Source organism: Pongo abelii, chromosome 5 (assembly GCF_028885655.2).
Source record: "Pongo abelii isolate AG06213 chromosome 5, NHGRI_mPonAbe1-v2.0_pri, whole genome shotgun sequence".
Taxonomy (NCBI): Eukaryota; Metazoa; Chordata; class Mammalia; order Primates; family Hominidae; genus Pongo; species Pongo abelii.
The window spans coordinates 80,699,198-80,771,286 of NC_071990.2; the positions used below are offsets into that span (position 1 = coordinate 80,699,198).

The window sequence follows — 72,089 nt, forward strand, 5'->3', positions numbered from 1 at the left end:
GCTAGACATTGTAAATTTGACCCAGTTGGATTTTCTTATATTTCCATAAATACTGATCCTTTTAAGGTTTGCTCTTAAGCTTTTATAGATTGGGCCATTGCATGCAGTAGGGCTAATTTTGCCCCAGTTCTAAGGCAATATCATGAGTCTTCTACTTGTTGCTTTGTGAACAAAAACTATTTCTTGTCCTTTATGAGCTCTTGACATTACTCCCTTTTATTCTTTCCCCTGGTTGTTATCTTCCTCTGGTCTTGCGATAGTTTCCACATACACTTGCACTTACCAGTACAGAGCTGGAGACTCAAGGATACTCTCTGCAGATTTCCAGAATTCTCTCTCTGTTCTGCTCTTTTTCTCTGGTACGCTGTCCTGTGAACTTCACCTGCCTTGGCCATTCCAGACTATGAACTCCATCTTCTTAACTTTAGAATACCAGGCAATGCCTGGGTTCTCCCTTTGTACACTGAAGCTTGGAAACTCTCACCAGTAAGTAATCTGGAGGCAACATTATGACTCATTTGTTTGTTTCTCGATTCTTAAGGATCACTGTACTGTATTGCCTGATGTCTGATGCTTGAAAACCATTATTTCATTTATTTTGTATAGTTTTTGTTGTTACTGTTGTTTGCAGAGAATAAATCTGAACCATGTTTCTTCATCTTGGCTAGACTCTGTGTATTTGATAATTTTATAATTTTTAGAAATCTAAATGTACGGACTTACATTTATCTCTATACATTGCATATTATCAACTTTGTCCTTTTAAAATATCTTCTAATTTTGTCTTTTTAAAATTCATATGAAAAGCATTATTTTTATATGTTTGTGACTTAGATAAGATACGTAGTTTAGAATAAAACCACAGACAGAGTTCTGAGACCTTCTACTAGGGATCAACCTGAAGTTCTCCTCAAACCATTAACAAGTGATCTTGGAGAAAAATGATCCAGAGATGCAGAAATACTTCACATTAACCGTATGGGAATTACTTGCTCCTTTCTTCCACAAAAGCAATAAGAGAGGCTTTATCATTTTATTTGCCAAAGTTAAGATAGTCTGTATTTATGGCCTTCCCTTTTCTAAATATAGAAATAATCAAAATCAGAACTTAGTATATTCTATATAGCCTGCTCTTAATGCATTCACATTGGCTTCTAGAGATCTTTGCTTCCAAACAGTTCGGTAATTGATCCCAGAATGGGTCTAAAATCTACATTGAGATTATAGACATTAATAGCTTCCAAATTCTACCTTTTCCAAAAAGGTAACACTTGTCCATCCATTTCTGGCTTTCTATCATTGCTTCTATTTATTATGACTTTTCAGAGATTGCCAGCAATGTTTCTGGGATTATATTTGCACTTTTTTTTCAATATCCTGCTTATTTTCTTCAGGATATTTTGGTATATTAACCAACTATGTGAGGCTCTTTCTATATAGCAGAGACTGAAAATGTATGGAGAGATATATATATCTCTCTATACTTTTTTTTTCTTTTGAGACAGAGTTTCGCCCTTATTGCCCAGGCTGGAGTGCAATGGCGAGATCTTGGCTCACCGCAACCTCCGCCTCCCGGTTTCAAGCGATTCTCCTGCCTCAGCCTTCCGTGTAGCTGGGATTACAGGCATGCACCAGCACGCCTGGCTAATTTTGTATTTTTAGTAGAGACAGGGTTTCTCCATGTTGGCCAGGCTGGTCTCGAACTCCTGACCTCAGGTGATCTGCCCTGCCTCAGCCTCCCAAAGTGCTGGGATTACAGGCATGAGCCACTGCACCCAACCTGGACACATTTAAAAAGAAAACTTATAGCCAGGTGTGATGGTAATCACAGGCCATCACAATGCTTCCCTGCACTTTGGGAGGCCGAGGCAGGTGCATTGCTTGAGCTCAGGAGTTTGAGACCAGCCTGGGCAACATGGCAAAACCCTGTCTCTACAAAAAATACAACAATTAGTCGGGTGTGGTGGCATGCACCTGTAGTACCAGTTACTTGGGAGTCTCAGGTGGAAGGATGGCTTGAGTTCAGGAGGTAGAGGTTGCAGTGAACCAAGATCACACCACTGCACTCCAGCCTGGGTGACAAAGCCAGAGCCTATCTCTCTCTCACACACACACACATACACACATACACACACACGCACACTTCATTTGCGTCAGAGAATTTGGATGGAATTTAAATGTCTTTCTTATATAGCCTGTCCTGCATTTATTTTTAAGATTGTCAGTCTGACTGCTATTCTTCATATTGGAGAAAAAAGAAAAATAGGAACTGAGAATCCTACTTTTCTTCTGCTATTTGTTAGTATAGTTTGTTGCCTGCATGATTAAATAATACCTGATGTGCAAGTAGCGGTCCTAACTTGTCACTGCTGTTTTCCTTTGAAGAACATAATCTAAGCTGTCATTGCTGTTTTTCTTTGTGATCCATGAGGTATGTTGTTACCTCTCCTTGGCATTATTTTCTTTTCTTTTGGGTACGGCTTGGTCCATTCTGTGACAGTTAGCTTTCCTGACAGTATTCATACAGGTCTCAACATTCTTATGGGCTCACATCACTCCTAAATGCACTAAAATCAGCATACACTAGTAATGTTTTATCCAGAATAAACCACCATAAAGCAGCACACAACTGATTGCATGCTGTAAGAACTGGATTCATTATTGATCAGAAATTTAACTTTTGCATACGCACAAAATAAATTCATGTATAATAATTAGTTTCTAAAATCAAAGTTTGGGCCTTACTGAGCTTGTGTAACAATGACCTCAATAATTGAATAAAAAATTCCTTGGAGGGGATTTAAATAAATAAGTAAATAAATAATGGAATAAAAAAGGCAGCTGTGCTGACAGAAAAATCAAAGATTAGCAAAAAAGTTTCATGATGATAATGACAAAGTTAAACGTTCGAAACTTTTGTTTATGTGACAAAAATGTGAAACTTACCATCTTAAAATAAGTCATAATCTTATGGCTAATTTTATTGCTTTGTGAAAGGCTTGACTCTGAAAATGAACAAGTTTATTCACTGTCAGATGCAGCTGATTTAAAGCCAAATGAGAAATTGTGATGCAAGAAGTATACAAATGTGTTAAATAAAATAGGATTCTTAAATACTCTAATGGTTGTAAATGTTAGTATTTAGCTAACATTTATTAAGTGCCTACAAATGTACCAGGCACTGTTCTAAGCACTAAGGATGCTGTAATGAACAAAGTAGACAAAAGTTCCTGTATTATGGAGTTTACATTCTAGTGGGGGTAAAGTTTGGAGAGTCAGAAAATAAACAAGATAAATAAATAGGTCAAATAGGTAGAACTGTAGGATTTTACAGATCACCGCTGTCCAGTGGAAACACAATGCAAGCCATATATGTAATTTTCAATTTCCTACTAGCCATATTAAAGTATAAAAAGAAACAGGTGAAATTAAATTTTCATAAAGTTTTTATTTTTGAATAATTTTTAATTTACAAAAAAATTCCAAATGTATTAAATAGTACAGTGAATTGCTGTGTACTGTTCATTGTTTTTCTGTTGTTAAGATCTCGCATTACTGTGATGCATTTTTCAAAACCAAGAAACCAACATTAGTGCATTATCATTAACTAAACCTCAGACTTTATTTGAATTTTACTAATTTTTCCATTAATGTCATCCTCCTGTTTCAGGATCCAGTTTATGATATCACAGTGCATTTAGTTGTCATGTCTTCTTAGTCTCCTCTGTGATGGGGTGGTATTAATTTTAATAATATATTTTATTTAACTCAATATAGCAAAAATCATTTTAACCTGTAATTGATATTTTTAAAATTATCAATGTTTATTACTTTTTCTTATTCAGTCTTCAAAATCCAGAGTATATTTTATACTTAACAGTACATCACATTTCATACTCAGACACTTTCATTGGAAATACTTCATCTGCATTTGGATCTCACAAAATTTACAGTTGAAAAAGTAGGTTCATATACTTAACGTTGTTCCAAGTATACTTAAAAGTCTTCCAATAAATTCATGACTAATGCAAGTTTAGAAAAAAGAAAGCAAAAAAAATTACTTTAAAAAGTTTAAAAATAATCCCATTAGATATCAGTTTTCAAATTTAAATCTAAATTTAATTAATCAGTTAAGGTTAATTGATTTAAAAATTCAGTTCCCAGTTGAACTAGACATACTCAAGTGCTCAATAGTCACAGACCATCATAAGGACTTTTGATTTTATTCCGAGCTAGAAAGGGAGCACTGAAGGGTTTTGAGCAAAGTAGTGACATAATCTGATTTAAGATGACTTTGCTATGTCAGAGAATAAATTGAGGTGAGGCAAGGGCAGAAGCAGGGAGACCAGCCAGGAGGCTACTGCAGGTAACATCAGGTAAGTGATGCAGGTGCCTTGGTCTAAAGTGGTGGCAGTGGAGGTGGGGAGAACTGGTAGGAGTCCAGGAATCTCTTGTGCCAGCCCTGACTCAATCTGCTTATGAATTACATAAGGGATCAGGGATGACACAAAGGTTTTGGGGCTAAAAAATTTAAGACAATGAATTTGTCTTTTATAGATTTTGTAAAAAAAAACAGGTTTGGGTAGGAAGATCAGGGGCTTGGTTTTGGACATGTTGAGTTCAAGATGCGTATGAGACATGTAAGTGAAGATGTTAATAAGTAGGCAGTGGATATCTGAGTATGGAGTTGAGGAGAGCTCAGCTAGTGATACACATTTGGGAGCCATCAACATATAGATGGTATTTAAAGATAGAAGACTGAAGAGACCACCAAACGAGAGTACAGAAAGAAGTGTTAGGGTGAGGTCATCCAGCAACAGTATTTTCAGGAAAATGCAAGCTTTGAGATCAGGCCGCAAACAGATCAACGAGAATTGGAGGAATAATAAACTCTTTCCAGGCAAAAGCATTAGATGCAATGGTGCAACGGTAAGTGATTAGCCAACCATGGTACAGCAAGTCATTTTGCTCTGCTGAAGCAGAAATACTAGCTAGCTGACACAGAAAGATGCATTAAGTGATTGAGAAGGGCTCTCATGCTAGCTGGGTGGCTATCCAGAGCTGGGAATGTGAGGGTTCTAAGGACAGCTTTGGAGTTAACAAGTGACAGCTGCAGTTAGTTTCCTATACAAACACAAAACCAACCCGTCCTACCACAGAATATATGTCATAATGCTGGCACAACAGACACATCCCTTTTAGTTTTGCAGACGAGGAGTAACCGTTGCCCTGGACCACAAAGCCACTTAGCGGCAGAGCCTCGCACCCGCGAAGATTACTAGGGAGATGTTTTTACCCCTGAGGACACCTGAGCCCTTAAGTGGGGCAGGCTTCGAGGGAGGGGGGCCGATAAGGCGACTTCAGACAGAGCAATCATGATGGGCGCTTGAGTTCTGCGCAGAATTTTGACAAGGGGGAGGGTCTTGGCTTGAAGACAGAGCGAGGAGTAATTTAAGGATAATGGAAGGGCATAAGCGGAAGCTCAAGGATAAAAAGCACTGAAATTCTTGAGCTGGCGGCAGGGCTGAACGTAGCTCAGTGAAAGATCCTTTCTTGCCACATCCTCTCTAAGCCAGGCTGTGAGGACCGCGGGAAACGAAGGAGAAGGGTGGCGGTGGGTTCAGTAAAGGGCCGGCCCAAGGTGCATCTTTTAGGTCCTGATGCTAGGAGCAGCCGTCCCCGCCCCTATATTCCTCTCACTGGGTAGGTTTGCTCGGGAGTGGCTACCTCCCAGGCAAAAATTCGGCCTGGTTAAACTGGAAAGACCAGGAAAGCCCGCCCACCGGCGTCCGGAGAACGCCTGCGAAGTGCCAGCACCCTACCAACCAAGTCGCCGCACGGGTGGGGTCAGGGCCGCGGGCTCTTCCGGGGCGGGCCTCGCCTGGCGCAGGAGGAGGGGCGGCCCCCGTCGCACACGAACCAATCACAACTGACGCTTCTACGTGGCTAGCATTGACCAATAGGAGACCGTAGTGATAGCGACGGGGAAATTCAAACGTGTTTGCGGAAAGGAGTTTGGGTTCCATCTTTTCATTTCCCCAGCGCAGCTTTCTGAAGGTAAGTTCTGTCTCACCGGCGCACCGGCGCACTGAGGAACAGCCGCAGCCGGTGTAGGGGCTCATTGTCAGCGCTGGTCGGTGAGGGGTGGGGCGAGGTGGGGGCAGCTCGGAGCCGGGTATGCGACGCGGCTAAAAGAGGTGGAGGGGGAGGGGATGTCTCGCTGCCTCAGCGGGTCTGGCCGGTGGGGGTGATGCGGGAGGTTTTGTTGAGGAAGTAAGAAGTGGGTGTGGCCCACGCTGGAAAGAAGGGGTGGTGGGGTACCTGCGCACAAGATCGTTTTCCAAAGGACAGCCTCTCTTGTTTTGCGGGTTAGAACTGGGAAAGAAGGGGGTGGCCGTGATCTGACAGTTACCTTTCAAACCTGACTTAAGAGGTGGAGTGATACCTTGCTGCAACTTTATGACTTTTTTTCATTGTTAAACCTGAAGACGGGGTGGCATTGTTATCAGTGACACTGAGTTGGTGTTTGAGAGTCACAAAGATACGATTAACAATAAGACTGCAGACACTTTATTGAACAAACACCACCACCATGCAGATAAGCAAGTGCTCAGTACCAGTACAGTAGTTTCTTAGTGTTAGATTAAGGTAGCAAATCATGATTCTGCTAGATATGCACAAAAATAAACCTGCGGATTTCCTAATTATCAGTAAAGCTCCATCATGTTCATATTCTGCTTTGAAAGCACTTGCACTGGAAGATTTACTCAGAGCAGGCGAATAAAGGAATTGTTATTCCCATTGCCAAACGAATTCTTTATGTCACTACCAGAATCCAAGCAATCTTTATGTGCATGTCGCTACCAGAATCCAAGCAAACACTCCATCGTATTTTTTTTAAGTGACACTAAATTTGCAGATTTCTAGAGTGTGACGTCATTGATGTTATATTGGGGGAAGAGTATACTTGGCCTATGAAACCTTGCTGAATAAATTACAAAGATGTGTACCTTGTTGTTGTGCACTTACCTCCATTAATACTAGCCTGGTAATAGCTGCATTTAGATGTGTTCACAAAACGAATGCTTTAGTCGTCTGGGTTCTAAAAAGCTAGTGCATTTTTTTCTTTGATGCTAGTTAAAGTAGGAATTATGACTAGTTCAGTTTTTTTCTTAGAAATGGAGTCCGAGGATTTAAGTGGCAGAGAATTGACAATTGATTCCATAATGAACAAAGTGAGAGACATTAAAAATAAGTTTAAAAATGAAGACCTTACTGATGAACTAAGCTTGAATAAAATTTCTGCTGATACTACAGGTGAGTTTTTCTTTTCTTTTAAGTTAGTAACTGTTTGTTGGGTATCCTCTAATGTAAAGAAATAGTACTAATCACTTTATTTATAATTTACTCATGTGTTTATTGTCTTTCTCCTCCACTAGAATGCAGGCTACATGAGGGCAGGGTTTTTATCTGTTATATCCACAGAACTTTGAATGGTGTCTGGCACATGGTAGGTAGGCACTTAAACATTTATTGAACAATGATTAATGGGTGAAAATGCCCAGAGTTTAATACTTTAGCTCTTCTAAAAGTATTAGCTCAGAAGCCTGATTCTTTACTGTATTTCAAATGGTTGGTCATTTGAATGGTGACCTTTGGATAATTTTGTAACATGTATACTTACCTTTAAATAGATGAGGAATTGAAAGTAAATGGAAGAACCTGTGATCTAATCATGGTGGCTGACTGTTCACTTTGAAAAAACCTAGAAAATGATAGTTTTAGTGTTAAGCAAAATCTTAATGGAGTATAATTGTGCTTAATTATGTCGCTAACAAAGGTTGTACATCAAAGCAGTTGAGTATTTTAAGTACTGAGGAAGATTCAAAGATGCTTAAAACCATAGTTTCTTTCTAGATGAGAATTTATATATTCACTATGCTACATTGTAATGCATGCTGGGCATCATAGGAATACTAGCATGATAAAACACAAATGTTTTATTTGTTGATTAGAGGAAGAATAGGGTACTCAGGCATGAGGAATGCATCTGCAAAGCCACAGATGGCAATGTGTGTTTTTTAGACATTTCACAGACTAATTTCTTAGGAAAGCAATAGGAGGTAAAAATAGAAAATTAAGGTCAGGCCAAATTAAATTTAAAACGACAAAGCAAAGTTATGCATGCACTATATTTTAGTAGAAAGTAGAAACAAATTTTATTTATAAAAGTAAAGATGTAGGCTTTGTTGAAAGTGACTGAAGTTAATAGAAGGAATGATAGCTTCTCTGGAAATCTGAATTTAATATTGCTTAGTAATAACCAAAATATCCTGAACAGAAGACTGACATTCAAGTTATCTTTTTAAAAAACTAACACTGAAGAAAGTAAAAAGTACATTTCAGTGTGAACATTTTGTCTGAAGGTTATTCTTGCTGTTTCTGTTGGTTGGGGTTCCACAGAGAGAAACCTGACAGTCACGAGAGGTCCTATAAATTCCAAAGGTCTAGACCATGGTAACTATGAGTTTGTTGGACCAAGAAATTATCAGGGCCTCTAGGAGAAATTTAGGTTACTTGGAGAGAAGAAAATGATTATATCATTTGTTTATTTTTTGTAAAGCTGGTTTGGTTTTACAAGTAAGTATGAGGTATACAGAGATAATGTTGAATGGGTAAGGTTGTAAAGAAGGTTATGTTAGGACTGGAGCAGTAAGTTTAATGAATCAATCATTGATGGGAGAATTTTCTAAGTTAATTAGTACAGGTGGTAGTGGGAGAGATTTAGTTTTCTATGGATAGATAGGATGCTAAAATTATAGTTATCCTGCAACAGCATAAAATTTTCTTAAACTACATACAATTTTTAAAGGCTACTTACAAAAAAACTCACTTATTTTCAAATTTTTTCTTTCCTTCAAAATATATAGCTTTTGGATAAAGTATACCTTCATAAAAGATAAATATACGATAAATAAATTACTTATATTTATATGAACTTTTACAATTTTAAAAAGTATTATAAGGACTTTATGTACATTGATACTGACAGTACAAATGTTTGACTATATTTTGAAGGAAAAATGCAATTTGGCATTTGTTTTATGTCTTTTCTAGTGATATATTTTGTTCCCCTTATTTAGATAACTCGGGAACTGTTAACCAAATTATGATGATGGCAAACAACCCAGAGGACTGGTTGAGTTTGTTGCTCAAACTGGAGAAAAACAGTGTTCCGCTAAGTGATGCTCTTTTAAATAAATTGATTGGTCGTTACAGTCAAGCAATTGAAGCGCTTCCCCCAGATAAATATGGCCAAAATGAGAGTTTTGCTAGAATTCAAGTGAGATTTGCTGAATTAAAAGCGTAAGTATTAGCATTTTAACTGTGTTCAACTATGTTACGTAATATGTAACTACATTGCAAAGAGAGAAAATAAAAAACATGGCAGTATTGTGAGAAAATATTAATTTTTTTACCAAATACTTTTGCTTATAGTTAACAAGAGACTAATGTAAACTCTTTTCTATGCACATTTGCACAACAGTTTACTTATTTTAACTGCCTAAAAAGATTTTTTTAAAATAAATTATTAGTATTTACTTTTATCCACAGAAAAAAGCAATATCCCATGTTTTTTGGAAAATTGAATGAAGCATTATCAAATTTAAGTAGCTATGTTCTTTTTTTAAATTTTGACTCAGGTCTTTTATTACAGTATTCAAGAGCCAGATGATGCACGTGACTACTTTCAAATGGCCAGAGCAAACTGCAAGAAATTTGCTTTTGTTCATATCTCTTTTGCACAATTTGAACTGTCACAAGGTAATCTGAAAATGTCAAATTCAAATTTTAAGTAAAGGATAACTTATTACAACTTACTTCCTAATATTAAATCATATATATGAAGTGGAAATTTGAGGCAAAAGGCATTAAAGTTGATCAGATGAGAATATGGGGGGGAAAATGCCACCTAAACGTAAATGCAGAGAATATCTGTTATACTAGCTTTTCCATGTATAAAGAGTAATCCAGGGAAATGAGCATGAACATTGTGTACGTGCTACTGGGTAGATTCAGGAAACATCTAAAGGAAAGTAGCTGCTTCACTGAGTATTTGTAGGAAGAAGGATATCAGATATTTAAGCTAGAGCTTAAATATCTAGAGCTTACTTAAACTTTTCTTATGCTATGGTTTCATAGCACCAAAATGTACATTAAAGTGTAGCTATGTAACTTGGTGGTCAAGTAAACTATATATATATATGTGTGTGTGTGTGTGTGTGTGTGTGTGTATAGCATTAATTGATAGTTCTTTAAAATAAAAAAAGTAAACTGCTGTAGAAACTATTTCTTGCTCACTTGGTTCTTCATAGTCTGGATTTTTTTGGGTAGGACCAAGACAGTCTCTTCCTAAGACATTTTTAACCTGGCCATTCCTTAGTCTTTTCTCATTTTCCAGGGCCTTTGGATACACCCTCAGTCTGCCCTTTGGCCAGGTGTTTCCATTCTCCCACTGCCTTGTTTCTGCTATAACTGTGATCCAATTTAATGCCAGTGATAAACATATTAACACTATTGGAAGAATCCCCATGATGGTTTCCGTAGCAGGGATTGGTCACTGGAGAGTATTCCCCAGGATTGAGCCTGGAGAAAATAATTATATGACTCAGAAATAATTTGAGAACCCTGAATTTTTACCCATTCAGATGATTTCTGAGTCCTAGTAATTGTCTTCTCCAATATGTCCTTTGCTCTATCAGGTTACTTTTTAGAACTATTATCCCTTTCTCCTTTAGGAAAATGGATTCCTCCTTGCTTGTTAGAGAAAATTTGGCAAGGCTTCTTTCTCTCCATTCTACTTGAAAATTTCTTGAGGTATTGTGGCCTCCCAATAACAACCATAAATTTTACATGTTTAGAACACATAAATACTGAAACTCTCAAATCGAGTTATCTGTAAAAAAGACAAACTTTATCTGTACCACTTTATCTGCAATGTGGTAGTAATGCACAGTGATGCAGTGTGGTCAAATGCCTTGCACAGTAATGCAGTGTGGTCAAATTATGATTATTTTGAGCACAGTTGATGGCTTGGCTGTCAGGAAATAATGCAACATCCGTGAAATCCTATGCAGAGTCTGGTGTGTGTGTATTTTTATAGGGATGGAGAACATTTCAGTTTTTACCAGATTCTTAAAGAAATCTCTGATCTCAATACTAAGCTCTCTGATTAATTAAGCTTCTTAATTCTAATCTAAGCCTTTCTCTCTTTTCTTGTGCTTAAATACACAATACATGAAATTCTACCACTACTTAGTAAATGTAGACATAACCACTATCAAAGATATTTTTAAAAATTTATAAACTACCAGAAGCTAGAGATCATCTCTTAAGCATTTTTATACCCTAAGTGCCAAGTGCATAGCATAGCTCAATGGCTCCCATAAATGTTGATAATATTCTGTAAGATATGTGATGTATACATTTAATATTTATAAGTCAAATGCTAGGGGTAAGTTTACCAATTTTTTTGGTAATCTGTCCATACTCAGAAAGGTAATTATGATAGTTCTTCAGTTATTCTGTATTCTTTTTCAGGCTGGTATAGCTGAGTGTGACAGCTAAAGATTAATCTGTATTTATTATGTTTTTCCCTGAAAATCCTTTTGATGGAAGATGCTCTTTAACAAAAGATGTCATCCTTCCCTTACCTAAATGTCTTTATGAATGATACTTATTATAGCATGTTGTAAGAGACTGATGCTCTTGGCACTTTTGTAACATCTAGAACGCCCTCCTGTTTCTAACTGTTGTGATTGGCCTTTGCTGGCCCCTCTTGGTAACTGCTTTGTTACACTTCTGTTACTTCTGAAAGTGGACAGTGGTGATAAACTAATGCAAAATTACGTCAGCTACATATTGCAAGGAAACTATTTGGTATGCATTGTTATCAGAAGAGAGTTGGTTATCTGCATAAAAAGTGAGAGATTGCTTACTTGCCTATGAAATAAAGTACATGAGCCTTGGAATAAATAGTTTTGCTTAAGTCTTTTTGATTTTTTTTTCTAGGTCCTGATGAATACGTATCTGGGTGGTCTGGGTGGTGGGTAAAGATTACTGCCTAAAAATGACAATTATCTTTTGCTTTGTTAGGTAATGTCAAAAAAAGTAAACAACTTCTTCAAAAAGCTGTAGAACGTGGAGCAGTACCACTAGAAATGCTGGAAATTGCCCTACGGAATTTAAACCTCCAAAAAAAGCAGCTGCTTTCAGAGGAGGAAAAGAAGAATTTATCAGGTAACTATTAATGTATACTAATACTTTCCTGTGGTAGGTAGTACTTCAAATAAAGATTCGGGACAATATTTTATAGAAAAATATTATTTATGTAGAATGGTTAAAGTCTAAGATTAAATTGTAAAGGAGGTAAGACTTTGAGAAGTAAAAAAATCTCTACAACCCTGTGCAAATTTGTCTTTTTTGCTAACTAAACTTTCGTTAACACATGAAAAACAACTCTAAGCAAGGGAATTTTTTTTTTTTTTGCTTTTGGAAATAGAGAATGTGCTTTTACCCTGGGGAAATAGTTATATAATTTAAGAGAATTTGAAGAAGTAGTTAGATAATTATCTTGGTATCATCTTCATGTCTGCATATCTTACTTGGGGACAAGTATTTCCTATGAATTGACTTTTAAAATATTCTTATTTGTAAGATCACTTTTTTGTACTTATCTTATTTCTTATAAATTTAATCATAGTTTCAAAATTTTTACAGCATCTACGGTATTAACTGCCCAAGAATCATTTTCCAGTTCACTTGGGCATTTACAGAATAGGAACAACAGTTGTGATTCCAGAGGACAGACTACTAAAGCCAGGTTTTTATATGGGTAAGGAAATGGAAACAGTTTTTAAATGTTCATCTTCTATGTAAGTACATCTGTGTTTTTTAATGTAATTACATGTATCTACATATATGTTTTCATGTGTGTGATAATGTTTAGCAGTAGAATAGAAATACATATTAATATTGTTCTTTGAAAAATTGGTATTTTCTTTCTGTTTAGAGAGAACATGCCACCACAAGATGCAGAAATAGGTTATCGGAATTCATTGAGACAAACTAACAAAACTAAACAGGTAAGTTCCTTTCAATCTGCTTGATTAAGGTGGTGATAGTCTTTATTTCCTAGTTGGTTATTTAATCTTTCAAATATTTTTAGTCATGCCCATTTGGAAGAGTCCCAGTTAACCTTCTAAGTAGCCCAGATTGTGATGTGAAGACAGATGATTCAGTTGTACCTTGTTTTATAAAAAGGTATGTTGAGTTTTAATTTTTAAAATTTGTTGTCCATATGTGAAGACTGATGGCAGAATGGTCTTAAAGTCTTTTACTGAGTAATAGTAATTAAGATTAAATTTTTGTTCAGTTTTAGAAGATAGTGAGTCTCTAAATGTTGTCAGGAACAAAGGAATGAGTGGAGAAAATAACTTTGTTTTGCTTTTTCACTCATTAAAAATATTCATTAAAGGAGCTTTAAAAGGAAAAAATATTAAGTCAACATTAAGCTTAAAAGACTGATATTTGAGGATTTCTCACTTAAAGGTAGGCTGTCTGCTAAGAATCTCTTCCTGTTTTGTTTGAGAGTCTCCATAACGGGTAGAAGGAGGTCTGAGAACAAATATTTGCTCCAGATAGTTCAAGGGGAGAATCGCTGTCAGTGGGAAAGATGATTATTCTTTTGCTTGAGTCTAGTGCTTCAAGAAGTGGGACAGGTTAGGTATAGATGAAATACTGTTCATCACATCCAGTGTGTTCTCCTTCCCTCAATTTGCCTGCTTATTCCCTGTTAAGAAATGGGAATGTAGCATCTAGCTCAGCTAAAGGAGAGTTATTTTGGCCTATTCTTAATTCTGACCAACATTTATAATATTTATATTGGAAAAGGCTCCTTACAGTCCAGAGAATCATTTTGCAAATAAACTTTAGAAATACAATGATTGTTTTTAGTTAGTATCTTTTATAATTACATTTCTATTATATTTAGACTTGACTAAATATTGAGATTAAAAGAACATTTTGGTTGTCAAGGTTAAGCTTTAAAGTCTTATCACTGTGATTTCATCTTGTTCATCTCTATTTCAAATACCTAGCTCAAGAATAAAGGAGATTTTCTCCCGCTCCAAAAAATTAAAAACAAAAACAGAAAAGCTCCAGCCATTTTCTTGGTTCCTGTTATCAATAGACAATGCTAGGTACTGTGGAGGTGCACAGAAGTGCTATACCCTGGTTCTTATCTTTTAGCTATTTGTAATTGGAAATGTAGTTTCATCTGTGTACTTTGTCTTTCCCACAGTCTAACCCTAACTCCAATTGTTACTGATTAGATAATGAAGAAGTAGGCGATCACCTATCTGTGTCACTTTTGTCATTGCCCAGCACGTAATTTTGTTAGCTAAGTCACTTTTGTATTGGAATTATGTCACTTTAGAAAATTTCTTTTTAAGAGATTTTTTTCAATAAAAAGTGTGTATATTATTAAAAATCCAACTTGAGATGAAAAAATACATTGAAAAATTTTTTTTTTCAAATTTAATGTTAAAATTATTTTGTTTCATGGGTAAAAGACAAACCTCTAGATCAGAATGCCGAGATTTGGTGCCCGGATCTAAACCAAGTGGAAATGATTCCTGTGAATTGAGAAATTTAAAGGTATTTTAATTCTATATCATTATATAAAGCAAGGGTTCCTGATCTGGGAGGATCAGGATTCATGGAGCTTTTTCTGGGGAAAGGGTTTATAAATAGTTCATGTATCTCCAACAGCGTTCCACATACCCCAAGAGCTGTGGGACTACCAGTGGGAAGTTGGTGCAGAAGTCCTAGACTGTGTTTCTCCAAGATTAAGGTGGTAGAGTAAGGATCAACAATCTCTTAAGAATCATGAAGTAATATTTATTATGTATGTGTTTAAGCAGATAGTTGGCCTGGGTTTGGGAATACGTGACTGGGGGAGCTGTTGCCCCCAAGTTTTGTTTTTTGTTATGTTTAATCGTATGATTCTGGTAAGACATCTTAAAAAAAAGTGAGAGAGTAAATTGAGTTCGGGCGGAGGTGAGGACATAAATAATCAATCCTGACCTCCTGACATGGCAGAGCAACTTTGTGTGGACTTAAAGGAAATAATTTTGGTTTCTGGTACACTGTGATTTTTAGTGGTTGTACTATTATAATTGAGTTAAACCCCTGGCATCATGATGTGGGTCTTTTCAATTTTATGTTCTTTGTAATGCCTCCCTCTTTCATGATCTATGCTTTAAGTACTAATTTTTTCTAATCCTGGCTGTCCTAGAGAACAGTGCATAATTGTGTCAAAAAGATTGCTCTCTGGATTTAGAGTAACTACTGTCTTAAGTTATGCAGTTATTAGTTTTGACTATTATTTTTGGTGATAAAATAGCGATCACAGTAACAAAATACTTAAATCTTTTTTCTTGTCATGAGGCATACTCTATGTTGAATTCAAACTTTCTAACCCTTTCTGTCTTTAAGTGAAATATATTTTAGCAATTGATTAATACATCCACTGAAAGCAAATTGGCCAGATTTATGGTTTTGACTCTTCCCATTTCTCTAATTAATAATTCAGGCAGTTAACTTTTGCTGGGGGTTTGTGAGTCTACATGAAATTATAATAGAAAATTTTATGAGCGATCTATGTATAGATAAGACTTTAGTATATTGAACAGTAAGATAGATTAGTAGTACTACTATTTATGGGACTTTATTTGATTTTCTTTTTCATGTAGTCCGTTCAGAATAGCCATTTCAAGGAACCTCTGGTGTCAGATGAAAAGAGTTCTGAACTTATTACTACTGATTCAATAACCCTGAAGAATAAAACTGAATCAAGTCTTCTAGCTAAATTAGAAGGTAAGAGTGAAAAAATCGGTAGACTTGTATGTTTAGTTAAGAAAACCATTTGATAGCTTGAGAAAGCAGACTAGCCACCTAAGAATTATGATGTGAAATTGTGTCTATGTTCTTTTATCTTGAATTTCAGTTCAGTTATATAGGGTATATGAAAAGTATTGAATCCCTCAGCAAAGGAAATTTATTTACTTAAAAGGTGCATAAAAGAAAGAGTGGAGGGAAAATGCAATGGAACTGAGTTATTTTTCTCAGTTGGCTTGACAAATACTTTCTGGAAGGGATACAGAAGCTGTTTTTTATGACAACTCTCATCTTTTATCAAGCGTTTGGTTTTCTACTGCATGGGTACTGTGATACATGTTCTAGGGATATATAAGTGGATAAAACAGTGTCCCAAGGAGGTTGCAGTTCAGTGTGGGAGATACACAGAGATATATAAATGCAATGCTGAATAGAATGTGGAGATTGTCATGAGAGCCACATAAATGAAATGCTATGAGAATTCAGAAGAGGGAGAAATTAAGGAACTAATTTGGTTTAGGAGAAATAAGGAAATATTTTGTGATGATGGTGAAGTTTGAAGAAACAAATTAGGATTTAAATGGGGGGAAATAATAGAGTATTTCAGATGAAGAGGATAACACAGACAACGAATAAAATGTTTCAGGAACAAGAGACTGTCTAGTTATGCTGCAGACTGTAACATGGGTAGTGTGCAAATAGGAAATAAGACTAGGCGGACTTTGAATGCCATTAGATTTTGTATTTATTTTTAGAATGCAGGGTACCATTAAAGATATTTAAACAGATCATTAATAGGATGATCATTGTCCAGATAGAGGTTGCCAGATTGGATGTATTAATTTTTTATTTGTTTTAATAGGACTGAGGAGGAACTTTGGGACAAAGTGAGGCTTGCCTTTGCCAGGGACTTTGCTAAAAGTCCAATATCCCAAGAATGCCTCAGTCCCAGGCAAGCAGGGACACACACAAAAAAACATTATTTTGGTTGGGAACAGATTCTTATTCCTAGCGTTTGGTGGAAAATGTTTACATTTCATATTTTCTTGGCATCTATCGTAACTGGTATGATTGAGAAAATCATCTTTATCAAATATGCTTGTTAATAGTACTCTCAATACCTAATTTAATGTTTTAAATGAATGCTTGTTGTCTACACTATACCAGTAATACTTTATTAATATAATAAAGCATATAGTCAGAAAACTGCCCAAATCACAAGAGTGCTGCACAATGAAATAACACAAGTGAATGCATACTTGTAACCAATAGCCAGATCAAAAAATAGAACATTACTAACACCTCAATAACCTCCTTGATCCTCTTTCTAAATACCTCTCTCCTTCCAGATATAATCATTATTCTGATTTCTAACACCACAGAATGAAATAATACAGTGTGTATTCTTGTATTTGCTTACTCACTATTGTTTATGGAACTCATCCATGTTTTTATGATGTATAGTCTTGATTTTTATTGCCGTATACTATTTAATTAGTGTAAATATAGTATAATTTGTTTATTCACATGTACATGGATAACAGTTTTTTGTCTAATGAATAATGCTGCTATGAATATTTTGGTGTCTTTTGATTCACATATGTACAAATTTCTATTGAGTGTATTCCAAGAGTGGGATTGTTGGGTTACAGGATATGCATGTGTTCAGCTTTGGAAGATGGTGCCAAACAGTCTGAAAAGTGGTTGTGCTAACCTTAGACCAGCAATTATGTTGCTCTGGCTCCTGTTCTTTGCAATCATTGTATTGGCTTTTAATTTTAGGCATTCTGATGCTATCTAGTGGTATCTATCTCATTGTGGTTTTAATTTGCATTTTGCGTTTCCTTAATGTCTGCTTTTGAACATCATTTCATATATTTATTGGCCATGTGGATACTCTCTTGTAACATACTGCAACTCTGTCACCCAGGTTGCAGTCTTGCTAATATTTCTATTGGTTTTTCTTTTTCTCATTGATTTTTAAGAGGTATTTATATGATCTAGATATAAATCATTTGTTGGAATATGTGTTTGTAAGGGAAAACGCATAATTATTTTTCTTTCCCTTTTTAGTTTCTTAGTTGAGACACTCTCCTGAAAATACAAGAACGATTAACAATAGAAAAACAAGCAGAAGTTTGTTAACATGTACTCTACCCATCACCTGGGCGGGTTCAGTTCAGAAATATTTCTTTCTCTCCAAGCAGTGGATTTGCTTAAATGGTATTTTAACAAAGAGCCATAAATCTTAAATATTGGCAAGGCAAAGGAGAGAACAGTTCCAATCTTTAAAAGCAGGAAAATGTGGAAAACTAGTAAAATCTATTTCCAGATTCCGCTGGTGCCTGCTAGTGCTTTCTGGGCCAAAAAGCAAGTGTTGTCTCCAGTAAGGAAAGATTTATATCCTGCCGTCAGGCAAGATATTTCCATATTTTTTAGATTTATCATTTTACCTTTCACCTTCTGATTTATATCTTTCCTGAGTTTAATGTTTACATATGTGTAAGATCAAGTGTCAGGGTTCATTATTTTTCCCATAATGGATATCCAGGTGACCTGGCACCATTTATTGAAAAGATCCTCCTTTACCTCACTGACCTGTTGTAAATTAGGTGATTCTATGTATGGTGTCTGGCTTTGGATTCTTTTCTGTTCCATATTCATTTTTGTCTTTTTCTTTTTTTGAGACAGGGTCTTGCTCTGTCACCCAGATTGCAGTGCAGTGGTGTGATCACAGCTCATTGCAACCTCCGCCTCCTGGGCGCAAGTGATCCTTCTACCTCAGCCTCCTAAGTAGCTGGGACTTATAGGCATGTGCCACCATGCCCGGCTAATTTTTAATTTTTTTGTAGAGATGGGTCTTGCTATGTTGCCCAGGCTGGTCTCAAACTCCTGAGCTCAAGCAGTCTGCCCACCTCAGCTTCCCAAAGTGCTGGGATTACAAGCGTGAGCTATCACACCAGGCCTAATGCTCTCTTAGTAGCTGCACTAAGTCTTGATATCTGTCAGTGTAAATTTTTCAACTTTGTTCTTCAAGACTATTTTGGCTATTCCTGGCCTTTGGATTTCCATATAAACACTAGAATCTATCTTTTGGTTACCACTTTTAAAACATGGGATTGTGATTGATATTCAACTGAACCTATAAAGAAATTTGGGAGAAATTGACATCTTTACAATTAAGTTTTATAGCTCAATAACCTAGCATATCTTTTCATTCATTTAAAGTAATGAGATAATTATTTTCTGTGTAGAGATCTTGTGTATCTTTTGCTAGGTGTATTCTTGAATATTTTTTTAATGCTGATCAGATATTGTTGATATTTTTTGATGCTGTGATAATGAATGGTATCTCTTTAAAAACCTTTTCTAGCCTGAGCAACATAGGGAAACCTTGTCTCTACAGAAAAGTTAGCTGGGTGTGGTGGTATGTACCTGTGGTCCCAGCTACGCAGGAGGCTGAGGTGAAAGGATCACTTGAGCCCAGGAGGTCGAGACTGCAATGAGCCATGATCACATGATCATGCCTTTGCACTCCAGCCTCGGTGACAGAAGAAGACCTTGTCTCAAAAAAAAAAAAAAAACTGTGTTGTTAGTTTGTAAAAAATATAATTGATTTCTACTTATTCATGCATTGCCAAATTTACTGAGTAATTCTAATAGTTTTCCATTCATTTTTTGGATTTTTACAGGTACACAGTTACATTTGAAAATAGTATAGCTGGCCGGGCATGGTGGCTCACACCTGTAATCCCAGTACTTTGGGAGGCCAAGGCGGGCAGATTGCCTGAGGTCAGGAGTTCGAAACCAGCCTGGCCAGTGTGGTGAAACCCCATCTCTGCTAAAAATACAAAAAAAAAAAAAAATTAGCCGGGTGTGGTGGCAGGTGCCTGTAATCCCAGCTAATCGGGAAGCTGAGGCAGGAGAATCTCTTGAACCTGGGAGGCGGAAGTTGCAGTGAGCTGAGATCCTGCCATTAACACTCCAGCAGCCTGGGCAATAGAGTGAGACTCCGTCTCAAAAAAAAAAAAAAAAAAAGTATAGCTTTTTTCCTTTTGAATCCTTTTAACTTTCTTTTCTATGCCTTGTTATAATTGGTATGACCTCCAGTATAACAGTGAATAGAAAGGGATGATAGGTGCCATTCTTGTCTCATTCCTTATTTTAAGGGAAAGCTGTCAATATTTTATCCTTAGTATGATCATTCCTGTAGAGTTTTGTCCCTACTTTTTGTCAAATTGAGTGAGTTCTGTTTTATACCGAGGCTACTAATAATAGTTTTTTTTGTGTGACTGGGTGTTGAATTTTATCAGTTGTTTTTTCTGCATCTGTTTAGTTAATTATGTATTTTCCTTCTCTATTCTGTTATTACGGCAAATTACATTGACTTTCAAATGTTAAGCAAACTTTGCGTTTAGGAATAAGCCCAATTTGGATATAATTTTTTATCTTTGTCTATCAATTGCTAATATTTTGTTTAGGACTTTTGTATCCATTATAATGAAAGGAATGGAATTGTATATTTGTAGAATGTTAAATATATTGTTGAGGCATTTTTGTTTATAGACCTTTGAGAGAATACATTACAAACTGGCATAAGGTGAAATTTTTATGTTAAACTAGAGGTCTTGTAACTGACTTAAGTCCAGCTGCTTGCTACTCAGAGGCAAAAAAGACAAGAAATGAGGTGTGATGAAAGGAAAGCAATTTTATTAACCAAATGTTAGCAGTTGGAGAATGCCCAGGCTCTTACTTTCAAAAGACTATCCTGTAATTTCTGAAACACGCTTTCCCATAAGATAATTTTTTCTTAATTGGAAATGACCTAGACATCTCATAAGCATCAATTATTTAATTCAAAATAATTTGAAAGTCCACTACAGGCATTTATCTCATTTACATGCCCTGAGCTTTTTCCATTTTTAACAGTTTTTCTAGATTACTTCTGAAAACTGAGATGTTATACAAAGCTAGTCATTATTTAAAGTTGTTTCCCTGTTAACCATTTTTAAAGTCTGAGTAACAGGTAAACAACCTAAGTAAGAACCTTAGAGTTAAATATATTTTGCGATAACTCAGAAGATTGAGCTGTTTTCATTGAACCACCAATCTAAATTAAATTAGTCTTATTTGTCAAAAAAAATCACACAAAGATTAGTCTGTTTTTGACTATGTTTATAGTCTTATAACCTTCATGTCAAACCCTGACATCTTATATATAGACATAGACAAATATAAAACCATTTGGTCAATAAACTCAGACAAAAATGTATGCTGATAATTCTGAAGACATTTTATTTTTATTAATAATTTTAAAATCACTTTTATTTACCAAAGATTCATATGAACTTGAAAAGCATTAGGACTTACTTAATTTGAGTACTCATTTACTTATAAGCCAATTTGGTAGCATGCTAGATTCAACATATACATGTATGTAGATATAAACATGTCTAAACATGTATACATACAGGCACAAAGATCCAGTAGCTTTTACCTCAGAATCTAGCCATAAGATAACAATACAAACTCACCACTTTATAAAAGACAGCTGATCCTAATTATTTTTCTGATGAAATTGGAACCTGTTCACATGGCTAAACCTTGTTTGCCCTGATAGGTAATCTAAGGAAAGCTGTCAACCAAAATTTGGGTAAAGAAGTCTCTATGGCAGTTTTGTTTCAAAAACCTCTTTTATCCTTTTTTTTCCCTTTTTTCTTCAGTTTCAAATGAGTTACTAATGATTCTGTTATAACCATAACTGGCTGAACTGTATAAGAAAAATAAAAAAAAATCTCCAAGTGATGTTTAAACAGTGAGTTTTATCTCAACTCAACTAGCTTAATAACAGCACATTCAAAGCAGACAGAAAAGAAAAGAGAAAATAGCTAGCTTTAGAAGACTTTAATTTTGTAGTTGCAGGTTAACCATTTGAGCTCTGAATTTTTCTTACTGTAATTTGCCCATAGTTTTAAAATGTGCAGAAAAACCGGCCGTAATATGTAACCAGCTGGAGTCCCAGATAGTCCAGGAAAGAGCTCACATGCTTTCTCCCCTAACAAAGCTTGACGCAGATACAAGAGATATTCTGGAGTCCAAAAGAGGATGACAAAAATCAGAGGCCAGGTTGTTGGAAACCATTTCTTCCCTAGCGGGGAGAGGAGCAGCCTATCTTGCTGCTTTCTAGTCTTGCTGGGCGGGACGGAGACGGTTTCAAAGCACCCTCGGAGAGGGATAACGCTAAACGGAGACACAAATACAGGCGGATCCAATGCAGATGGAGCATTCCAAACCCATCCCCAAAAAGGGGAGACTGGAGAAAAGTCCTGAGATCTTGTCTCAAACCCAGACAGCACTGCAGAGTGACCTGCATCGGGTCCAGATGGTGAAGAGACCCAAATGGCACCACAGATGACCTATACTAGGTCCAGATAACTAGAAAGCGCAGATGGCTTAAGATGGAGGATTTCCCAGTACACTCTGGTTAATTTATCCAACCGTTGAATTCTGTTGACTTCCCAGATGCCACTTCCCTTTCACTAACTTGAGTGTTACAGCAGCTGATGCCACAAAGGGAAGGGAAGGAAAAATCCTTGAGACAAGGGTGGTCTCCCTAGCTGCTGGGAATTCCTTAAGGTCCCAGCTGCAGGGTCAGCTAGCCATGAGCAGCTGGCGTTTGCAAGTGGCCCTTGCCTTGGCCTGGTAGCCTGAGTGGGTGAGCCTTGGCCTGCTCCCACAGCCAATTGCTCCACTTGTTGGAAACCAGGCGTACAGGCTGAGCCCCTCAAAACACACAGTTCCTCACACAGGGCACCACATTTGTAACTGACTCAAGTCCAGCTGTTCACAACACAGAGGCCAAAAACATGAGAAGTGAGATGTGGTGGAAGGAAAGCAGTTTTATTAATCAAATGCTAGCAGCTGGGGACTGGCCAGGCTCATGCCCTCAAAAGACCATTTCAACTTTTTGGGCTGAGTGAAGGGGTTTAAAAAGGAAAAGGTGTGGAAGAGATGCAGGAGTGGTGCAGGTCTGAATGTCTTGTTGTGATAGTTATATTGAGTAATCGCCCATCTGGAGGTATGGTTTGTGTCATCTTGACTTCAGCTGGGTAGTGCTAGGCTAATTGTTTGAAACTCCCCCTATGCAAGAGGAGTCTGCAACTCCATCTCTGCTTGGTTTGTTTCAAAACTGGCCCCTGAAATTTCTAAGCAAGTACATAATTAGATAAGTGAACACTGTTCATGGACATGCCTGGTGGGAAAGGGAGAAACTAAGAGTTTCAAAGTATGCTTCCAGGCTGAAAGCAAAAAGGAAAAAAATTGTTCTAAATTGCATTTTGAGGGTTGGATACTCGGTCTATGAAAAGTGATGAATTAGCTTCTCTATTAGTAAGGCTTTATAACATCTATATGTTTTTAAATTTTTACCTATTTATCGCTAAGGAAGCATTTAAATGTGGCAAGGTCTCTGACAAAGTTCTTAGTAACAATGTAGGAAGATGACTATAGTGCAACTTTGTGAAATTGACTTGCTAAAAGCAAATTGTTAAGTAGTTGGCTTAAAGCTTTTAGTTTCTCTCCCTCCTTGATTGTTTTTAAGAACTAAATACTCATATAGTTTGTAATATGTTCTGTTGTTTAGGCTTAGTTTATTATGATCAAATATTCTTGCTTTTTAATGACAACAAATACAATTTCAGAAACTAAAGAGTATCAAGAACCAGAGGTTCCAGAGAGTAACCAGAAACAGTGGCAATCTAAGAGAAAGTCAGAGTGTATTAACCAGAATCCTGCTGCATCTTCAAATCACTGGCAGATTCCAGAGTTAGCCCGAAAAGTTAATACAGAGGTAACTTTTCCACTAAAGTACAACATTGCTTTTTTGTTCATAATGCATTTCTGAAGGTTGATGATCATATTAAATGTTTTCTTTTATCAAATGTGTATGATATTTAGTAGAATCGTTTATTTAAAGGTTTTTTAAATCATTTGTAAAATGGTGATCAGTAGCAGTCATATGTTCAGTAAGTCAGGCTAAATTATTTCCTGTCTTCGACAGTGTTTCTAGATTGCCGATAGACTGGTGCTATGGGCCAAATCTAGTTCTTAGCCTGATTGTGTAAATAAAGACTTACTGGAACACCGACACGCTCATTCATTTAATGTGTATGGCTGCTTTTGCATTATAAGAGCACAGTTGATTAGTTGTATTAGAGACCACTTGGCCTGCAAAGTTTAAAATGTTTACTATCTGGTCCTTTACAGAAAACTGTATGCTGATCTCTGAACTAGCGTGGTGCTGTCCCAAGCACTTAACAGTTTCCTGTGGTCATACTCATTGATAAAAATAGAAATATATAGCCTAGACAATGTACATGAATTTGTAACATACTGAGTCATCATTCCTGGTGGCTTTTCGGAAGGAATGATCAAGCAGGATACTAAAGAGCTATAGCTGCAGTTCATGGCCATAGTTTCCTTGCCATTTCTTTTCAGTGACTTGTAGTAAATACAGTAAAGGCTTTATTAATTCAGTGGTTCTCAAACATTTGGTCTTTTATACTCTTAATTATCAGTGCCCCTAAAGAGCTTTTGTTTATGTTGATTGTATTTATCTCTATTTACTATATCAGGAAGTAAAGCCAAGAAACTTTAAAAATGTTTATTAATTTATTAAAAATAACTGAGGGCTGGGCACGGTGGCTCACGCCTGTAATCCCAGCACTTTGGGAGGCCGAGGCGCACGGATCATGAGGTCAGGAGATCGAGACCATACTGGCTAACACGGTGAAACCGCGTCTCTACTAAAAATACAAAAAATTAGCCGGGCGTGGTGGCAGGCGCCTGTAGTCCCAGCTACTCAGGAGGCTGAGGCAGGAGAATGGTGTGAACCCGGGAGGCGGAGCTTGCAGTGAGCAGATATCATGCCACTGCACTCCAGCCTGGGAGACAGAGCGAGACTCTGTCTCAAAAAAAAAAAAAAAAAAATGAAATAAAATAACTGATAAACTCATGTGAATATAAATGTACTATTATGAAAAATATGTATTTTCTGAAAATAACTACAGTGAGAAGAGTAGCACTGTTTTAGAGTTTTTACAAATCTAACGGTTGGCTTAACAGAAGACTAGATTCTTATGTCTGCTTTTGCATTCAGTGTATTTCATTATTACATGTCATACAGTCTCTGGAAAACTCCTTATATACTCATGAGAAAATAAAAGTGAGAAAGGTAAATATTGTCATAGTAAGATCTCTTAAGTAGCAGATGTAAATAACAAATGCTAGATGATAAGGATCCTGACAGGTTGAGTCATAGATTGTATCAAACAAGCATCTCCTCTTTTTTTTCTATTTGAAAATTGTACACTAATAGGATTGTAAGGGAACTGAAAACCATATGGATCATTAAAGAAATGCAAAGCAAAACCATAATTAGACACTACTTCACACCCACTAGGATGGCTGTAATTAAAGAGACAATAACAAGTGTTGGCGAGGATGTGGAGAATTTTAGAACCTTCATATGCTGCTAGTGGGAATGTAAAATGGTGCAGTTACTTTGGATAACAGTCTGGGAGTTCTTCAGAAGGTTAAACGTAGCTTTATATGATCCAATAATTCTACTCCTAGGTTTGTAGTTAAGAGAATTGAAAACATACATCCACACAAATATTTGTACATAAATATTCATAGCAGCATTTTCATAATTGCCAAAAAGTGGAAATAACAAAATATCCAACCGATGAATGGATAAAGAAAATGTGGTACATCCATACAATGGAATGTTAATCAACAATAAACAGTAATGGAGTACTAGTACATGTTACAACATAAGTGAACATTTACAACATGCTAAGTGAAAGAAGCTCACCACAAAAGCCCATATATTTTATGATCCCATTTAGATAAAATGGTCAGAATAGGCAAATCCATAGAGGTGGAAAGTAGATTAGTGGTTGCCAGGGGCTGAGAGCAGTGGGGAGTGGGGAGTGATTGCTAATGGGTATGAGTTTTCTTTTTAGAAGAGGAAAATATTCTAAAATTGGATAGTGGTGATGGTTGCACAGCTGTGAACCATTGCGCAACTAAAAACCATTGAATAGTACACATAGAAAGAAAAAGTATAGAATCTAGGCAGTTCTTGTGGATACTGCTTGTCCAGCAGTCCCTTCAAGGGAGGATTGTTTTTGTCTCACATCTCACTTACCATGTGGCTGTGTGCTCTCTGTTCTGTGTCCAGACCATTTCTTCCTCTTTCTTGCAAAAGACCTGCTCTTTTGATACTTCTGACTTACTCTCATCTCTGAATATCCTGGTAACTCCCCATCATTCCTTGAAGATATAAGGCTCTGGATCAACCAGATCCCAACAACTGTCATTGTTTTTGTTGGCTTCTACACCCCTGTATATTACCAGTCCTACAGCTGGCCTTCATTTTTCTAACTTCTTCGTATCTCATGACCATTTCCTTAATTTTACTTTAGCCATCTACTCCTTATATCCTCAATTCTGACCTCCAAAATCGCAAATGCTAACATTCCACTCTATGATCATGATCTTTTTCATTTTCCTTGTTCATTGATCTTATTACAGCAGTTCCTCAGTAATATCTTTACCACTAATTTTAAGATATGTGCGTGCTTGCACGTGAGCACAGACACACGAAGTCTTAAATAAGAGGGAAAATTTATCCTGGAAAAAAATTTCTTGGCCAAGACTGAAATGTAGAAAGTAGGATAGATTTAGTCATTGTAATTCTCAAGTGCGTAATGAGGACCAGTGTGTTGAAATTATAATAGATAAACCAATATAATCCCAATTATCTGCAAATATTTTCTAATAACTAAAGCTGTCCCGAAATTGAAGTGAACCTCTGTAGACTAGTGAGTGCTTAGTTACCAAAAGTATTCAAGCAAAACTTGGTTCTCTATTTAATTGAGATGTGCTACAGCAGGGGTTAGCAAACTTTATATAAAGGGTTAGCAGGCTTTCCAGGCTAGATGGGCTCTGTTGCAGCTTTTCACCTCTGCCATTAGAGCATGAAAATAAAAGCCATAGGCAATATGTAAACAAATTGGCATAGCCATGTTCTAATAAAACTTTGTTTACAAAAATAGGCAGGCAGCAGGCCACATTCAGCCTGAGCCTGTAGGCTGTAATTTGCTGATCTCTGCTGCAGCGGATGTTCCTTCATCATTGTTTGGGGTTTGTACAGGATGAATCCTACAGGTTCTTTTTTTTTTTTTTTTTTTTTCAACAATGCTTTTGGAAAATGAATTTCTACAGGTTCTGTCTCTTCTTATGGAGGACACAAGATAGGCATTTGTCATTCCACATTTTGCTAAGTAATTAGTATTTGTCTACATTTGAGGAGAAGGGAATAGAGTTTTATTGATTAAAGAAAGGCTGATTTTCAGAAACACAGGGTACTATTTTAGATGATAAGAATTTAATACTTGTTACAATAGCTCTGATGGAAGAGAGTGTTAAATTCTGTTTTAGACAATTTTGTGTGCCTTCCCTGTACTTGCCATCAGTTTGAGCAGAATGTACTAGGCTTAATAATTTGGAGTAAAATAACTACACTAAAAAAATTATTGAAAGTCTAAAATGTATATATATATGCCTATCTCTTTTAGTATGCTTTTGTATATCGTATGTTATTATTTTATTTTAAAAGTTATAATATTTGTAAAAACTAGTGAACAGGCAACTAATTTAAAAACTAAATCATGGTGTTCTTTATTTTGTTTTAGCAGAAACATACCACTTTTGAGCAACCTGTCTTTTCAGTTTCAAAACAGTCACCACCAATATCAGCATCTAAATGGTTTGACCCAAAATCTATTTGTAAGACACCAAGCAGCAATACCTTGGATGATTACATGAGCTGGTAATTACTTTGGCCCCTTGCTTGATTGGCAGGGTGGCATGATAGAATTAACATGGGCTTCTGGGCCAAATAAATCTGGGATTAAATCCTGCTCTTTACTTTCCATCTTCATATTATTTTCTCAGCATCAGTGTTTTCATCTATAAAATGGAAAGGGGGAAGTGGTTGCAATAATGCATATTTTCAAGGATTGTTTTGAATGTAGTTTCTGTCATATCGTAATCTGTACCTACAACCTGTAAATATTCTAAGGATGTAAAACGTCTTGATAATCATGTATTGCCATACAGATATCTCTCTATTGAGAGAGAGATTTTAAAGGTTAGCATTCTTAGAGCAGATAAAGAGTAGATGAATTTTTTCACATAAGTGGTGTTAATTGGAAAGTGATAGCTTCTGAAAGATATTGGTTGTTACAGTTCATGTAGTTCTGGGGGTATTCAAATGTGTAGTACTTGAGTGAATAGGAATGATGGATAAGTGAAGAAGTTCGATGATGAGTGTGCTGATAGGGAACATAAGGGATACTACAAAAGAAAATGAATGACATTTCAGAGAAAGGAAATAAAGGGATGTGATATATTATAACCATCAACCAGTGGCTATATCTTTAATGTCTTAGGGGATAGCTTAAATCCATGTTGTCTTTTACGTTTCGTTTTCATAATGTAATCCTTGATCTTAATTAGACCTGGTCTTAAAGATTTTATAACCCAGCCTCTTACCTACTTAATATAGTTTTACTGTATATTGCCTCATTTTATTATATGTAGAATATTTTAAAGAATGATTGCTAACTAAAATAGCGATAATAGATATTTCTTGTGATACTAGGTTAATTATTGTTGACAAATATTTGTGGACCTCTTTTGTGCCAAGCATTGTTCTAGGTGTTGAGGATATATTAATAGCAAAAAGGCAAACAAAGCACAAATGTGTACTGGACAGATTTAAGCTCAAAGGCCAAACTCCTGTGATGTAATTGGCTTTCTGATATTTCTAGCAAGCCATTATAGAACATTATTGTTTAAAAAAACACTCAAAGTCTATGACCGGCCACAAGCTGATGTTTGCTAAATTCGTATAAAATAACCCTAACCACTTTGTATTTTAAATGCCATCTTTTTTATCTTACAAACTAAGATTTCATGTCTGCGTACAAATACTTACTTTCAGAAAGAATTCCCCAAAATCAAATATCCGGTGGTGGCATATCTGGAATAAATGTCAGCTATATCATGAAAACTAGCTTGGGTCCTGTTTGATGTAACACTTTTAAGTTTATATCAGCCTAAAATACATGAAACTGAATCAGAATCTTATTTGTTAAATTGTAATGTTTTAAATAAAAAAAAAATATATTTCCTAGTTTTAGAACTCCAGTTGTAAAGAATGACTTTCCACCTGCTTGTCAGTTGTCAACACCTTATGGCCAACCTGCCTGTTTCCAGCAGCAACAGCAGCAAATACTTGCTACTCCACTTCAAAATTTACAGGTTCGATAAGCTTTATATGTGATGGTATATGTTAAGATACAGTCAGTTTTACAGCTTTTATTTTTATAGCATCTAGTTATCAAAAAAGTCTTAAGAACTTGGCCATTCTTATTTCCACTAGACAAAACTTTTCTGATATCCTAATAAGAGTGTGCCTTGTGGCTTTGAGAGGTTCGTTATTGAAGAAGCTTATGAAGCTACTCTTAATAACTAGGCCAAAGGATCCAGTTTGAATAGCTGGATAAAATTTCTCTTATGAATCAAGGTTACCTTTTATTTTTTATATTTATTTATTTATTTATTTATTTATTCATTTATTTATTTATTGAGACAGAGTCTCGCTCTATTGCCCAAGCTGGAGTGCAGTGGCGCGATCTTGGCTCACTACAACCTCTGCTTCCCAGGTTCAAGCGATTCTCGTGCCTTAGCCTCCCGAGTAGCTGAGATTACAGGCACGTACCACCACACCTGGCTAATTTTTGTATTTTTACTAGAGACAGGGTTTCACCATGTTGCTCGGGCTGGTCTCAAACTCCTGGCCTCAAGCCATCCGCCCGCCTCAGCCTCCCAAAGTTCTGGGATTACAGGCATGAGCCACTGCGCCTGGCCAACGTTACTTTTTGTTGTATTTTGTCAGCTGCTAGTGAGCAGCTTCATTTTGTTAGTTAGTATGCAATTCATTTGGAAATGTAAATTTTCAAAAATATCAGAATAGCAATATGAGGTACTGCTAGAATGTGTTATACTAATAACTAAGAGGAAAGATTTTTTGCTGATGAGGCAAAAGTTGGTTTCTAGTAACTGTCCTAGAGGCAGCTTAATACTGGTAGAAAACATGGGCCTTGGAGACACTGGGCATGAATCTTGGCCTCATTACTTACCGTCTGTGTGATCTTTTGCAAGTTACCTAAATTTTCTGTGCCCATTTTATCATCTATAAAATTAATAAAGCTAATTACCTCCTACGATGGTTGTGAAGATTAAATTAGTTAATATATATGTAACTCCTAATACAGAGCATGACACTTAGTAAATCAGAAATGTTAGCAGCAGTTGTTATTTAAATAAAACAATAAAAAACCCATGAGTAATTAACTATAAAAATCAACTGATAAAAAAATTAGTTGACAGAATAAGAACAGTTGTTGTCAGGGAAGGGAGAAGGAGGAATGGGGAGTTACTGTTTAATGGGTATAGAGTTTCAGTGGTATTTGCACCACTGTCCATCAACAGAACTTTTTCATCATCACATACTGAATGTACTGAATGCCACTGAATTGTACCTAAAAATGGTTAAAGTGGTAAATTTTGCGTTATGTATAATTTGCACAATTTGAAAGAATAATGGACAAAACAATGAGCTGACAGTAGATACTAACTGGAAAGAGGTGATAGATACTAACTGGAAAGAGGTAATAGATACTAACTGGAAAGAGGATTGAAACAATATAATAAATTACAAAGGAAAAAGAAAAATGATCAAGTTTATTCATGCATTGATTCAAAACACATTTATTTAGCTATTACTAGTATCAGGCCCTGTTTGAGTTGCAATCCAGAAGACGAGTTGCAGATGACAAGTGAAGGGGCTTGGTGGAGCCTTCTAGAAGAGGCCAGTGTCAGAAGAGAACTGAAACGAGGCCACAGTGTGGCTAGAGCTCAGGAAGGGGAAGGAGTGAGGCCCAAGGCTTGCTGGGCCCTTAAGTTTTACCCTGAGAGGGTGGGAAGCTTTGGAAGAGGTTGAAGCAGGGAAGTGAAATGATCCAATTTGCATTTTGGAAACTCTAACCACAGTGAGGAGGGCATACTAAGGGGGCTGTGGGAAGTCCTGTGGAGGAAACCAGAGTTCACATTAGTATTGAATCAGAAATAAGAATTATTTTATTCTAAAAACTGTCAGCAGCCATGGAGAAAGGACATTGATCTGCCTTCTTCCCTTGGCAATGTTCACAGTTTTAAATATGAAAGGAAGAAGAGAGAGGAGGCACAAAAGGAAGGAGTGGGGAAACCTTGATGAAATTACAACACATACATGTTTAGAAGCCCAATACTTTGTTACAGGAAATATATATAGACAATGTATCTCAATCCTAGAGGTGAAAAAATTAGAATACTTATCTTTTTATTTAAATAGGAGATTACATGAGAGATTCTACCATTTGGAACCTAAAGCAGGCCTTAGTTAAATTGAGGTTTATTCAGACCTTGTTTAACTTGGTTAATCAGCTAATCAGGAGCTCCTACACCTTCTTTATCAGCTCAGAATAAGTCCTCTCAGCACTCCATCTGTTCAAAGCATTTATAGGTACACAGAGAGATCCTCCAATATAAGGGAAGGAATGATGGGGCTGGTTGTTTAGTACATCAACTGAAAGTTTGCTGGGGAAGACACTGAGGTTCTGAAAAATTAAGTGACTTGTTGAACATCACTCAGGACAAAGTTGGGGGCTGTATTAATGAGTTCTCACACTGCTGTAAAGAAAAGAGGTTGAATTGGCTAATGGTTCCACAGGCTGTACAGTAGGCATGATGCTTGCAATCTGCTTGGCTTCTGGGGAGGCCTCAGGAAACTTTCAATCATGGCAGAAGGTGAAAGCGAGCAAATGTCACATGGCTGGAGCGGGAGGGAGAGAGAGAGTTGGGGGCAGATGCCACATACTTTTAAATGACCAGATCTCTTGAGAACTCTCAGAGAAGCACTGAAGGGGAAATCTACCCCCATGATTCAGTCACCTCTCACCAGGCCCCGCCTCTAACATTGGGAATTACAATTTCACATGAAATTTGACAGATCCAAACCATATCAGGGACATTGCTGAAATTTGCGTTTGTCTCATTGACTTTGGAGCTCTTAGCACCTTAGCACATTGCTTCCTTTATAATATAACGCTAAATGAGAAAGAAGAATACAGATATAGCCGGATGGTAGTGGCATGCCTGTAATCCCAGCTACTCGGGAGGCTGAGGAGAAGAATCGCTTGAGCCTGGGAGGCAGAGGGTGCGGTGAGCCGAGATCATGCCACTGCAGTCCAGTCTGGGAGGCAGAGTGAGACCCTGTGTCAAAAAAAAAAAAAAAAAAAAAAGAATGAAGATATAATTATGTGTGTGTATATGTACATATGTAAGTAAAGAGGTATAAGGAAAAAGAATAGAAAAGAAAAATGAAAAATATAATATTTTATTTTTATATATATTTTTAAGCTTATAAGTTTGCAGATTGCATATTAAGTGGTTTTTTTCTCCTTAAATTTTCTTTTTAAGTCAAAACCAGTTAAAGGGGGAGACCTTGAAAGTTTGTCTACATTATTTTCTAAGGTTTTTTTTCTTTGATTAAGTAGAGCAAGTCCTTTTAAAGATATGGTAACATTTCTAATTAAGATTTAAGATAATTTCAAAATGGGGAGCAGTTGACTGTACCAAATGTAAGCTAGTTTCTTAGGCATATTGATTAACTTTTATTTATATATTTTGTTTATTTAGGTTTTAGCATCCTCTTCAGCAAATGAATGCATTTCGGTTAAAGGAAGAATTTATTCCATATTAAAGCAGATAGGAAGTGGAGGTTCAAGCAAGGTAAGTATCTTAAAATATTTAAGAAATAAATAAAAATATTTTAAACTTTCTATTTTTTTGTCTTTTTACCTGTGAGGGCTGCTTTTCCTTAACTTCTAGGGGCAATGTTGCCCTTGAGCCAAAAAGCCATCTTAACACCTGCCTTTCTCTTCCCACTGCCCCTCACACATGACATATCCTCTTTAGATCTCTTATTCCCAGTCTCCTGCCTTTCCTTTCAATGTCCTGTGCTTCTAAACTTCTTCTTTAATAGAAAAAACATTGACATGGGGTAGCGAATGACCACTATGTATTATCACAAAAGAATCAGAAATTTCTGAGTCAGAATGTGATGTAAATTGCTAATATGTTTAGAATCATTCAGCAAGGATTTTTACTAATGGATTTTGTTTTCTTTTGAGTTATTCATTTCAGAAACAGAATTCAGTAACAAATGAATTTCTGGAATTAGATTATTTTCTAAATTTACCTGAGTTCTAAATTTATATTGTTTTACATCTCTGGATAGAAGGCATCTTAAACATTATCTAAATTTACCAACTTTAATTGTCATTCAATTAAATCTACTTCCATTAGATTTTTGCCTTCATCACTCACCAGAATAACTGTAATAAAGACCACTAATGACCTCCATTTTTTTGCCAAATCTAATTCTTAGCTTAGATTTTGGATTACTTAGCATTTGGGACAACTGATTTTTTTTTTCTCAGTGAACCTTTTTTCCACACTTGGTTTGTGTTTTTCTCTTCTCAAACTGTCCATACCCATTGTCTTCCTCATGTTCCTAATCTCAGTGAAGCAGTGCTCTGGGCTTAGTCCTCAACCCTCTTTCATCTTTTTCTTAAACTCATTCGTTGGTGTTCTCTTTCAGTCTTGTGGTTTCAAATACCATGTATATGCTGACAATTCCCAAACTTGTATTTCCAGCTCATACCTCTCCTTTGAATTCCAGACTTGTATATTCAACGTTGCTTCTTAGTGTCTACTAGGCATTTAAAACAATATGTCCAAACACAACTCTTGCTCCATAGCTTTTCCCATTTGAGTAAATGGCAGCTTTGTTCTTCCAATTGATTGACCAAAAAATTGGTGCCTATTACTCTCATACACACATCTAGCCAATCAGCAAATCTTGTTAGTTTTACTTCAGAGTATCTCCAGAATCTATTTCTCACGTCTCCAGCATTATTATTTTGGTTAAGGCAACTTTTGTATTTTCACCTAAATTACTTTAATAGCCTCCTAAAGGAATTCATTTACTCAGTCCTTGCCCTCCTGGTCTATTTTTTTAAATTGTATATTGACAAATTATAGTTGTATATTTTTATGGGGTACAAGGTGGTATTAGCTTTTTTAATACAATATGAAATGATTAAGCTAATTAACATCTATTGCCTCAATTTTTTGTGTGTAATGAGAACATTAGCAATTGACTCTCTGCAATATTGAAATGTATAATATCCAATTATTATTTTCAGCATGCTATGCTAATCATCTAAAAAAAATCAAACTTGTTTCTCCTATTTGAGGCTTTGTATCCCTTCACCAACATCTCCCCATTTCCCTCAACCTCCAGCCTTTGGTAACCACCATTGTCAAAGGTGGTATGAGCTCTGCTCTATGAGTTTAATTTTTAGATTTCACATACAAGTGAGAACATGAGGTATTTGTCTTTCTGTATTTAGCTTATTTCAATTCCTCCTGGCTTATTTTAACATGACATCCTATTTTCCTTTAGATATCCTCATGTGTCTTCTGAGTTAGGCCTTCCTTGCCCACACTGTAAAACTTCAACTCCCACCTTTCAATCACCAGTGTTCTCCATTCCCCCCCGGTTTGTTTCTCTCTGTATCTTACCTTCTAACATGTTCTGTAATTTACTTATTTGGTTTGTTGTTTGTTTCCCCCTGCACTTGAATGTGAGCTCCATGAAGATAGGGATGTTTTTCTGATTTGCTCAGTGATATTAGCCCCTGCATCCAGAACAGTACCTAGAACAGATAGGGGTTGAATTTATTAGTTGAATTGAGTAAACTGTCTGTCCTCAGCTCTTTTGCTATTATAAGTTGTTAAGGATGACACATTAAACAAACATTGTTGGACTCATTTTAAGTTTTACTGTAATTTCCTAATCCCACTAACAATAATTAGATTTGCATAAGGCCGTCTTATTAACTTAGTAAAAATAAGGTATGTGCATTACCATGTGTATCAACTCTTCAATAAATATTGGTTTCATTGTACATTTCCTTTTATCAATCTATTTGAATTACCTAATTTAATTGCTTTCATAGAAATTACTTGGTTAATATTTATTATTTATTTGTTATTTGGCTATATTTTAGTAGTATCAAGGTATTGAGACTTAATAGAGGTATTTATTTAGTTGTGTGTTTTCAGAGAATGTGGAGTAGTCTTAATGGCATTTTAACATTTTTTTCCTTGAAGTATAATGAAGGTGTAAGCTTACTTAAGTCAAGGGCCAAGTGATAAAGCAATGGCTGGCCCATATTTTCTGAATTCAATTAAATTATCATTTAAGTTAATTATGATAGAGTTGAAAAAAATCAAACGCCTCAAAGAAAGTAACATGCTTTATGAAACTAATACCATTTATGCTTTGCCTGTTTCAGAGTTTAGGCAGTGACCAACTTTTAAGGAGGCTATTGAGAGTATCTAGAACAGTCATGGGGTAATGAGAATGGTGAAGACACTGGTAACTTCCCATAAAACTAACAAATCATAACTCTGACACTATCTCTATGAAATTGAAATAAGGCTTACCTAAACCAGATTGCAAGAGTTTTGCCAGAACAGAGACAGTGGGGGCAATAATAAACTCATTCATGCAAAAATTGCTAAATCTAGGCATAATAGAGAAAACAACATCTGTGAATTGAATTGACTCTGTATCATAGCCGTTAGTCATCCTTAACTTTTTTATTTTTCCTTGAGACAGTGTCTCACTATTTTGCCGAGGCTGGACTCAAACTCCTGGGCTCAAGCAATTGTCCCACCTCAGCCTTCTGAGTAGTTGGGATTAAAGGAGCCAACTACTGCACCAGGATTGTCCTTAACATTTTGGAATGTCTTTTTCTTTATGCAGTTTCCCTGTTTAGGGCATCCAACAGATTGTTATATATATGAAGTTTAAACTTTTCTTACTTGTTGATATAGAAACTTTAGATTTATACCTTTAAATTATTGAATGCCCATCATCATAGGTCGTTGGGAATGGACTGTTACTCTGCTATCAGAATTATTTTTCTTCCTTCTACACTCAAAATAGGCCCAGAAACTTAATTGTTCATGTCAGTATTTCCTTTAGAATTTTCTCAACCTAAAATTCTAATAAATTTAGAATCATTGTGTGATAGTGTATAAATAGTATATTCTAAGCTTCTCTTTGTTCTACTCTGTAGGTATTTCAGGTGTTGAATGAAAAGAAACAGATATATGCTATAAAATATGTGAACTTAGAAGAAGCAGATAACCAAACTCTTGATAGTTACCGGAACGAAATAGCTTATTTGAATAAACTACAGCAACACAGTGATAAGATCATCCGACTTTATGATTAGTAAGAATTCTTTTTAAATTTAAAAAGAAAACTTTTTGCCATAATTCTTCAGGTAAATATTTAGTAAACTTTAATATAACCTAGCCATTTATTGTTTTGTTGCTTTTATTTCTTTAATTGCAGTGAAATCACGGACCAGTACATCTACATGGTAATGGAGTGTGGAAATATTGATCTTAATAGTTGGCTTAAAAAGAAAAAATCCATTGATCCATGGGAACGCAAGAGTTACTGGAAAAATATGTTAGAGGCGGTTCACACAATCCATCAACATGGTATTTAACAGTTTTTTTATATTTGTAAGGTTAAAATATTTGTTAATAGTGTCATCTTAGAGAAATATACCTATAATTTTAAGGCATTGGTTATTGGTATCTTTAACGAGATGAACTAAATAATTAGAAGTTTATTTAAAGATAAAGGAATAAAACCATTTCTTAAAACACTGTTAACCCAAAGGATATAGGACATGAACTCAAGTTCCCACATCTGTAATACAAAATGTATTTTTCTCAGTATTAACGTAGTCTGTCATCCTTATCTCCAAATACTTGGATTATAGCAGATCTAAGACTTTGGGGTTCAGGCATCCTAAAAATATGAGATGTTTACTTTACTCATTCTCCTAATCATTTTGTATTGTATGCCCTGTGTGAGAAGTTGGTTTTTTTGTTTGTTTGTTTTTTACTGTTAGGCCTACCTTCTGGGTTGGTTTTTACTTGTCCTTGGTTCTTTTTAGGGTTTTTCTTTGCCTTTACCTTATCCTATATACTTTTTTGTTCTTAATAACTGTTATCCTAGTTAATTGTAATTTATCTCCTCCTTATATCTCTCTCTATATATAAGTTAAAAGATAATTCACCAGTGATCAAGATCAGGGCTATAGGGGTGGAGATGTCAGGAGCATTAGGGTCTTACTGTCTGGCAGTATAATTTATGATGCTCTCTAGTGGGCAGTGAATCACAGTGGTTAAGAGGATAGATTCTGAAGCCAGACTGTCTGGCTTCAACTCTAACTGTCACTTAGGCTGTGTGACCTTGTACAAGTTACTTAAACTCTCATTGCCTTAGCTTCCTTGCCTTATAGTGGGGATGATGATAATACTTCAGCATTGTTGTGAAGATTAAATAATGCAGTACTGTATAAACAATGAACTTAGAACAGTGCCTGGCACATAACAAGTGCTATGTAAATGTTTGCAGAATATATAAAAAAAAATTATTGAATTGGATTCACTAATTGAAGGAATAAATACAGCTTGACCTGTAGACTTGGTCCTTAGAATGTTTTGCATTGTTTAATATTACAGTGGATTTTTATTTTAAAGGCATTGTTCACAGTGATCTTAAACCAGCTAACTTTCTGATAGTTGATGGAATGCTAAAGCTAATTGATTTTGGGATTGCAAACCAAATGCAACCAGATACAACAAGTATTGTTAAAGATTCTCAGGTAAGACTTTAATGTTGGTTCTCTCACAGTAGAGTTCAATTCTTTTACCTGTGAAGTATTATATTGCAAATGGGTGTTATATTTTTAATCACCTCATTCTTCAAGGGATTTGAAGTCTTTTAATAAGAATAGATTTAAAAATATAAACCATGATCATTATAATTTAGAATAGAAAGTCAAGATCAAATAGTAATATCTCCAGCAATTGTGAATGGTTTTCCTATAACTGAAGTAGAGAAACAGTAATACCTTCCTTGGAAATCACTTGGTCATGATCAAAAATTGACCTGAAAATTTGGCTCAGAGTTTCCTTGTAGCAAAGAGGGAGTTGCAGTTATATGTTTTTCATTGTCTATGAGGTAAGATTATTTTTATTCTTCTAGAGAAGCAGACCTTTTCCTGTCACTGAAATCGGAAAAAAAATTCTTAAGTGGGCCTTCATATTGTAAATGCCATAAGTATTATAAGCAACATTTTTATAATAGATATTGCAACAGCAAACTTAATGAAGTTGTTCTATAAAAACTAAAGCAATGGCACCAAAGTATATCTAAAAGATATTCTTGCTTGGAGCCAAGATGATATGTTCCATGTTTACAGATTTTTGATGTGAGTCCACCTTAATCCCAGGAGTAAAATAGACTTTGTTAGGAGGAATGATGGACAACATGCCCTTTTTGACAGTCATGTCTCTTTGTATCAAAAGTATGGCAGATCAATGAGTTGTAAATCAGCTTGACAGTATCTTCCATGTCAAGGCCCTAAAGTAGATATATTCTGTGTTTAAAGCAAACCTTTTATTTTAGAAGAAAATGAGTTCACTGTAAGGTTGGCATATCCTACTGTAGAAACTCAGAGGACTACTGTGAGACAAAGCTAGATGGTATTTTTGTTTATATATTGGTTGGCTTATTTAAAAAATATATTTTTTTAAAGTTGAGTGTGTTACAACAAGAAACGAATGGTAAGTCCCTCAATGGCCTCAAAGTTTATGGCCATTAATAGGATTTTAGCCTGGAGAGTTTTTAGGGCAGACTTTACTAGTTGCCCAGTATACTCATAGAAAAAGCACAGCATTCTGAAAGGAGTCACTTTGCTGATTATGAACACAACTCATTTTGCTGCAGTTGTGAAGAAATTTGATATATATATCTTAACGTTGTCAGCAGTTATTTGAAATTTGCAAGGATATCATTGAAATTTATAATTACCCAGGTTTCCAAGGATCTGGCATTTGTATTTTTAAGAATCTAAAGCAGAATGAAATATTTTCATTGATTTGTGTTTTCTCTGACTTGGCATATAGGTTGGCACAGTTAATTATATGCCACCAGAAGCAATCAAAGATATGTCTTCCTCCAGAGAGAATGGGAAATCTAAATCAAAGGTACTGAAAAGATTATTTACATCACAATTATCTGGCAACAGTAGGGAATGCACTATTTTCTGAATAAACTTACCAGATAACAATTTCTTTAAGTTCTAAAACTTTTTAGGCCATTACAGAGACATTGCTGGTTTTTTTCGTTTCCAATTCTTATTATTTTTCACCACTTATTAGTTTGTGAATTCTACATTTCCAAGTACAGCTGGAGAATGTAATTGTTTTCTGGCCCGTCACTGGCTACTTTTCCACTGACTTTATCTCACTACCTCGATGAGTTTGTGTTAGCCTCATGGGTGCCCTTTGTCCGGGGCTCCTTTTGCCTACTGTGATGCCTTGGGCTCCCAGGCTAACCCTTCTTTCTCTACATCAGTGTAACCAAGTGGGTGCAAGCACACATTGTCCCAGGGACCTGGATTCATTCAAGCCATAGATCTGCCTCTTCATTGACAACTGTCTTTGGCCAAGTGACTTGCGTAGTTTCCCTGTCTCTAAATTGTGCCTATAGACAGTGCCTATTGTAAAATAAATTGAGGATTAAATGGGAAAGAATAAATAAAGTATTTAGTACATTTATCCAGCTCAGAATCATTGCTTGATAAATGTGTTTTTATTTACTAAATTATATTTTCCTCCTTAGAAAATCTGGTTTTTAAGTGTTTTTCAAATAACTGGCATACAATTTTGCCCCATGTTTTCATAAAATTCTTTTTATATTTGTTTAGCCTCCACTCTTCTAAAACTTAAATTTCTTGTGTTTTTATTAGACTTTCTGTGGTTTTGTTCTTCTTAAATAAGCAGTTCCTGACTTCATTTATCAATTCTATCTTCATTTGCTTTACAACTTGAGTACTTATGATAACCAGAAACTTTTCTCTATGATTAACCATATTTATGGTTTATCATTTAATGCCCATGACAATGTAGTTTTATAATTTCTATATCAGAGGTGAGGAAACAGACACATAGCATTACCGGTTAGTAACACATCTTCAAGATATGTTAAAGGTAATATTAATTTCATATAACTAATTATTTACTTGAAATAGCTGAAATGATTGGAATTGTGTAATTGGCTTAGATATAACTATTCTATTTAAAAGAATTGCTAACTGAATTAGTTTTTTACTTTGAAGATGTTTTAGAGCTTGTAAATACTTGAGGATTTTGGACACAAGCTCAGCATAGTTCTATAGTATATGCACTTGGGTTTAAAGTTGTATTGCTTATTTATTATTTCCAATGGTCTTGTCTGAAGGGTTGCATAATTTAAGCAACCTTTGAAACTGTATACATACTTTGTACTTATATAAAAATTTATTATAATCCAGTAATTCTGGGAAAACAAGTAAACTTAAAACTTACATTTTTTAGTTTTATATTTTTACAAGTTGGGAAGAATTTAATATTTTGTCTTAATTGCAATATTTTAACTATGAGGTTATAGAAAGATTTAAAGTAAAGCTCATATCTTCTGATGGAATAACCAACTGAAATGAAAACTAGAAAACGATGTTTTGTCATGTTAACATAATGTAGTACACATTCATTGAGATTTAATTATGATTTTAAATATGTATATTTAATATATATGTTTTTTCATTTTATATGAAAATAACGGCAACTTTTTTGTGTGTTTGTTTGTTTTTTTCTTAGATAAGCCCCAAAAGTGATGTTTGGTCCTTAGGATGTATTTTGTACTATATGACTTACGGGAAAACACCATTTCAGCAGATAATTAATCAGATTTCTAAATTGCATGCCATAATTGATCCTAATCATGAAATTGAATTTCCCGATATTCCAGAGAAAGATCTTCAAGATGTGTTAAAGGTAATATTAATTTCATGTAACTAATTATTTACTTAAAAGAAATAGTTGAAATAATTGGAATTATGTAACTGGCTTAGATATAACTGTTCTATTCAAAAGAATTGCTAACTGAATTAGTTTTTTTACTTTGAAGATGTTTTAAAGCTTGTAAATACTTGGGGATTTTGCAGAAGTGCCTTGGGAGAAATAATCTTGTCGTCATACTTGAGTGGGATATCTAAAAAGCAACTTTTATAATATAATGTAATCTGGAAAAATACTTTATCAGTATCATATATGAAAACCTGCTTTGTTTTTCTTTTAAAATATCTTTGTTTTAATAGTGTTGTTTAAAAAGGGACCCAAAACAGAGGATATCCATTCCTGAGCTCCTGGCTCATCCATATGTTCAAATTCAAACTCATCCAGGTACTACTTCTTTAAAAATTTGTTTATTGCTAGATTGGTAGTATAAACAGTCTGTTACTTATTAATATAACAAAGACAGAATCTAAATTGGCTACCGTTTGTCAGCCTGCCTTTTTCCTTAAGGAAGTTCCATTATTATAAATAGTTAAGTAAATAAACTTTTTTTTCTTTGCTTCTGGTATTTATTTTTACTTATTCCAGATAACGGGTTATAATCAGTGATAAATTACAAGAATATCACTTGTGCTTTTAAACAAAATGTGTATTTACAATGGACTTATATTTTTCTTATTGGTGCTAGTGTATTATTGATTTATTTTATAGGTAACCAAATGGCCAAGGGAACCACTGAAGAAATGAAATATGTTCTGGGCCAACTTGTTGGTCTGAATTCTCCTAACTCCATTTTGAAAGCTGCTAAAGTAAGTATGTCTATTCTTTACATTAGTTTTTACTGTTTTATATAGTGAATTCGACATTTAAGGAAACAGGTAGTCTGAAGAAAAGTTGGTCCAGTCATCAGATCAGTTATGAAACATGTTTCTACATTGAGATACTTAACATGTGCATTTTGACAAATATGGATTTACTTGATTTATATTCTTCTTCTGCATACAGTACAGTTCAAAGTAGATCATCACATAAGGTGCATTCAAAAGATTGCTGTCAGGTCTCAACTGGAATACATTTAATATAGGAATATAATGTGTCTTTTAATTCAGCACCATTATTAACACAGCTTTTGAATTCATTCCTTTTAGCCAGTTTTTTCCTTAGAGACATTACATGTAATGGCTTTTTTGAAGCTGTACACAGCAGTCAACACAATTCTCAAAGCATAAGTCTCAAGCTTTTTAGCTTCCCAATGTCCATTTATATCTATACCATGATTTTTCAAACACCTAGTTGTTTCTAGAACCCTGTGAATGCTTATTGACCAACTTGTTTAGCCAACAAGCAGTTACTAATTATATATTTCAGTTACAACATTATCATAAAATTATGGGAACCTAAACTATCAATACTCGTAGCTCTCTGGATATATATAAAGTCCATCTAAGTTGCCAAGAACTTGAATACATTTCTGAAGGAATTTACTGTACATTCACTATATTTGCATTTATATGATATGAGGTACTTGTTTTCTTAAATTTTCTCAAATGCTAATGGCTAAATCAATGGATTTAGTAATTAAAAGTGGACCAAATTTGTTTTGTAATTGCTCTGTATTTTGTATCTCCATGTTTTAAATTTATACTAATATATTGTTCAAAGCCTCTTATAGCTGTAGTTGAGGTGGATTATTTTTATAACTGAAGTTGTATGTTCCTTGAGGGCAAAGATGTCTGCCATCTTCATAAGTTAGATGTTAGCTGAGTCTTAAATCATTTTCAAATACATGGATTTTAATATATATCTAATTATTATATTTATATAATTTGTAATGTCTTCTATTTATTAGCTTATTATCATCTGAGAATATAAAGTTTCCTAATAAATATATTTTGTATAGGAATTTACCTAAGACTGGCTTTATTTAAGAAAAAGTAAAGAGATAAAGAAGGCCTTGAAGGCTCATATGTATGTTTATTAGTAGCTCTGTTGTATTTCTTTCATAGAAAGATTGAGTTATATCTCATGATAGGTAATGCTTAAGGCCAAGCTTGGTGTTTAAAATTCTTTATTATCTCTAATAGTTTATAAAATAATTTCCCAACTGTAAGAACAAGAGAGAAATAAATGTATTATATTTAGAATACATCAAAATACATCTACTAATGTGACAGTACATTGAACTAAAAAATTACAAAACAGATTTGTGTTTTTTAATTTCAGACTTTATATGAACACTATAGTGGTGGTGAAAGTCATAATTCATCATCCAAGACTTTTGAAAAAAAAAGGGAAAAAAAATGATTTGCAGTTACTCATAATGTCAAATACCACCTATAAAATATATTGGACTGTTATACTCTTGAATCCCTGTGGAAATCTACATTTGAAGACAACATCACTCTGAAGTGTTATCAACAAAAAAAATTCAGTAGATTATCTTTAAAAGAAAACTGTAAAAATAGCAACCACTTGTGGCACTGTATATATTGTAGACTCGTTTTCTCTGTTTTATGCTCTTGTGTAATCTACTTGACATCATTTCACTCTTGGAATAGTGGGTGGATAGCAAATATATTCTAAAAAACTTTGTAAATAAAGTTTTGTGGCATAAAATGACACTAACATTTCAAAGTTGTAAGGTGGTTTTCTTTAAGCAAATGTATTGTTGGCATGACAGCAGAATTCTTAATTAGTTAAAAGTAGATTAGGGAAGATGTGAGACTAGACCTTAGTAAATGAACTTTGAAAAACAAATCCTGAAGGGTTTGAATTCCAAAATAGACTTCCTAATTATTTCTGGCACCGATAACAGTCTATAATTTTAGGACTGAACTTGGCTCTTTCAGATATTCTTCATGACGTCTGTTGTTTTTGATATTTAGAATATCATGCTGGATTCTGTGTTGTAAGCTGTATAGGGCATGCCCTCACTCTATGACTTGCTAGGTAACGGATAATTGTAAATGTGGCCCCAGAGTCTCTTGACTGAATCTGATAGCTTAAAGTATCCTCACATAGCATCCTTTTCTCAATTTTTAAAGATTTTAAGAGATTTTATTTTTTATAGCAGTTTTAAGTTCACAGCAAAATTGACCAGAATGTACAGAGTTCCCATGTATCCTCTCCCCACCCCACGCCCACACATGTATAACTTCCCTTGCTATCAGCATCCACCATATCAACATTCCACACCACAGTGGTACATTTATCACAGTCTGTAAACCTACCTTAACATATTATCACCCAAAGTCCATAGTTTATATTGGGGTTCACTCTTGGTATTGTATTTTCTTTAGGTTTTGACAAATATATAATGACATTTATCTACCATTGTAACATGATACAGAATAGTTTCATTGTCTTGAAAGTCCTCTGTTCTTTGTCCCTTCATCCTTCCCTCTACCCTAATGCCTGGGAACCACTGATCTTTTTACTATCTCTGTAGTTTTACTTTTCCAGAATGTGACTGTCATGTAAGTGGAATCATACAGTCTATAGCCTCTTCAGATTGGCTTCTTTCACTTAGTAACATGTCTTTTTATGGCTTGCTAGCCTATTTCTTTTTATCACTAGTTAATATTCTATTGTCTGGATGTTCCATAGTTTATCTCTTTATCTGCTGAAAGATACCGTGGTTGCTTCCAAATTTGGGGAATTGTGAATAAAGTTGCTATGTGCAAGTTTTTGTCTGGACCTAATTTTTTAGCTCTTTTGGCTAAATACTCCTTTGGGACCAAGGAATTTGACTGCTAAATTCTATGTAAGAGTGTTTAGTTGTGTAAGAAAGCACCAAACTGTCTTCCAAAGTGGTTGTAGTGTTTTGCATTTTCACCAGCAACGTTTCAGAGTTCCTGTGGCTCCATATCCTTTCCAGCATTTGATATCTGTGTTTTGGATATGGGGCATTCTAATGGGTTGGTAGGGGTATCTCATTTTAATTTGCATTTCCCTAATGACATGATGTCGAGCATCTCATTTTTATATGCTCATTTGCATCTGTATATCTTCTTTTGCCCATTTTTAAATTGGTTCATTTTCTTATTAAGGTTTAAGAGTTTTGTATATTTTGAATAACAGTCCTTTATCAGATGTCTTTTGCACATATTTTCTCCCACTTGTGGCATTTCTTCTCATTCTCTTCATTCCCAAATTTGTAACTGTGGTTATTAGTTTTCAGGGTTATTGGTTTTAAGTTAATGTAGTGTAATAGGTAAGTAGTAAGCTTAAACAGGAATTCTGCAAACCACACTCATAGAGAAAACATGGTAAAAATTCAACCTGGAAGTCAGGCATTTGTCAACATATGTTCATTGAGAATACTGTTTATTTTTTTCTTTTAAAAATTATCTTGAAATTTAATGTGCATATAAACAATTTTTTTTTAATACTTGTCATGTTTAGAGTTAGAAATTCTCTTATGGGGAAAAGCATCATTTTGTCTATTGCTTCAATGGGTTCTTGATGAAAATGTCTTGTTTGTTTTAAAATTAGTAACCTATAGTCAGAATCAGTTAATGTTTTGAAAATACATTTTTAGGAAAGCATTGGCTATTTTTTGCCCTTTGAGTTTTCATATCAATTTTATCAGTTCATTAAATTCCACACACAAAATAATCATGTTATGATTATTTTGTGTGTGGAATATTATCTTTGTCTTTGTACTAGTCATGGTACTTGGGGGGAAAAAAAGCAAGCATATGAGGTTTCCTATAATGGAGTCTTCCAAAGATGGATTTCCAAATGCAGAGAAGATTTTTGCTTGCTTCTACCAGATCCCAGAGGCTTACCTAGGGCTAGAATATTCCAAGTTCAAAGCTTGAGGTTCTCAGAACCAGGTGATACAAAATCAGGTTAAAATCCACTTGGTTTATTTCTAGAGAACATTTGTCCAGGGAGGTCAGCCCTTCTGGTTCCAGCTTAAAGCAAATGTCAGGTGTGTCTTTCCTCCTTAGGAAGTTCCTGGATTTTGAGTCGTTTGTCATACTCTACCAGGTTGCCAAACCTATACCTCAGTTTCACAGATGTTTCTTCTAAAGACAAATGCTCAGTTGTGCTTACCTCTCTGGGTTCTCATCTTCATTAATGTTTGGATTCCATAATTTCCCACTAATTTGAAAAACTAAAATTCATGCCAATTTATATTCCCACTGTCAGTATTAAGAACTCATTGGTCTACATACAACATCTTTTATACTTAATATTGTCAGAATTTAAAGGTTTTTGCTATCTCATAGGTATGAAATAGTATTTTTGCAGTGTCTAATTTTTTGTTTAGTAATGAGGGTGGGCATTTTGCCATATGTTTATTGACCATTCTTTTTTTTTTTTTTTTTTTTTTCTTTCTATCACTGAAAAGCCAGGTCCTTACTCTCTGGTATTCATATGTTTCATGTCATATTTATTTTTGGATTACCTTTTTTTATTTCTTTATAAGTGTTCTTTGTATTACAATTACCTATAGTCAGAATCAGTTAATGTGTTGAATATACTTTTAGGAGAGTATCGGCTATTTTTGGCCCCTTGAGCATTCATATCAATTTTATCAGTTCATTAAATTCCATACACAAAATAATCATCTTGAGGCCAGGCATGGTGGTGGCTCATGCTGGTAATCCCAACAATTTGAGAGGCTGAGGCAGGGAGATTCCTTGAGGCCAGGAGTTTGAGACCAACATGGGCTACATAATCAGATCCATTATTTGCAAAAAATGAAAATAACTAGCTGGGTGTGGTGGGGCAGCATATCTGTAGTCCTACCTTCTTGGGAGTCTGAGGCAGGAGGATCAGTTGAGTCAAGGAGTTTGAGGCTGCAATGAGCTATGATTATGCCACAGCACTCCAGCCTGGGTGACAGAGTGAGCTCCTGCCTCTAGGAGGCAAATACAAAAAATACAATAAATAAAATAATTTTAAAAATCATACTGAGATTGTATTTATAGTTTCATAGAACATTTAGGTCATTTAGAGATAATTGCCATTTTATGATATGAGCCTATCAATGAACATGATATAGTTCTCAATTTATTTAGGTCTTCTCTTATCTTTCAATAAACTTTATACTTTTTTTCATACAGGTCTTTCACATCTTTTGTTGGCTTTATTACAAAAGCTCTGTTGCTGTTGTAAATAGTATCTTTTAAAAATTACCTTTCTTAATTTTCTGTTCTTTTATAGCACCATAATTGGTTTTTTAATATAATTTAACTTTTGCAATTAACGTCATCAGGGAGTGTAATTGGTTTTTGTGTATTGAACTTACAGCCAGCCACCTTGCTAAGATTTTTATTTTCCTAATTAACCTAAAGGTTCCAGGGTTTTCTATATAAATAGTCATCACATGTAGGATCATCACATCAGACATAGGGGGGGTTCTACTTGTTTATTACTAAATCATGTTCCTTTTTCTTCTTTCTTTTTTTGAATGCACTAATATATTTTAATATTGAATGAAAATAGTGATAGTGCTAGTTGTTGATTTTAAAGGAGATGATTTTAGTGTTTCACTATTCAATTGATTCTTGCTTGAGGTTTTTGGAATACACCCTTATTCATGTTAAGAAAGTGTCTTTCTATTTTACTGAAAGGTTTTTTCTAAGTAATAGAAGGTTATTATTTTTATCACGTAGTTTAATTCATCTATTGGGATAATATATTCTTCCCTCTTTTAAATTGTTAAGGTAGTGAATGGCATAGATTGTTCTAATGTCAACTCTTGTGAATTCTGGAGTAAGTCCAACTTTTGTATTATCTTTTTAATATGCTGATGTACCAGCTTGCTCTTACTATGTAAAGAACCACTTCAAAACTTAGTATTTTAAAACAACAGGTATTTGTTATTTTTCAGGATTATCTGAGTTGGTTGTTTTTTATGTTGGAGCTGGTGCAGCTGGACTGCTGATCCAGGATGGCCTCACTCATGAGTGGAACTTCAGCAGGAATAACTGAGATGACTGGGATCATCAGGGTCTTGGTATAGACAGGGTTCTCTGGAAGCAGATTCTAGGATGGAATTTGAGGTGCAAGATATTTATTAGGAACCAATACCTGTTAAAGAAAAGGAGAAAGGATTGTTGCAGAGGGAGAAGTTGAACTGTGATGCAGGCTTCACGAAGACTTGGCACATTTTGTAGGGAGCTCTGGAGTGAACATTGCCCATGTGCGATGTCCATTGTCAGGCTGAAATGGCCAGTCTTTATACACACACCTCATTCACAAGGGTGTGATCTCTGCTGCTGAGGTGGACCCTGAGGAACTGACAGCTGAAGACTGCTGACCACATTTCCTACAGCTGGACAACCAGACCTTCTTTGAAGGGAAATTGGGCAACAAATCTCCATGTCTACCACAGCCTTCTCTCCAGGAGGTTAACCCTGACTCGTTGTTCCTATGGTGGCAGAAGGGTTTGTAGCATAAAGATAGGGCAAGCATAATGTGCAAGTACATTCCAAACATCTACTAACCTTTTATTTGCTAATGTCTCATTGGCCAAAGCAAGTCAGATAGTCAATATCAGATTCAAAGCTTGGACAGACAGACTTCACCTCTTAATGGGAGAAGTGACAGTCATATTGTAAAGGAGTGTGCCTACATGGACAGGAAGAATTTGTAAGTATATTTTTGCAATTGCTAAACTCCTGGATTCATTTTTCTAATATATTCGGAATTTTTGCGTCTCTGTGAATGACACTGGCCTGTAATTTTTCTTTTACATACTGATTTTCAGACTAGTTTTATAGAATGATTTGAGTAATATTTCTACAAAAAGTATTCTGTAGGAGAGTTTTGTAAAATGAGAATCATCTCTTCTTTGCAAGGTTGGTAAGATTTACCTGTAGAACTATTTAGGCTTTTTTTTTTTCTTTTGGAAATATTTTTACTGATATTATGGATTCAATTTCTTCAATAGCTATATAAAAACCAAGCTTTTGATTTCATTTTGAGATGTTTTTGCTGTTTTATAGAAACTTCTCCATTTTGTCAAAATTTTTAAGTTATGTGGCACAAAAGTTATGCACATGTTCTAAAATTAACTTTTTTTTTTTTCCTAGTAGGAGAAGGAGGGTGTTTATTTGCAGGCACCAAGCAGGGGGGCCCCGATGGCGCACACTTAAGTCCTGACCTCCCTGATGGCTGGCAGGTAAGGGTTTTGTTTTTGTTTTTTTTCATTTTTATTATTATTTTTTAATATTATACTTTAAGTTCTATGGTACATGTGCACAACGTGCAGGTTTGATACGTAGGTATACAAGTGCCATGTTGGTTTGCACATCCATCAACTCGTCATTTACATCAGGTATTTCTCCTAATGCTATCCCTCCCCCAGCCCCCCAATCCCCGACACGCCCCACTGTGTGATGATCCCCACCCTGTGTCCAAGTGATCTCATTGTTCAGTTCTTACCTATGAGTGAGAAAATGTGGTGTTTGGTTTTCTGTCCTTGTGATAGTTTGCTCAAAATGATGGTTTCCAGCTTCATCCATGTCTCTGCAAAGGACATGAACTCACCCTTTTTATGGCTGCATAATACTCCATGGTGTATATGTGCCACATTTTCTTAATGCAGTCTATCACTGATGGACATTTGGGTTGGTTCCAAGTCTTTGCTATTGTGAATAGTGCCACAGTAAACATACATGTGTATGTGTCTTTATAGTAGCATGATTTATAATCTTTTGGGTATATACCCAGTAATGGGATTGCTGGATCAAATGGTATTTCTAGTTCTAGATCCTTGAGGAATCGCCAGATGGTCTTCCACAGTGGTTGAACTAATTTACACTCCTACCAACAGTGTAAAAGCGTTCCTATTTCTCCACATCCTCTCCAGTATCTGTTGTTTTCTGACTTTTTAATGATCTCCATTCTAACTGGTGTGAGATGGTATCTCATTGTGGTTTTGATTTGCATTTCTCTGATGGCCAGTGATGATGAACATTTTTTCATGTGTCTGTTGGCTGCATAAATGTCTTCTTTTGAGAAGTGTCTGTTCATACCCTTTGCCCATTTTTTGATGGGGCTGTTTGTTTTTTTCTCGTAAATTTGTTTGAGTTCTTTGTAGATTCTGGATATTAGCCCTTTGTCAGATGGGTAGATTGCAAAAATTTTCTCCCATTCTGTAGATTGCCCGTTTACTCTGATGGTAGTTTCTTTTGCTGTGCAGAAGCTCTTTAGTTTAATTAGATCCCATTTTTCTATTTTGGCTTTTGTTGCCATTGCTTTTAGTGTTTTAGTCACGAAGTCCTTGCCCATGCCTATGTCCTGAATGGTATTGCCTAAGTTTTCTTCTAGGGTTTTTATGGTTTTAAGTCTGACATTTAAGTCTTAAATCCATCTTGAATTAATCTTTGTATAAGGTGTAAGGAAGGGATCCAGTTTCAGCTTTCTACATATGGCTAGCCAGTTTCCCCAGCACCATTTATTAAATAGGGAATCCTTTCCCCATTTCTTGTTTTTGTCAGGTTTGTTAAAGATCAGATGGATGTAGATGTGTGGTGTTATTTCTTAGGGCTCTGTTCTGTTCCATTAGTCCATATGTCTGTTTTGGTACCAGTACCATGCTGTTTTGGTTACTGTAGCCTTGTAGTGTAATTTGAAGTCAGGTAGCGTGATGCCTCCAGTTTTGTTCTTTTTGCTTAGGATTGTCTTGGGAATGTGGGCTCTTTTTTGGTTCCATATGAACTTTAAAGTAGTTTTTTCCAATTCTGTGAAGGAAGTCATTGATAGCGATGGGGATGGCATTGAATCTATAAATTACCTTGGGCAGTATGGCTGTTTTCATGATATTGATTCCTCCTATCCGTGAGCATGGAATGTTCTTCCATTTGTTTATATCCTTTTTTATTTTGTTGAGCAGTGGTTTGTAGTTCTCTTGAAGAGGTCCTTCACGTCCCTTGTAAGTTGGATTCCTAGGTATTTTATTCTCTTTGAAGCAATTGTGAATGGGAGTTCACTCATGATTTGGCTCTCTGTCTGTTAATGTTGTATAGGAATGCTTGTGGTTTTTCCACATTGATTTTGTATCTTCAGACTTTGCTGAAGTTGCTTATCAGCTTAAGGAGATTTTGCGCCGAGACGATGGGGTTTTCTAGATATACAATCATGTCATCTGCAAACAGGGACAATTTGACTTCCTCATTTGCTAATTGAATACCCTCTATTTCTTTCTCCTGCCTGATTGCCCTGGCCAGAACTTCCAACACTATGTTGAATGAAAGAGGGCATCCCTGTCTTGTGCCAGTTTTCAAAGGGAATGCTTCCAGTTTTTGTCCATTCAGTATGATATTGGCTGTGGGTTTGACATGAATGAATAGCTCTTATTATTTTGAGATACGTTCCATCAATACCTAGTTTATTGAGAGTTTTTAGCATGCAGGGCTGTTGAATTTTGTCAAAGGCCTTTTCTGCATCTATTGAGATAATCATGTGGTTTTTGTCATTGGTTCTGTTTATGTGATGGATTATGTTTATTGATTTGCATATGTTGAACCAGCCTTGCATACCAGAGATGAAGCTGACTTGATCGTGGTGGATAAGCTTTTTGAGGTGCTGCTGGATTTAGATTGCCAGTAATTATATTGAGGATTTTTGCATTAGCGTTCATCAGGGATATTGGTCTAAAATTCTCTTTCTTTGTTGTGTCTCTGCCAGGCTTTTGTATCAGGATGATGTTAGCCTCATAAAATGAGTTAGAGAGGATTCCCTCTTTTTCTATTGATTGGAGTAGTTTCAGAATGAATGGTACCAGCTCCTCCTTGTACCTCTGTTAGAATTCGGCTTTGAATCCATCTGGTCCTAGACTTTTTTTGTTGGTAAGCTATTAATTATTGCTTCAATTTCAGAGCCTGTTATTGATCTATTCAGAGATTCAACTTCTTCCTGGTTTAGTCTTGGGAGAGTGTATGTGTTGAGGAATTTATCCATTTCTTCTAGATTTTCTAGTTTATTTGCGTAGAGGTGTTTATAGTATTCTCTGATGGTAGTTTGTATTTCTGTGGGATCGGTGGTGATATCCCCTTTGTCATTTTTTATTGCGTCTATTTGATTCTTCTCTCTTTTCTTCTTTATTAGTCTTGCTAGCAGTCTATCAATTTTGTTGATCTTTTCAAAAAACCAGCTCCTGGATTCATTGATTTTTTGAAGGGTTTTTTTGTTTTTATTTTTTTTAATTTTTTTTTAGAGACGGAGTCTCACTCTGTTGTCCAGACTGCAGTGCAGTGGTGCCATCTCGGCTTACTGCAAGCTCTGCCTCCCGGGTTTACGCCATTCTCCTGCCTCAGCCTGCCGAGTAGCTGGGACTACAGGCGCCCGCCACCACGCCCGGCTTATTTTTGTATTTTAATAGAGGTGGGGTTTCACGTATTAGCCAGGATGGTCTTGATCTCCTGACCTTGTGATCAGCCTACCTCAGCCTCCCAAAGTTCTGGGATTACAGGCATGAGCCACCGAGCCCAGCCTTTGAAGGGTTTTTTGTGTCTCTATCTTCATTTCTGCTCTGATCTTAGTTATTTCTTGCCTTCTGCTAGCTTTTGAATTTGTTTGCTCTTGCTTCTCTAATTCTTTTAATTATGTTGTTAAGGTGTTGATTTTAGTTCTTTCGTGCTTTCTCTTATGGGCATTTAGTGCTATAAATTTCACTGTACACACTGCTTTCAATGTGTTCCAGAGATTCTGGTATGTTGTATCTTTTATCTCATTGGTTTATTTCTACCTTCATTTCGTTACGTACCTACTAGTCATTGAGGAGCAGGTTGTTCAGTTTCCATGTAGTTGAGCGGTTTTGAGTGAGTTTCTTAATCCTGAGTTCTAGTTTGATTGCACTGTGGTGTGAGAGACAGTTTGTTATGATTTCTGTTCTTTTACGTTTGCTCAGGAGTGCTTTACTTCCAACTATGTGGTCAGTTTTGGAGTAAGTGTGATGTGGTGCTGAGAAGAATGTATATTCTGTTGGTTTGGGGTGGAGAGTTCTGTCGATGTCTATTAGGTACGCTTGGTGCAGAGCTGAGTTCAATTCCTGGATATCCTTGTTAACTTTCTCTCTTGTGGATATGTGTAATGTTGACAGTGGGGTGTTAAAGTCTCCCATTATTATTGTGTGGGAGTCTTAAGTCTCTTTGTAGGTTTCTAAGGACTTGCTTTATGAATCTAGGTGCTCCTGTATTGGGTGCATATATATTTAGGATAGTTAGCTCTTCTTGTTGAATTGATCCCTTTACCATTATGTAATGGCCTTCTTTGTCTCTTTTGATCTTTGTTGGTTTAAAGTCTGTTTTATCAGACACTAGGATTGCAACCCCTGCCTTTTTTTGTTTTCCATTTGCTTGGTAGATCTTCCTCCATCTCTTTATTTTGAGCCTCTGTGTGTCTCTGCATGTAAGATGGGTCTCCTGAATACAGCACATTGATGACTCTATCCAATTTGCCAGTCTGTGTCTTTTAACTGGGGCATTTAGCCCATTTACATTTAAGGTTAATATTGTTATGTGTGAATTTGATCCTGTCATTATGATGTTAGCTGGTTATTTTGCCCATTAATTGATGCAGTTTCTTCATAGCATCAATGGTCTTTACAATCTGGCATGTTTTTGCCATGGCTGGTACTGGTTGTTTCTTTCCATGTTTAGTGCTTGCTTCAGGAGCTCTTGTAAGGCAGGCCTGGTGGTGACAGAATCTCTCAGCATGTTTGTCTGTAAAGGATTTTATTTCTCCTTCACTTATGAAGCTTAGTTTGGCTGGATGTGAAATTCTGGGTTGAAAATTCTTTTCTTCAAGAATGCTGAATATTGGCCCCCACTCTCTTCTGGCTTGTAAGGTTTCTGCCGAGAGATCTGCTGTTAGTCTGATGGGCTTCCCTTTGTGGGTAACCTGACCTTTCTCTCTGGCTCCCCTTAACATTTTTTCCTTCATTTCAACCTTGGTGAATCTTACAATTATGTGTCTTGGGGTTGCTCTTCTTGAGGAGTATCTTTGTGGTGTTCTCTGTATTTCCTGAATTTGAATGTTGGCCTGGCCTTGCTAGGTTGGGGAAGTTCTCCTGGATAATATCCTGCAGAGTGTTTTCCAACTTGGTTCCATTCTCCCTGTCACTTTCAGGTACACCAATCAAATGTAGATTTGGTCTTTTCACATAGTCCCATATTTCTTGGAGGCTTTGTTCATTTCTTTTCACTCTATTTTCTCTAAACTTGTCTTCTTGCTTTATTTCATTAATTTGATTTTCAATCGCTGATATCCTTTCTTCCACTTGATTGAATCAGCTATTGAAGCTTGTGCATGTGTCATGAAGTTCTCATGCCATGGTTTTCAGCTCCATCAGGTCATTTAAGGTCTTCTCTACACTGTTTATTCTAGTTAGCCATTTATCTAACCTTTTTTCAAGGTTTTTAGCTTCCTTGCATTGGGTTAGAACATGCTCCTTTAGTTTGGAGAAGTTTGTTATTACTGACCTTCTGAAGCCTACTTTCTGTCAACTCGTCAGAGTCATTCTCCATCAAGCTTTGTTCTGTTGCTGGCAAGGAGCTTCAATCCTTTGAGGGAGAAGAGGCACTCTGTTTTTTAGAATTTTCAGCTTTTCTGCTCTGGTTTATCCCCATTAAAAAAAGGTGGTTTTATCTACCTTTGGTCTTTAATGTTGGTGACCTACTGATGGGGTTTTGGTGTGGATGTCCTTTTTATTGATGTTGATGCTATTCCTTTCTGTTTGTTAGTTTTCCTTCTAACAGTCAGGTCCCTCAACTGTAGGTCTGTTGGAGTTTGCTGGACTCCAGACCCTGTTTGCCTGAGTTTCACCAGCAGAGGCTGCAGAACAGCAAATATTGCTGCCTGGTCCTTCCTCTGGAAGCTTCGGCCCAGAGGGGCACCCACCTGTATGAGGTGTCTGTCAGCCCCTGCTGAGAGGTGTCTCCCAGTTAGCTACACGGGGGTCAGGGACCCTCTTGAGGAGGCAGTCTGTCAGTTCTCAGAGCTCAGTCGCCATGCTGGGAGAACCACTGCTCTCTTCAGAGCTGTCAGACGGGGACGTTTAAGTCTGCAGAAGTGTCTGCTGCCTTTTGTTCAGCTATGTCCTGCCCACAGAGGTCAAATCTATAGAGGCAGTAGGCCTATTTGAGCTGCAGTGGGCTCCACCTGGTTTGAGCTTCCTGGCCACTTTATTTACCTACTCAAGCCTCAGGAATGGTGGATGCTCCTCCCCCTGCCAGGCTTCAGCCTTGCTGGTCGATCTCAGACTGCTGCGCTAGCAGTCAACAAGTCTCTGTGGGCGTGGGACCCAGCGAGTTAGGCACAAGAGAGGATCGCCTGGTCTGCCAGTTGCTAAGACCATGGGAAAAGCACAGTATTTGGGCGAGAGTGTCCTGTTTTTCCAAGTACACAGTCTGTCACGGCTTCCTTTGGCTAGGAAAGGGAAATCCCCCAACCCCTTGCACTTCCTGGGTGAGGTGATGCCCTACCCTGCTTCAGCTCTTTCTCCATGGGCTACACCCACTGTCCAACCAGTCCCAATGAAATGAACCAGGTACCTCAGTTGGAAATGCCGAAATCAACCGTCTTCTGCATCGATCACACTGGGAACTGCAGACCAGAGCTGTTCCTGTTCGGCCATCTTGGAATAGAAACTCAAATTAACTTTTTAACCTCTCTGCTATATATAGTTATTTCCCCTCTTTCTTTTTCTTTCCTTTTCCTTTTCCTTTCCCTTCCTTTTTTCCTTCCTTTCTTCCTTACTTTTCCCTTCCCTTCCCTTTCCTTCCCTTCCCTTCCCCTCCCCTCCCCTCCCCTCCCCTCCTCCCCTCCCCTCCCCTTTCCTCCCCTCCCCTCCCTCTCCCCCCCTCCCCTCCCCTCCCTCTTCCCCCCTCCCCTCCCCTCCCTCTCCCCTTCCTTCCTTCCGGATTATTTTCTTCCTTCCTTTGGGATTATTTTGTTATTTTTCCTAGCCTCTTAATTTGGATGCTTAGCTAATTAATTTTCAGCCTTTTTTCCTTTCTAAAATAAGCTGTCAAAATTATACATTTGTCTTTAAACACAATTTTCTCTGCAACACATATAAATAATATTTGTCTTGCTGTAAATTTGTTTCTACCCTCATATATTTTATTTCTACTAATCCACTTTTCTCTTTCCTTGTTCTTTGCTTGCCTTTTGTTTTTTGTTTGTTTAGTCTTTTGTTTTCCTATTCCATATTTTCACCTCTACTGGTTTGGAAGATTTAGAGGCTATTTGTTTTTAGTGATTAATCTTAAAACTTACCATGCTTATAACCTGACAAAGACCTAAACAGCTATCTTAGCCTCCCTACCAAACAATACAAAGACTTTAATTAATGTATCTTAACTGCATTAGCGTAACTCGCATGATATTAGTGTTTTAGTTTTATCTTATTGTAATCCCACAGATTATTATCATTTTGTACGTACAATATTTATTTAATTCACATAAATATTTCTATTTTATGTACTCCTTGTATCTCAGTCTATTCTTTTGGGACAATTTCCTCTTTTTAAGTACTCTCTTTAGAAATTTCTTTAGCAATAATCTGTTGAAAGTAAATTAGCCATTTTTGTTTAAATTCATCCTTGTTTTTAGAAAGATTCTTTTCTTCAGGTTCTCAATATCGGACTGACAGTTATTTTCTCTTTGCACTTTAAGGATATTATTGCACTGACTTCTTGTTTCTATTATTGCTATTAGGATGTCATCTATTCATCTGGTTATTATTCCCATGTAGGTGATCTTTTTTTCTCTGGCTACTTTTTGAAAAGACTTTATTTTTTTAGAGCAGTTTGGGTTCACAGAAAATTTGAGAGGAAGTTGTGGCAATAACTCATATATTCCCTGCCCGCACACATATGGCCTCTCCCTTTATCAACATCCCTTGCCAGAGTGGTATATTTGTTGTTGCAATTGATGAAGCCATATTGACGTGTCGTAATCCCCCAGTTTATAGTTGACATTAGAGTTCTTGGTATTGTCTATTCTATGGGTTTGGACAAATGTATAATGATATGTATCCACCATTATAGTATCACACAAAGTAGTTTCACTGCCCTAAAAATTCCCTCTGCTCTGCCTATTCATCCCTCTCTCTAACTCGTGGCAACCACTGATTCTTTTACTATCTCTCCATAGTTTTGTCTTTTTTGCAGTGTCATATAGTTGGAACCATACAGTGTGTAGCCTTTTCAGGTTGGCTTCTTTCAGTTAGTATTACACATTTACATTTCTTCCATGTCTTTTTATGGCTCATTTCTTTTTAGCACTGAATAATATTCCGTTGTCTGGATAGTTAATTAATCTGTTCACCTGCTGAAGTATATCTTAGTTACTTCCAAGTTTTGGCAATTCTGGATAAGCTGCTATAAAAGTACATGTGAAGATGTTTATGTAGACGTAAGCTTTTAGCTCCCTTTTGTTGAAAAAGGAGTATGATCGCTAGATCGTGTGGTTAGAGTATGTTTAGTTTTCTAAGCAACCACCTGACTGATTTTTAGATCTTCTATTTATCCTTTGTGATCTGAAGTTTCAGTGCAATATGGCTAATCACTGATTTTCAAATTTTTAATCCTATTTGTAATATATTTTGTTTTCAAGTCTATGGAGTCACATATCTTCCTGATTCTGAAAAATTCTCAGCCATTTTCTCTTTGAACTTTTTTATTTTTAGAAATTCCATTTGATTCTTTTTAAAATCTGTCTGTTCTTCCTTTATGGTTTCTTGCTTTTTTCTCTAATGTGTGCTTCCATCATTTATTTCTTTCACAATTTCCTACTGAACAATTTAAAAATTCTATATCTGACAATTCCAGTATTTTTAAAGTTTTTGAGTTGAAATCTGTTATTTTCTTTTTTCTTGTAACTCTGGCTCATAGTTTCTTATCAGCGTAGGTTTGATGATTTACTAGAATACACAGGTTTCAGAATATAGTTATGATTTATTATAGTGAAAGGATGCAAAGCAAAATTAGCAAAGGGAAAGGGTGCATGGGGCAAAGTCTGCAGGAAACGAGGCACAAACTTCAGAGTCCTCTCCCAGTTCACATAGGATGTGCTTAATTCCCCCAACAATAAGTTGTGACAATACCTGTGAAATGTTGTCTACAAGGGAAGCTCATTAGAGACTTAGCATTCTGGATTTGTTTATTGGGAACTAATCATGCAGGTACCATTTGCCTAGCATGTACCAAAATTCCAGACTTCCAGAAGGGACGCAGGCATTTAGCATAAATCATATTGTTTAGGCACAGTGGGCCACTCAGCATTCAGATAATTGCGGGAAGTCTTTTGAAATTGTTAAGTTCCCAGACACAAGCCAAGGGTCAACCTTGCAAGCAGGTCTTTTTCAGGATGGCAGTCTCAGGCCTACTGTGTTAACTCTTTTCTACACACTTACTTTCTAGTGAATTTGTTGATTTTTGTGATCTCCTATTTGCTTGCTCTCAATTATTGGAAATCCCAGAGGGAACTAGGATTTGCTATTAACTGAAGCCAGTATCAGTATCAATCCAGTTTATTTAGGTTTTGCCATGGTAACCAAAAATCTCAAAAATTATTAGTAGCTTTAGACTATTTCTCCTTAATGTCTACAGAACAGGTGAACACTGTGCTATGCTGCCATCACTCTTGTGCTAGGCTTCTAGTACCCCACTGCTGGTTGGTATGTCAGACAGAAAGAGAAGGCACAACAAATCAAGCAGTGCCTCTTCAGATTATCACTTGAAAGTGACACCCTGAATGTCTGCCTGTGATTCACTGGCCAAAGTGATTACATGGCTTCATGCAGTGATCATTTGTCTAGAAAGAGAACAGCTAAAAATATTTGATGAAGAGCACAAATTAATATTCATAAATAGTCTTTCTTACTATGCTTCAATCAGGGGTTCCTAATCTATGATTTGTTGTCTCCTGGGGCTGTTAGATATTAAGATATGGACAATAAAGATATTCTATTTTTCTTGCCATATCATTTTGGGAGATTTTTATTTGATGCTACTTTCGCAGAGTAGTTACAAATAACTTTGCGTTGCTCTCCGTGATTCTTCCACCATCCTCTTCTTTTTTTCCTCTCTTCTCTTTCCTCCACTTTCAACCCCAGAAAGTGTATTTTATTGCAACAGGAAAATGTATTACTAATTACATTAATTGTTATTAAATATTTAAAATAATAAATAAAATTTATTATGTTAAAATGTAAGATTGCATGAAACATATTTGTATGCCATGATATTAGAAATATCCTAAACTAGCACATTTGAGAGAATAAGGTCAGAAAGGTCCCTGTACACACAGGTGAGGAAGGAAGAGGTGACTGTGGACAGCTGTTTAAATTTTTGTTACAAGAATGATTGTCAAGGACACAGTTGGCATTCGACCAAGTGGAGCAGTGGATTAGCTCAAACTCTACTGGCCCCAGTTACAAAGTCTCCACTTAGTTTAAGGATATAATAAAGAAAAAAGGCATATGCAAGTGATGAAAAGAATAATTAGTCACAGAGCAACAAGTGGACTAGCTAGCTATCTCTATTCTGGAGAAAAATCTGATGGGAATTTGGTGGTGGAAGTGAGGATGGTGGAGGTGGAGATGGTGGTGGTGGAGGTGGAGATGGTGGTAGTACAGGTGGTGGTGAGGAGGGGGTGTTGATGGTGGAGGTGGAGATGGTGGTGGTACGGGTGGTGGTGGAGGAGGGGTTGTTGACCGTGGAGGTGGAGATGGTGGTGGTACAGGTGGTGGAGGAGGGAGGCAGTTGGTGGTGGAGGAGGGAGGCAGTTGGTGGTGGAGATGGAGATGGTGGTGGTGGAGGTGGAGATGGTGGTAGTACAGGTGGTGGTGAGGAGTGGGTGTTGATGGTGGAGGTGGAGATGGTGGTGGTACAGGTGGTGGTGAGGAGGGGGTGTTGATGGTGGAGGTGGAGATGGTGGTGGTACAGGTGGTGGAGGAGGGAGGCTGTTGGTGGTGGAGATGGAGATGGTGGTGGTGGTGGAGGTGTGTTGGTGGTGGTGGAGATAGTGGTTGTGGAGGTGATAGTGGTGGAGGTAGAGATGGTAGTAGTAGAGGTGGCGGTGGAGGAGGGAGTGGTGATGGAGGTGGAGATGGTGGTGGTGGAAGAGGGGTGGGGTTGTTGAAAAGAGATTTTAAAAAGTAAGTATTTATAGAAGGGCTACAGTTGTATATCAAATAGACACACTGTGACTGCATATTGGGAAAATCTTGAGCATGCTGCCTGTTTCTCTTCCCTTTGGTAGGACTCCAACCAGCCCAGATAAACCTAGTGAATTGCCTCCTCCGTCTTGGATAAATGGAAAGTAACCATAGGTGGAGGCTTTGGTTTTGAATCTCTTGTTAATGGATTTTTTAAAGTGCTAGTATAAAAGGAAAACAGTTTATTTTACTCTACTGGAAAAGTATAGTAGAAATAAGCATTAATAACTTTTAATCCCATAATTGTGAGTTAATAGCTTAACATTTGGCATATTTATACAATTGAAATAATGTACAATTTTATATTCTTATTTTCCACCTAACTTTCTCATATGTATTTTCCTTCATAAATATCATTTTGATATCTATGAAATATTCTATCATAAGAATGTACCAGAATATTTCTCTGTTTTTCAGTTTTGTGTAAAATAATTTAGAATAAGTTTCCACTTTTAAAAGTTGTTACCTTTTTCCATTTTTGGAGAATGGAAGTTAATGTTTATCCTAAAACATAAGTAATAACATAAATCCACAAATAAAAACCATGACACCATAATGGATTTTTTAAAACTTACTGCATTTTGATATTAGCTTTGGAAACTGAGATTTGGTTTTACTTTAAGTTGTCCCTTAAAGCCATTCCTTGTGTGTGGTGGCCAGCCCAATACCATTGTCAGTAAATGTAATTAAATGATATTTTAAAGATGAGAAAAAGGCTATCCAACTAGAACATCCTGTTGGTTTCATTTTCAAGTGATATCCAGAATTCTACCAGTTCTCACCACCTCCACCCCTATCAGTTCGAATCGTTGCAGTAACTTCTTAACTCTTCTTCACGCTTCTACTCTTGTTCTTCTGGACTTAATTCTTCCCAGGGCACCCAGAGGGAATTGTTCAAACATGAGTCAGATCATGTTGCTCCTTTGCTCAATATGCTCCAACTGAGTGTCCTCTGATATAGAGTAAGCGCCCAAGTTTGTATAGAATACGTCTCCCCTGCTCTAAGAAGCTGTATGAACGTGTCAGGCACATTCCTACCTTACGTGCCTTGGGCTTGCTGTTCCCTCTTCCTAAAATTCCTTTTCCCTAATAGTCTGTAGGCCTATTCCCTCACCTCCTTGTGTGTATCAAATGTCATTTTCTTAGTGAGGCCTTCTTTAAATAGCACACGTAATACAATTTCCCTACTCCCTATACTTCATAACCTCCTTCCTTGCATTACTACTTTTTATAATATCCTTCTAACATTCTCTATACATGAATTATTTAATTTACTTTTTTGTCTTCCCTCATTGTAATGCCAGTTCCCCAATGCCAGTTCCCAGAATGCACAACTTATTTATTTATTTATTGTACAGAGGGCGGTCTTACTATGTTGCCCAAGCTGATCTTGAACTCCTGGCCTCAAGTGATCCTCCCACTTCGGCCTCCTAAAGTGCTTGAGAGTATTGCAGGCATGAGCCACAGCACCCAGCTTGCAAATTTTATATTCGTTTTGTTCAGTTCTGTATTCGCAGTGACTAATGCAATGCCTGGTCCAGAGTTGACACTTATACATATTGTTTAAATATGTGAATAAAAACTCTTTCTTTTTGGAAGGAAAGAACAAATTATAATGTTTTAAAAATGGAGAAGCATTATTAGCCTTATTAGCAAATCATGGGTACCTCAACAGACTGATGTATCCTGTAAAGTGCTAGACAAGAAGAGACATCCTTTATGGGTACCACCCTTTCTGAGTGACCTAGTTTGTAACACTGGGATATTAGGAATGAAGGATGTTCCCAGGGGCAGACGCTTTCTCTAGAAATGCCCTTGGCTGACAGGGTGGATAACATACAGCATTAGGGGTCTGGCTTTCTACAGAGGCATCACATGAACCATGGTTCTAACTGAAGTATTTCCATGTTCAAATGAATTAAGTAAACTGAAATTCCCACCCCTCCCTCCCTCCCTTCCTTCCTTTCATTCTTTCTTTTTTCTTGACATGGAGGCTTCCTCTGTCACCCAGGCTGAAGTGTAGTGGCATGATCTCGGCTCACTGCAACCTCTGCCTCCCAGGTTCAAGCAATTCTCCTGCCTCAACCTCCCAAGTAGCTGGGACTACAGGCGCCTGCCACCACACCTGGCTAATTTTTTGTATTTTTAGTAGAGATGGGTTTTCACCATGTTGGCCAGGCTGGTCTCGAACTCCAGACCTCAGGTGATCTGCCCACTTTGGCCTCCCAAAGTGCTGGGATTACAGGCATGAGCCAGTGCGCCCGGCCCCACATGCTTATTTCTGTGTTTCTCCTCTTCCTGTGTTATGAAGGGAAGCAACTTTGTTCGTTTGTGGCTATAGTCCAGATGTCCTGGCATTGACTCTCTGGTCTTGCTCATACCATAATAGAGCACATTTGTGGAAATGTTAACAAGACACCAAGGGGCAAGTAGTGTACTGATGTGTGCTCACAGCTCTGGGAAGCCACTGAGGGTGGGATGCAAGCAGTGCTGTCCTCCCTCTCCACCCTGTTGCCATCTCTGAGGAAAATCCCTGGCTCTTCTCTCTGGTGGGGACTTGCCAAGGGCTCTTTGTAATAACCAGATATTCTCTCCACCCCAACCTGGGGTTCCCCTAGGCAATCTTAGGCTTGTTCAAGTTCCTCATAGGGCTGGAAAAAGCCCCCTTGTTGTAAGGGCCAGAGGTACTGAGAGTGCTACCCATCACAGAAGTCTGGAATCCCATCCAGTGGCCTAGTGAGTCAGAGTTCACGGCTTCCAGCCCCCATGGTGGGTGTGGAGTGGCAGTGACAACAGCTGTGGTTTAGATCCTAAGCAGGAATTTCTGGTTTGGGTTGAGTCTGTGTAAAAGACTGATTTGAAACCATGCTGTAAGGCTCAGACTATGACAGGCATGCTAAGTGGGTCAGGTCAGTGTGGAGGACAGTGTCAATCACAAGTTGCACAATCTACCCTGTGAGTGCCCAGAACACACTCTTTGCAATCTTGCCAATCTCTCCTATCATTTTGTCCTCACTAACTGTTCCTTGTCACTTAATTTTCTGTGACCAGGAGCAATGTATAACAAGGTGGAAAGGATGTAATTCAAACAGCAATTCATTATGATAAAGATATAATTTTTTTCATCTTCCTCTTATAATTAAGATGGCTCTGCATCCAGTCTTCTCCTTTTTATTCTTGCCATTTTAATCCACAGATTTGGATTCTAAAACTGTTGTCTTCTTCTTTCCGTACTTCTCCTACACCCATTGCAACTGCCCACTAGTTTCTTTCAATGATTCTTTCCTATTCCTTCACTTCCATTTTTCAAACCACCATCCTTGTCCTGGCACACAGCCATCCCACCTCACTCTTTGAAGTGGTGTTCAATCCATCATGTACAACTCTAGCTCTCACGATGTGATCCCTGGGCCAGCAGCGTCAGCATCACTTGGGACCTTGCTAGAAATGGAGACTCTCAGCCTTCTTCCCAGACCTCCTGAATCCAAGCAATTTGTATATATTTTTTTTATTATACTTTAAGTTTTAGGGTACATGTGCACAACGTGCAGGTTTGTTACATATGTATACATGTGCCATGTTGGTGTGCTGCACCCATTAATTCGTCATTTAGCATTAGGTATATCTCCTAATGCTATCCCTCCCCCCTCCCCCCACCCCACAACAGGCCACAGTGTGTGATGTTCCCCTTCCTGTGTCCATGTGTTCTCTTTGTTCAATTCCCACCTATGAGTGAGAACATGCAGTGTTTGGTTTTTTGTCCTTGCGATAGTTTGCTGAGCATGATGGTTTCCAGCTTCATCCATTTCCCTACAAAGGACATGAACTCATCAATTTTTATGGCTGCATAGTATTCCATGGTGTATATGTGCCACATTTTCTTAATCCAGTCTATCATTGTTGGACATTTGGGTTGGTTCCAAGTCTTTGCTATTGTGAATAGTGCCGCAATAAACATACGTGTGCATGTGTCTTTATAGCAGCATGATTTATAATCCTTTGGGTATATACCCAGCAATGGGATGGTTGGGTCAAATGGTATTTCTAGCTCTAGATCCCTGAGGAATCGCCACACCAACTTCCACAATGGTTGAACTAGTTTACAGTCCCACCAACAGTGTAAAAGTGTTCCTATTTCTCCACATCCTCTCCAGCACCTGTTGTTTCCTGACTTTTTAATGATCTCCATTCTAACTGGTGTGAGATGGTATCTCATTGTGGTTTTGATTTGCATTTCTCTGATGGCCAGTGATGGTGAGCATTTTTTCATATGTTTTTTGGCTGCATAAATGTCTTCTTTTGAGAAGTGTCTGTTCATATCTTTTGCCCACTTTTTGATGGGGTTGTTTGTTTTTCTCTTGTAAATTTGTTTAAGTTCTTTGTAGATTCTGGATATTAGCCCTTTGTCAGATGAGTAGGTTGTGAAAATTTTCTCCCATTCTGTAGGTTGCCTGTTCACTCTGATGGTAGTTTCTTTTGCTGTGCAGAAGCTCTTTAGTTTAATTAGATCCCATTTGTCAATTTTGGCTTTTGTTGCCATTGCTTTTGGTGTTTTAGACATGAGGTCCTTGCCCATGCCTATGTCCTGAATGGTATTGCCTAGGTTTTCTTCTAGGGTTTTTAATGGTTTTAGGTCTAACATTTAAGTCTTTAATCCATTTTGAAGTAATTTTTGTATAAGGTGTAAGGAAGGGATCCAGTTTCAGCTTTCTACACATGGCTAGCCAGTTTTCCCAGCACCATTTATTAAATAGGGAATCCTTTCCCCATTTCTTATTTTTGTCAGGTTTGTCAAAGATCAGATAGTTGTTGATGTGTGGTATTATTTCTTAGGGCTCTGTTCTGTTCCATTGGTGTATATCTCTGTTTTGGTACCAGTACCATGCTGTTTTGGTTACTGTAGCCTTGTAGTACAGTTTGAAGTCAGGTAGTGTGATACCTCCAGCTTTGTTCTTTTGGCTTAGGATTGACTTGGCAATGTGGGCTCTTTTTTGGTTCCATATGAACTTTAAAGTAGTTTTTTCCAATTCTGTGAAGAAAGTCATTGGTAGCTTGGTGGGGATGGCATTGAATCTATAAATTACCTTGGGCAGTATGGCCATTTTCACGATATTGATTCTTCCTACCCATGAGCATGGAATGTTCTTCCATTTGTTTGTATCCTGTTTTATGTGATTGAGCAGTGGTTTGTAGTTCTCCTTGAAGAGGTCCTTCACATCCCTTGTAAGTTGAATTCCTAGGTATTTTATTGTCTTTGAAGCAATTGTGAATGGGAGTTCACTCATGATTTGGCTGTCTGTTATTGGTATATAAGAATGCTTGTGATTTTTGCACATTGATTTTGTATCCTGAGACTTTGCTGAAGTTGCTTATCAGCTTAAGGAGATTTTGGGTTGAGACAATGGGGTTTTCTAGATATACAATCATGTCATCTGCAAACAGGGACAATTTGACTTCCTCTTTTCCTAATTGAATGCCCTTTATTTCCTTCTCCTGCCTGATTCCCCTGGCCATAACTTCCAACACTATGTTGAATAGGAGTGGTGAGAGAGGGCATCCCTGTCTTGTGCCAGCTTTCAAAGGGAATGCTTCCAGTTTTTGTCCATTCAGTATGATATTGGCTGTGGGTTTGTCATAGACAGTTCTTTTATTTTGAGATACATCCCATCAATACCTAATTTATTGAGAGTTTTTAGCATGAAGGTTGTTGAATTTTGTCAAAGGCCTTTTCTGCATCTATTGAGATAATCATGTGGTTTTTGTCTTTGGTTCTGTTTATGTGCTGGATTACGTTTATTGATTTGCATATGTGGAACCAGCCTTTCATCCCAGGGATGAAGCCCACTTGATCATGGTGGATAAGCTTTTTGATGTGCTGCTGGATTCGGTTTGCCAGTATTTTATTGAGGATTTTTGCATCAATGTGCATCAAGGATATTGGTCTAAAATTCTCTTTTTTTGTTGTGTCTCTGCCAGGCTTTGGTATCAGGATGATGCTGGCCTCATAAAATGAGTTAGGGAGGATTCCCTCTTTTTCTGTTGATTGGAATAGTTTCAGAAGGAATGGTACCAGCTCCTCCTTGTACCTCTGTTAGAATTCGGCTTTGAATCCATCTGGTCCTAGACTTTTTTTGTTGGTAAGCTGTTAATTATTGCTTCAATTTCAGAGCCTGTTATTGGTCTATTCAGAGATTCAACTTCTTCCTGGTTTAGTCTTGGGAGAGTGTATGTGTGGAGGAATTTATCCATTTCTTCTAGATTATCTAGTTTATTTGCGTAGAGGTGTTTATAGTATTCTCTGATGGTAGTTTGTATTTCTGTGGGATCGGTGGTGATATCCCCTTTGTCATTTTTTATTGCGTCTATTTGATTCTTCTCTCTTTTCTTCTTTATTAGTCTTGCTAGTGGTCTATCAATTTTGTTGATCTTTTCAAAAAACCAGCCCCTGGATTCATTGATTTTTTTGAAGGGTTTTTTGTGTCTCTATTTCCTTCAGTTCTGCTCTGATTTTAGTTATTTCTTGCCTTCTGCTAGCTTTCGAATGTGTTTGCTCTTGCTTCTCTGGTTCTTTTAATTGTGATGTTAGAGTGTCAATTTTAGATCTTTCCTGCTTTCTCTTGTGGACATTTAGTGCTATAAATTTCCCTCTACACAGTGCTTTCAATGTGTCCCGGAGATTCTGGTATATTGTGTCTTTGCTCTTGTTGGTTTCAAAGAACATCTTTATTTCTGCCTTCATTTCGTTATGAACCCAGTAGTCATTCAGGAGCAGGTTGTTCAGTTTCCATGTGATTGAGCGGTTTTGAGTCAGTTTCTTAATCCTGAGTTCTAGTTTGATTGCACTGTGGTCTAAGAGACAGTTTGTTATAATTTCTGTTCTTTTACATTTGCTGAGGAGTGCTTTACTTCCAACTATGTGGTCAGTTTTGGAATAGGTGTGGTGTGGTGCTGAGAAGAATGTATATTCTGTTGATTTGGGGTGGAGAGTTCTGTAGATGTTTATTAGGTCTGCTTGGTGCAGAGCTGAGTTCAATTCCTGGATATCCTTGTTAACTTTCTGTCTCATTGATCTGTCTAATGTTGATAGTGGGGTGTTAAAGTCTCCCATTATTATTGTGTGGGAGTCGAAGTCTCTTTGTAGGTCTCTGAGGACTTGCTTTCTCAATCTGGGTGCTCCCATATTGGGTGCATATATATTTAGGATAGTTAGCTCTTCTTGTTGAATTGTTCCCTTTACCATTATGTAATGGCCTTCTTTGTCTCTTTTGATCTTTGTTGGTTTAAAGTCTGTTTTATCAGAGACTTTTTTTGTTTTCCATTTGCTTGGTAGATCTTCCTCCATCCCTTTATTTTGAGCCTATGTGTGTCTCTGCATGTGAGATGGGTTTCCTGAATACAGCACACTGACGGGTCTTGACTCTTTATCCAATTTGACAGTCTTTGCCTTTTAATTGGAGCATTTAGCCCATTTACATTTAAGGTTAGTATTGTTGTGTGTGAATTTGATTCTGTCATTATGATGTTAGCTGGTTATTTTGCTCGTCAGTTGATGCAGTTTCTTCCTAGCCTTGATGGTCTTTAGAATTTGGCATGTTTTTGCAGTGGCTGGTACTGGTTGTTCCTTTCCATGTTTAGTGCTTCCTTCAGGAACTCTTTTAGGGCAGGCCTGGTGGTGACAAAATCTCTCAGCATTTGCTTGTCTGTAAAGGTTTTTATTTCTCCTTCACTTATGAAGCTTAGTTTGGCTGGATATGAAATTCTGGGTTGAAAATTCTTTTCTTGAAGAATGTTGAATATTGGCCCCTACTCTCTTCTGGCTTGTAGATTTTCTGCCAAGAGATCAGCTGTTAGTCTGATGGGCTTCCCTTTTTGGGTATCACAACCTTTCTCTCTGGCTGCCTTTAACATTTTTTCCTTCATTTCAACTTTGGTGAATCTGACAATTATGTGTCTTAGAGTTGCTCTTCTCGAGGAGTATCTTTGTGGTGTTCTCTGTATTTCCTGAATTTGAATGTTGGCCTGTCTTGCTAGATTGGGGAAGTTGTCCTGAATAATGTCCTGAAGAGGGTTTTCCAACTTGGTTCCGTTCTCCCCATCACTTTCAGGTACACCAGTCAAACGTAGATTTGGTCTTTTCACATAGTCCCATATTTCTTGGAGGCTTTGTTCGTTTCTTTTTATTCTTTTTTCTGTAAACTTCTCTTCACGATTCATTTCATTCATTTTGTCTTCCATCACTGATACCCTTTCTTCCAGTTGATCTCATCGGTTACTGAGGCTTGTGCATTCGTCATGTAGTTCTTGTGCCGTGGTTTTCAGCTCCATCAGGTCCTTTAAGGACTTCTCTCCATTGGTTATTCTAGTTATCCATTCGTCTAATTTTTTTTCAAAGTTTTTAACTTCTTTGCCATTGGTTCGAACTTCCTCCTTTAGCTCGGAGTAGTTTGATCTTCTGAAGCCTTCCTCTCTCAACTCGTCAAAGTCATTCTCCATCCAGCTTTGTTTCTTTGCTGATGAGGAGCTGCATTCCTTTGGAGGAAGGGAGGTGCTCTGATTTTTAGAGTTTCCAGTTTTTCTGCTCTGTTTTTTCCCCATCTTTGTGGTTTTATCTACCTTTGGTCTTTGATGATGGTGATGTACAGATGGATTTTTGGTGTGGATGTCCTTTCTGTTTGTTAGTTTTCCTTCTAACAGTCAGGACCCTCAGCTGCAGGTCTGTTGGAGTTTACTGGAGGTCCACTCCAGACCCTGTTTGCCTGGGTATCAGCAGTGGTGGCTGCAGAACAGCGGATATTGGTGAACCGCAAATGCTGCTGCCTGATCGTTCCTCTGGAAGTTTTGTCTCAGAGGAGTACCCGGTCGTGTGAGGTGTCAGTCTGCCCCTACTGCGGGGTGCCTCCCAGTTAGGCTACTTGGTGGTCAGGGACCCACTTGAGGAGGCAGTCTGCCCATTCTCAGATCTCAAGCTGTGTGCTGGGAGAACCACTACTCTCTTCAAAGCTGTCAGACGGGGACATTTAAGTCTGCAGAGGTTACTGCTGTCTGTTGTTTGTCTGTGCCCTGCCCCCAGAGGTGGAGCCTACAGAGGCAGGCAGGCCTCCTTGAGCTGTGGTGGGCTCCACCCAGTTCGAGCTTCCCGGCCACTTTGTTTACCTACTCAAGCCTAAGCAATGGCAGGCTCCCCTCCCTAAGCCTCGCTGCTGCCTTGCAGTTTGATCTCAGACTGCTGTGCTAGCAATGAGTGAGGCTCCGTGGGTGTAGGACCCTCTGAGCCAGGTGCGGGATATAATCTCCTGGTGTGTCATTTATTAAGCCCATTGGAAAAGTTCAGTATTAGGGTGGGAGTGACCTGATTTTCCAGGTGCCGTCTGTCACCCCTTTCTTTGACTAGGAAAGGGAATTCTCTGATCCCCTGTGCTTCCCGGGTGAGGTGATGCCTCGCCCTGCTTCGGCTCACACATGGTGCACTGCACCCACTGTCCTGCACCCACTGTCCGGCACTCCCCGGTGAGATGAACCTGGTACCTCAGTTTGAAATGCAGAAATCACCCGTCTTCTGCGTCACTTACGCTGGGAGCTGTAGACTGGAGTTGTTCCTATTCGGCCATCTTGGCTCCACCTAGCAATTTATATTTTAACAAGCCCTCTGAGGAGAAGCCTCTTAACCACTGAGGAATATTATAAGCAGATTCATCTGCTAAATATATATATATATATATATATATATATATATATATATATTTTTTTTTTTTTTTTTTTGGAGACAGGGTCTCCCTCTGTCACTCGGGCTAGAGTGGCGTGATCATTGCTCACTGTAGCCTGAGACCCTTGGGCTCAAGTGACCTTCCCGCCTCCCTCCTGAATAGCTGGGACTACAGGTGCACGCCACCATGCCTGACTAATTTTTAAATTTTTTTGTAGAGATAAGGGTTCGCTTTGTTGCCCAGGCTGGTATTGAACTGCTGGGTTCAAGCACTCCTCCTGCCTCGCTTCCCAAAGTGCTGGAATTACAGGCATGAGCCACTACACCTGGCTCAGAAATCTTGAAGGGCTCCCCATTCTCTACAGGATTAAGTTCAAACATAATCCTGGACCTGGCTGGAATTTTCAAGGCCCCCCAGAACTGTATTAGCTTTTGTTCTTCTGCATTTCCTTTGCTCCAGTCAGATTCCTTCTTCTCTAAGGTTCCTGCCCTCCCAGGACACCTCCTCCCATGCTCTTCATACTTACTCATATACTATACATCTGCAGCAGCATAAGCCAAGCCTTACTTCCAAGCCCAGCCCAGAGTTTTCTTCTTCTTCTGAACTTATTATTGTCTTATGCATTTATATGGTCTAATGCATCATTTAGCACCTATTCACTTTACCTTGCAATGAAAATCATTATTTTATGTCTATGGATCTAGATTCCCCATAGGAATTGGGTGTCTGACAGATATTCTTTCCCTTTTGTTTGTTTCTTTTAATCAAAATGTCGCCATTTTTTAAAAATCCACATGTTTAAGCATTTACTGTTTACAAAGATGTTTCCCAAACATGCCTGGTAATAGGAATACTTAGGTACTTGACCAAACCGTGGATTCTCAGAGCCCTCCACTGACGATTCCAAATTTAGAAGGCCTATGGTAGGGCTTTGGGAATCTATATTTTCCACAAACGCACCAGGTATTCTTATTATCAGGCCAGTTTTGGAAACACTGATATAGGGTATAAAGAAGTAATCAGGTATTGTGAGTGTAATACAAAGAGATTTAATGTTATAAAACATCAAGAAGCATATAATCTTTATGGGGAATCTAGAATGAAAATCTTTTTTATCCTGTCTGACTCTGTGAGCTGAGAGATTTTGACATTCATGAATCACTAAGAGCTAGGGAATTTTCTCCCTGAATCCTACATTGCAGAATTCCCTAAGAGGGCAGTCTTGTTTTTAAAATGGTATCATTCAGACCAACTGGTGTCATTTGGTAGATAAAGAAACTGAGCCCAGAAAGTTTAACAATTTTACCAAGAATAGATTGCCGTTTATTGTCAGAGATGAGTATAAATCTGACTCAACATTCTGTGCCTCTTAAAATATATATATATATTTTATTATATATATTATCAATATTTTATATATATATATATATATATATATATATATATATATATATATATATATAGGCTGGGCGCGTTGGCTCACGCCTATAATCCCAGCACTTTGGGAGGCTGAGGCAGGCAGATCATGAGGTCAGGAGATCGAGACCATCCTGGCTAACATGGGGAAACCCCGTCTCTACTAAAAATACAAAAAAGTAGCTGGGCATGGTGGCACACGCCTGTAGTCCCAGCTACTCGGGAAGCTGAGGCAGGAGAATCGCCTGAACCCGGGAGGTCAAGGTTGCAGTGAGCCGAGATCGCACCATCGCACTCCAGGCTGGGTGACAGAGCGAGACTCCGTCCCAAAGGAAAAAAATATATATATGTGTATGTGTATATAAATTATATATATATATAATATATAGATTTTAAAAACAAGTATATTACTTTTTAAAAAGTCATGTTTTATGAATATTTTATGTAAAGACAAGAATAATACATAACTTGATCCCAAACTTTAAGAAGTGGTATCTAATTTTTTTTTAAAAAGTGTTAATAACTGAGATAAATGGAACTAATGATGTAAAAGCAACTATCACAGTGACTGGAGTATACTTGGC

The 72,089-nt window shown here is 37.0% G+C and overlaps 1 protein-coding gene and 1 long non-coding RNA gene across 3 annotated transcripts; one reads left to right on the forward strand and one right to left on the reverse strand.

The window, feature by feature from the left end:
* The first annotated feature begins 5,220 nt into the window (after positions 1–5,220).
* On the forward strand, positions 5,221–43,830 carry TTK (TTK protein kinase). Of its 2 annotated transcripts, none has more exons than XM_024248923.3 (22): positions 5,221–6,057; positions 7,177–7,317; positions 9,144–9,366; positions 9,719–9,825; positions 12,157–12,300; positions 12,781–12,895; positions 13,073–13,145; positions 13,229–13,323; positions 14,634–14,718; positions 15,816–15,939; positions 23,661–23,809; positions 27,720–27,856; positions 29,226–29,352; positions 32,833–32,925; positions 36,348–36,505; positions 36,629–36,780; positions 37,834–37,958; positions 39,265–39,345; positions 40,999–41,175; positions 41,499–41,583; positions 41,908–42,005; positions 43,420–43,830. In XM_024248923.3, the coding sequence occupies exons 2-22, from the start codon at positions 7,179–7,181 to the stop codon at positions 43,498–43,500; spliced, it is 2,568 nt and encodes an 855-aa protein (XP_024104691.3). In that variant the 5' UTR covers positions 5,221–6,057; positions 7,177–7,178; the 3' UTR covers positions 43,501–43,830. The 2 variants fall into 2 exon arrangements, with proteins under 2 accessions (XP_024104691.3, XP_024104692.3); XM_024248924.3 differs by having other exon boundaries at positions 5,250–6,057; positions 27,723–27,856.
* On the reverse strand, positions 32,209–36,244 carry LOC129059983 (uncharacterized). The gene is made up of 3 exons (XR_008526258.2): positions 36,120–36,244; positions 34,783–34,916; positions 32,209–32,406 (listed from the first exon to the last, which is right to left on the reverse strand). It is a non-coding gene; the product is annotated as an uncharacterized LOC129059983 (long non-coding RNA).
* Positions 43,831–72,089: the final 28,259 nt, after the last annotated feature.

What these genes read in the sequence shown, in the direction of transcription:
- TTK (XM_024248923.3), top strand. Translation starts at nt 7,179, where the DNA reads ATGGAGTCCGAGGATTTAAGTGGCAGAGAATTGACAATTGATTCCATA. An exon ending in AGATTTGCTGAATTAAAAGC is followed by an intron (nt 9,367 to 9,718) that starts GTAAGTATTAGC and finishes CTTTTATTACAG; the next exon opens with TATTCAAGAGCCAGATGATG. An exon ending in GTATTGTTAAAGATTCTCAG is followed by an intron (nt 37,959 to 39,264) that starts GTAAGACTTTAA and finishes CTTGGCATATAG; the next exon opens with GTTGGCACAGTTAATTATAT.